This window comes from Dendropsophus ebraccatus, chromosome 12 (assembly GCF_027789765.1).
Source record: "Dendropsophus ebraccatus isolate aDenEbr1 chromosome 12, aDenEbr1.pat, whole genome shotgun sequence".
NCBI lineage: Eukaryota > Metazoa > Chordata > Amphibia > Anura > Hylidae > Dendropsophus > Dendropsophus ebraccatus.
In genome coordinates, this window is record NC_091465.1 from 37,074,346 (window position 1) to 37,146,434 (window position 72,089).

The window sequence follows — 72,089 nt, forward strand, 5'->3', positions numbered from 1 at the left end:
TCTGTGCCCCCATTTAATATAGGCCATCCCAAGATAGCATTAAGGCCTCTCCGTGCATCCATATAGCTGTGACCCATTCATTTAGAAGCCTCTTTGTTCCCCAAATAGTAGGTAGATCCCCTCTGTGCATTAGCCTATAGCTAGTCCCCCTGGTAGGTACCTCCTCCTCCCAACAAACTGTATCCTCCATGAAGGCAACCCCTCCCATAGGCAACCCCTTTTGTAATATATATACTGTATATATATATACATATATATATATATGTTAAAAAAACCAAAAATATACTCACCAGGCTCCTTAGTCCCCATGCGCTCCTTCTTCCTCAAAAAGACAAAAACATAATATATAGTAACACAGACACATCTATCTATCATACACACACATTTACATACCTCCCAACCGTCCCGGATCCAGCGGGACAGTCCCGATTTGGGGGTGATGTCCTGCTGTCCCGAAACGGCCCCCCTGTGTCCCGTAGGCGTCACTGAAGCCATCTGACAGTGTGAGCGGCTCCTGCGGCTGCTGACAGTGTCAGGTGGCTTCAGGGACACTGTTTGCATAAGCAGGGAGCTTCTGGAGCAGACAGACAGATACACAGGTCAGCTGCTGCCCCGGAAGCTCTCTGCTCCAGCCCCGCGCGGTACCTGCATTCCTCTTCTCTCCTCTTATCTCCTGTCTGCTGCCGCGGCTGCTGGTGACATCACAGGTCAGGGACAGGTCGGAGAGAAGAGGAAAGCAGATACCGAGGGGCTGGAGCTGTGAGCTGCGGGGGCAGGGGGCTGTGTGTCAGGCTGCCTGCTCCTCTCCTACTTTGTCCCTGATCTGTGACCAGCTGGGAGAGGACAAAGAGCCAGCTGGGATCTGACTAGGTGAGTATATGTTGTTTTTATTATTTTCTGTCAGAGATGGGTCTTCAGTGGGATTAACTGGGGAGGGGGGATTACTACAATAGGATTAACTGGAGGAGGGGGGGTTACTACAATAGGATTAAAGGGGTATTCCCCCCAAGAGCTAAAAAATTGAAAAGCTCCCAAACCTATCTAGTCGTCTCCCTTCTTTCTAGCTGCTGCCGTTCCTGAGTTACGACTTTTTCTAAAACATGGTCTATATCCAAGATAGGAAACTACATTTTCCATCATGCAATGCTTCTGCCTGATGATGGTGAAGTAGCAGAGCTAGTCGCGGGCGATTGAGGGGGGCAGAGCTAGTCGCGAGCGATTAAGGGGGCGGAGCTAGTCGCGGGCGATTGAGGGGGCGGAGCTAGTCGCGGGCGATTGCAGGGGGCGGAGCTAGTCGCGGGCGATCCGGGGGCGGAGCTTGCCGCGGGGGGGGGTGCCACGGGTGAGTGCGGAGGCTATGCTGCGGGTGAGTGAGGGATGCCACGGGTGATGGGGGGGCGGTCGGTTGTGGGGCGCAGGGCTGTGTGCTGCGGGTGAGTGCTGGACGGTGGGGAGGCTCTGGACACAGGGGGTGAGCTCTGGGCTGGGGGTGACCTGGTGGCTGCTGTTAGAGAGGGAGAGAGTCACAGCTGCGCTGATCACTGTCTCCCTCTGTAACAGCAGCCACCCCATCAGTGTTCTCACTCACTTCACTGTGCTGGGACTGAGGACACGTGATGCCGACACGGAGGGTGGGGGCCAGGAGCAGGGAGCGTGTCGGTGTGGACTGAGGTCTGATAATTCTCTGCAATCCGTGGGGGTGAGTGCCGCTGGATAACAGAAAAACTGTGCAGAATCCGTAATAACTTTATATTGGAAAGATGGAAAGCTATGGGTGGGCAACGTATTAATGCAAAAATAATTTTGGGGGGGAATACCCCTTTAACTGGGGAGGGGGGGTTACTACAATAGGATTAACTGGGGGAGGGGGGTTTCTACAGTGGGATTAACTGGGGGAGGGGAATTACTACAGTGGGATTAACTGGGGGAGGGGAATTACTACAATAGGATTAACTGGGGAGGGGGATTACTACAATAGGATTAACTGGGGAGGGGGGGGGGGTTACTACAATAGGATTAACTGGGGAGTTGGTTTCTACAGTGGGGTTAACTGGGGGAGGGGGATTACTACAATAGGATTAACTGGGGAGGGGGGATAACTACAGTGTGTCCTGGGGGAGGTTACTACAGTGTGTCCTAGGGGGAGGGGGGGGTTACTACAGTGTGTCCTAGGGGGAGGGGGGGTTACTACAGTGTGTCCTAGGGGGAGGGGAGGTAACTACAGTGTGTTCTAGCGGGAGGGGGGGGTTACTACATTTGGACCTTTGGGGAGATGGGGGTTACTACAATGGGATATGGGGCACAGAGAGTTACTGTGAAGCAGTTGAGGATTATACTGGGAACAGAAGCCTAAAATGTTTGTCTCGCAGATGGCCGGAGAGGTTTTCAAGATGGCCGTGCATGATGGCAAAGAACCACAAAAGTTATCAACAAGAGAAGACGTCCCCTGTGAGTCACTGAATAACTGCACTATAATCACCTATAAGGTCTGCAGCTGTACAGCCTCATCTACTGTTATATAGTCAGTGCTGAGGGAGAGGACTGCTCTGTGTATAGTGGATGTTATGCAGTAATAGTATAAGGGGGGGATAAGTCACTATGCGGTGAAGATCTGGTGGTAAAATTTGTTTCCTATATAATGGTAATAGGCAATGGGGGCGTGGCCATAGGGGCGTGGCACATTGCTGTGACTGTCCCTCTTTCCTCTGAGCAAAAGTTGGGAGGTATGCATTTATAACATACAGTTCACAGGCATACACATATGACACATGCACAGTATTCACATGACACACACCTTACACATGTATACATACCTTTCCTAAAGAGCAGTGTGCAGGGAGGGGGTCTGTAGATGTGGTGGCAGGCAGGGAGCTGCATTGGAGCTGCTCACATCCCCATCCCCTCTGTCCCGACCAGGAAACAGAGGAGGCTTGTCAGAGTCTTGTCCATGTGCTGCAAACACCAGAGCTTCTCTCAGGTGAGGGGAGGGGGATTTTTAAGGTAGAACAGGCAGCCTGAACTTTGGTCAGAAGCAAATGTTAACCATTAATTGCCTGTTCCACCTTAAAAAGAAATCTCCCATCCCCCTAACCTCTGAGAAGCTTCCAGTGATGCAGCACATTGTCCGGACCCTGGGCAATTGCTCTCTGTTAATATTCCCCAGCTAGCTCCCCTTCAGTAGTTGGGCCCCCCACCCGGCCATGACTCATGAGGCACAGCAGAGGCAACAGCATCCCCCCCTTTTGGACTTACAGACAAATACACTCACCTGATCCCGTTCACCAGTGTGGGCTGTGATCCTTCTTCCTGTTCTATCAGGGTCGGCAGGTCAGTGGTGCTCCGGGGAGTTGCTGGAGAGGCTGGGAGGAGATATATCCATGATTCGGGGACAGCTTATCTTGTGAGTAGGAGCGCAGCACTATCACTGATTGATGGGGCCCTGCAGCTCCTCCCAGTCGGCTGCGTCCCATCAATCAGTGATGCAGTGCTGCGCTCCTAAACAGTGTCAGTGTGTGACACTGGGAGACTGCAGACCGACACTGAGTGGCAAGGGGGGCCTGCCCGGGCCCCCCTCACTGGCGGGTCAGGTCGCAACTGCGACCTTTGCGACCGCTATAGCTACGCCACTGTTTATCACTATAGACAAAGTAATTCCCCTTAATAGAAAATTTTGATTCAAACATCTTTCTTAACCCCTTCCTGTCCTGGCAAATTTACATTTTTCAGCAAAGATCCATAATGACTTACAGTTTATAAGGACTTATTTTTTGAAGCACAAGTCACGCTTTCATTGCCACCCAATTTTGTAGGGCAATAACAGTTTGTCGCACACTGTATAGTTAAAATTGACATTTTTTCTTTATTCTGTGGGTCATTTTGATTATTACAATACAAAAAAAAAAAAAAAACCTCTGTTTTACAGCTCTTAAAAAACATTACAGGGAAACTATCAACAGGTTCAAACCTATAAACCTGCTGTTATGTACTTGTAGGGGGAGCGATTCAGATTCCAGCGATGATCTTTGTATCTTCCTCCATGGCGCTGTTTTCGGGTATGTAAATTATTCATTAGGTATAGTGGGGGAATTCCCCTGCCCCTCTATGCACCATCCCACCCACCCTCTGAGGTACTACTTTTTATATATATATATATATATATATATATATATATATATATATGTATATACATATATATATATTCCCAGGTCTTGCATAGTAAGAGCACCTGTACTGCACCAGGCTAGTGTTACTGCACAATTACACAAAACAAGGCTATGCGTTTTAAAAAATTACATAATTTTATTGACACGATTAAAAAATCTCATGACATGTAATGGTGTAAAAAGGATCCAGTAAAGACAAACAGAAACCACAGTATTACGGTCAAGTAATCACACAGTCAAGTATGGGCAAGCGTCTACAGGGCATAAATATCAGCACATGCAGTGTATCCACATGGCCTAAGGGCTGCTAAACGCAGACTTGCATAACCTGAAGATGTCTATCTAAGATGGAAAGTATAAATATCCCTTACCCATAGTGGAGTCTAGCATCTGTAACCCCAGACTGCACAAGCACAAGATCGGTGCCGAGGACAGAGAGATCGCTACATATATGAATATGCATAAGTAGGGGGCATAATAAGAGCCAACGAGCGGGCGGGACAGTGCACAGAGGGGCCTAAAGCTAAATCCTTTTCTATATTTCTGACACTTTTAGGAATATCAACCCCATTGTACACTTTTTTTTCGTTATCAGCAAACAGACAAACCTTACCTACCAAACCTTCTCCTATGTCACTTACAAACATATAAAAAAAAAAAAAAAAAGCAGGACCCAGAACAGACCCTTGTGGAACACCATTGGTAACCAGTCTCTGCTCAGAAGATCCACCATTAACAACAATCCTCTGATAGCTATGGAGCAGCCAACCACAAATCCGGTGAACTATCCAGGGATTAAAGGAGTATTACGGTGATTTTCTTTTTACGCTTAATTAACACACATTACGAAGTTATATACTGTAACTTTGTAATGTGTGTCAATAAGCTTTATACTATACGAGGGCATAGAGAAGATTTAACGGTTATATAGGAGCACAAAGTGGACCTAATGGTAAATGGGGGCACAGAGGAAACTTATACTATACGCGCTAGAGCAAGGAATCTAAAATGTTGCTCTGGCAGATTCTGCAGAGAAACGTCGTAGCTCAGACTGGATGGAAAAGATAAAGAAAAGTGAGCAATTTCAATTATCAACTGTGGATCACTGGATGTGAGTGCACTGTTATTACTTGTAGTGTCAGCAGAGGATGTGTAGTAGCACTAGTATATACCATTGATTATTACTAAGATATTTAAATTGTTGCAATGAGTGTGTGATCTCTGTTAGGGGAATGTCACTTGTGGTTATCCCTTCACTAGTTAAAATGTTGCAATTTGTAACTTCCTGAAATTTGGGTCTCGAGGTGAACGAATATATCTTAGCAGGAGATTGAGTGTAGGAGGGATCAGAAAAAGTTCATATATTGTCTTCATGCCTAAATACCCCGCACCCCTTCAAAAAAAAGAACTGATTTTTTCTGCAGCGACAAATTGCAGAATTCATTTGGGGTAGCTTCAGTGGCATATTAAGACTACCTTGCAGGCCCGGACTGGTAATCTGGCAAGCCGGGCAAATGCCCGCTGGGCTGGCCGGATTACCAGTCCTTGGGCCGCCCGGGGCTGCATAATAAAAAAAAAACATTATTAAAAAAAACTAAAAAAAAAAAAATGCTGCGGCTTGCTTCCCTCTGTCCGCCCGTCAAAATCATTACATGCCGGCGCGTGGACGGGCTGCTCGCATCCTCCAGCTATCGAAATAGCCCGAGGAGCGAGAGCGCTCAGCAGCGCCCTCTGTCCCCGCCCCATTAGTAGGACGTATACGCGCGCTCCCTCCCAGCCGCAAATGGAGGTCCCCGGAGGAGGCTGCAGATACTGAAGCATTGGGTGATAGTGTCGCTGCGGGTGCTGGAGCTGTACAGCAGCGACACTGTCACCCGATGCTTCAGTATCTGCAGGGACCTCCATGGAGGTAATATTCAGCACGGTATGGGGGCGGGTCCGCTGCGGGAGTATGTGCGGGTGGGCGGGAGGAGAACGCAAGTGCCGGCGTGTGCGCCCGGGCAGAGGGGTCACACCAGGTATGTTCCCTCCTGCCCCAGTCTGCTCCATGCCCCCTCCCCCCCGATCTGCTTCATGCTTGTCCCCCCCCAGTGTGCCCCATGCCTCCCCCCCTTTAGTGTGCCCCATGCTCTTCCCCCCTCAGTGTGCCCCATGCTCTTCCCCCCTCAGTGTGCCCCATGCTCTTCCCCCCCAGTGTGCCCCATGCTCTCCCCCCCCCCCCCCAGTGTGCCCCATGCTCCTAGCTATGTCCCTGACCCTCATCTGTTCCTGTACTACTACTACACCCCTCATCTATACCTGTACTACTGCTACTACACCCCTCATCTATGCCTGTACTACTACTACACCCCTCATCTATACCTGTACTACTACTACTGCACCCCTCATCTTTACCTGTACTACTACTACTACACCCCTCATCTATGCCTGTACTACTACTACACCCCTCATCTATACCTGTACTACTACTATACCCCTCATCTTTACCTGTACTACTACTACTACACCCCTCATCTATACCTGTACTACTACTGCACCCCTCATCTATACCTGTACTACTACTACTCCCCTCATCTATACCTGTACTACTACTACACCCCTCATCTATACCTGTACTACTACTACACCCCTCATCTATACCTGTACTACTACTACACCCCTCATCTATACCTGTACTACTACTACTACACCACTCATCTATACCTGTACTACTACTACTACACCCCTCATCTATACCTGTACTACTACACCCCTCATCTATACCTGTACTACTACTACTACACCACTCATCTATACCTGTACTACTACTACTACACCCCTCATCTATACCTGTACTACTACTACTACACCCCTCATCTATACCTGTACTACTACTACACCCCTCATCTATACCTGTACTACTACTACTACACCACTCATCTATACCTGTACTACTACTACTACACCCCTCATCTATACCTGTACTACTACTACACCCCTCATCTATACCTGTACTACTACTGCACCCCTCATCTATACCTGTACTACTACTACTACACCCCTCATCTATACCTGTACTACTACTACTACACCCCTCATGTATACCTGTACTACTACTACACCCCTCATCTATACCTGTACTACTACTACACCCCTCATCTGTACCTGTACTACTACTACTACACCCCTCATCTATACCTGTACTACTACATCCCTCATCTATACCTGTACTACTACACCCCTCATCTATACCTGTACTACTACTACTACTACTACACCCCTCATCTATACCTGTACTACTACTACTACTACACCCCTCATCTATACCTGTACTACTACTACTACACCACTCATCTATACCTGTACTACTACTACTACACCCCTCATCTATACCTGTACTACTACTACACCCCTCATCTATACCTGTACTACTACTACACCCCTCATCTATACCTGTACTACTACTACTACTACTACACCCCTCATCTATACCTGTACTACTACTACTACACCCCTCATCTATACCTGTACTACTGCACCCCTAATCTATACAACTACTAATACACCCCTCATCTATACCTGTACTACTACTACACCCCTCATCTATACCTGTACTACTACTACTACTACACCCCTCATCTATACCTGTACTACTACTGCACCCCTCATTTATACCTGTACTACTACTACTACACCCCTCATCTATACCTGTACTACTACTACACCCCTCATCTATACCTGTACTACTACTACCCCCCTCATCTATACATGTACTACTACTGCACCCCTCATCTATACCTGTACTACTACTGCACCCCTCATCTATACCTGTACTACTACTACACCCCTCATCTATACCTGTACTACTACTGCACCCCTCATCTATACCTGTACTACTACTACTACACCCCTCATCTATTCCTGTACTACTACTACACCCCTCATCTTTACCTGTACTATTACTACTGCACCCCTCATCTATTCCTGTACTACTACTACACCCCTCATCTATTCCTGTACTACTACTACACCCCTCATCTTTACCTGTACTACTACTACATCCCTCATCTATAGCTGTACTACTACTACACCCCTCATCTATTCCTGTACTACTACTGCACCCCTCATCTTTACCTGTACTACTACTACTGCACCCCTCATCTATACCTGTACTACTGCACCCCTAATCTATACAACTACTAATACAGCCCTTCATCTATACCTCTACTACCACACCCCTTATCCACTATGCCTCCACTACTACACCCCTTATCCACTATGCCTCCACTACTACACCCCTTATCCACTATGCCTCCACTACTACACCCCTCATCCACTATGCCTCCACTACTACACCCCTTATCCACTATGCCTCCACTACTATACCCCTTATCCACTATGCCTCCACTACTACAACACCCCTTATCCACTATGCCTCCACTACTATACCCCTTATCCACTGTGCCTCCACTACTATACCCCTTATCCACTATACCTCACTACTACACCCCTTATCCACTATAGCTCCACTACTACACCCTTTATCCACTATACCTCCACTACTATACCCCTTATCCACTATACCTCCACTACTATACCCCTTATCCACTATGCCTCCACTACTATACCCCGTATCCACTATGCCTCCACTACTATACCCCTTATCCACTATACCTCCACTACTATACCCCTTATCCACTATGCCTCCACTACTATACCCCTTATCCACTATGCCTCCACTACTATACTCTACCTAGATGGAGGCACAAAGAAGATCTCCTATACTATATGGGGGCACAGAGTGGCACATATTTGGGAAAACTACTTTTATGGGGCACAGAGGGGGCTTGTATACTACATGGGGGCACAGGGTGAGCTTTGTTAAACTGGGAATTAATACAGTTGTCTCAAACGTCATTGAAATAGTATCTGTCGCTGCAGTAAGATCCCCATTGCATTGCCTCAACACAAAAGGAGGCGAACCGTGTGTGTGTCTGGATTCGTAGGCCAAATCTTCCCACAGGCGCAATGACATCATATCACTGCGCCTGCTGGAGGGAGCAGACGGCCTGGCAGGTGATGAGCGCGGCCCCGGGGGCTGTTGGCGGGCGGCACTATCAGCGGACACACACACTTTGCCTCCTTTTGTGTTGAGGCAATGCAGGGCGACTTTTACTATGGGGGTAATGCAGAGTGTCCCACTATCCTGTGCTACTGTCCCCATATACTGTTCCCCTCTGCTCATATACTGTGTGGGTGATATACAGTATATGTGGGCTGGTGGGGTTTGTTTGCCAGGGCTGCTTTTCAGCCCCAGTCCGGCCCTGCTACCTTGGGCCCCGGGCTATTCACAAACCTTGTGACCAGACCTCTAAAGCCCCTATTCCACGGCTCTCAGCGCTCGTTTGCTCCTCGTTCCCCGCTTGCTGCCGCCGCTATTCGGCACGGCTGCAGCAAGCAAGTGAGTGTGGGAGGGGGCGGCGGGGAGTTGCGGGGGGGCTGCCCGGGTGATTGCTGATCGTCCGGGCAGCCCATAGGATACAACAGCATCTGCTGCCGATGCTCCTATTCAACGAAGCGACGGCAGCAGATCGCTGCTATATCAGTCGCTTGTTTTTCAACATGGAATAGGGCCTTAACTCTGCTGTGATCATTATTCACATATGTTACCAAATACTAGTGTACAAGGAACATTATCCCATACATCATACTGACTACAGTTGTGCTCAAACGTTTACATACCCCAGCAGAGAATATGAATAACATGGTTCATGGTTTGGTGAAGCCATTTATTGTCAAACTATTGTGTTTTCTCTTTTTAAGTCATAATGACAACCAAAAACATCCAAAGGATCCTGATCAAAGGTTTACATACCCCGGTTCTTAATACCGTGTATTGTGCCCTCTAACATCAATGACAGCTTGAAGTCTTTTGTGGTAGTTGTGAATGAAGCTGTTTACTTTCTTAGATGGTAAAGTTGTCCATTCTTCTTGGCAAAAAGCCTCCAGTTCCTGAAATTTTCTGGGCTGCCTTGCATGAACTGCGTGCTTGAGATTTCCCCAGAGTGTCTCAATGATATTGAGGTCAAGAGACTCATATGGCCACTCTAGAACCTTCACTTTGTTCTGCTGTAGCCAATGACAGGTCTATTTTGCCCTATGTTTTGGATTGTTGTCATGTTGCAATGTCCAAGTGCACCCCATGCGCTGGCTTCCTGAGCCTTCTTTAGCTCACACATATCCAAAAATCAGCGATCCACCTCAGTGCTTTATAGTAGGAATGGTGTTCCTTTCATCATAGGCCTTGTTGAAACCTCTCCAAATGTAACATTTATGGTTGTGGCCAAAAAGTTCGATTTCACTCCAAATGACCTAGTTCCAATGTCCCCCTGCAGTGTCTCCAGGTCCTCACTGAGCTCTGCTGCCACCACTTCCTGTATAATATCGTCTAGGCGGTGAAAGCCCGCTTAGCCAATCACTGACTATGACTGAGACGGGGCAAGTAATTGGCTTTAAGGGTTGCCAAAAGGGTAACAAAATTTAAATTTAGACATGTGCAAAAAAATACAAATTGATAAATGTGCCCCTAAAACTCTACACAACTGAAATAAATGCACAGTTTCTCTGCAAATCCTTAGTGTTTTGGCCTCTCTTATGAGGCCAACATAATGGATGGGTACAGACAGTTTGTGTGCTAAGAGCCTCAGTGTTACATATATAATAATTATAACAGTAATGCAATTCAAAATGATTCATATATTCAACATTTACCTATATCTTAGCACTTGCAATTTCAGATCTTTGCCATATTACTGAGATAAAGTTGTTACCTAACTACTGACTGCTATACAGATTGTAGACTTAGGTTAAAATAAGGGTAAGGCATGAAAAACTCTTGTGAAGTTCTCCACACATTTTAGTCAATGGTTGACCATACCCAAAAACTCTGAGACCATACCAAGGGTTAAGCCCCTTTTACACGGGGCGACATAGAGGAGCAAACGAGCGCTGTCAGGGCTAGTTTGTTCCTTGTTCCCCACTCGCTGCCACCACTATTACACACAGCAGCAGCAGTAGTGGATTATAATAGGTCCCTTTTGGGGGGTAGTCCGGGGCCCTGAGCTCCTGGGGGGCCCGTTGCCACCCAAAAAGACTGATACATTTAGTGGTGAAATATCTCCTGGCTACAGTTCTACCATGATTTTCAAAAAATTGTGGCTTAACTACAGCAATTTTGCACAGTTCAGGGCATCATGACATTTTCTATTCTGTACTATAAACACCACGCTAGCGCTTGGTAAACAACCCGGGGATTATGGTAAAGTTTATCCGCCCCTGAGCAGCAGCGAGCAGGTAAGTGCAGGGGAGGCCGCGGGGAGCTGCAGGGGGGCTGCCTGGGTGATCACTAGCTCGTCCGGGCAGCACATAGGGGGTAGCAGCAGTCTGCTGCTGTTCCTATTCCATGGAGCATCGGCAGCAGATCGCTGCTATCATAGTGGTTTGTCTTTAACATGTTAAAAGACAATCAACAGCAACAATCAGCCGACATCGTTCATGTCCGCTGATCGTTGCCTTCTATTACCCGGCCGATAATCGTTACGTGTAATAGGACCTTTAGGCATAGTTCATGTGTTTTGGGAGATTGGGAGAAATAATGAAGGAATAGTGCAGACTTTCAATAAGCTTCTAGCTCGTGGGTGCATGACTCCAGGTAACGACCCAAGGTACTATCAGTAAGTCAATGAAGATGACGAAGAGATGTCACTCTAATATGAAGTAAAGGTGAGGGTTTATTCACCCAACATGTGTGGCGACGTTTCGAGAAAGACTCTAGAGCAGAGTCGAAACGTCGCCACACGTGTTGGGTGAATAAACTCTCACCTTTACTTCATATTGGAGTGCCGTCTCTTCTTCATCTTCAGGGAGATTGGGAGAAATAGGTCCCACAGCCTACAGGCTTCATTTAGTAAAGCAAATGCTGGTTCATAATTGTTCAGTTCTTAGTCTGGGCATAGAGCCTAAAGATAAGCCGACACTTCCTGTTCTGTAGCGGGAACTTTTCAGCAGTCTCATCATCATTAGTATCACATGCATGATTTGAATAAAAAATAACACTAGTATATAGATAATATGGCCATTTACAATATCCCTTAATAGGAACCCAACACAACCACTCCCCAATGTTTCCTAGGTTGTGCAAAATAGATAAAAATCTAAGCATTCCATTGTCAAGAACTGTGATTGTTGTAGACTCCGCACTTCTGAGGATTTCCTAAACAAACACATTATACGCCTTTTTCTCTTTTATTGGAGCATTGAAATCCCAGACATTATGTGCTGTCACTTTTTACATGACTTATCCATGAATAATCTATGCTTATGCCTCCAAGTAACTATGACATGGCTCGTTTTGATGACACCAGAAAAAAAAGAGAACAAAAAAAGAACAAAAAAAAAGACAATGTGCTGAGGAATCTGAATCCTTATCTGTTTTTCTACAGTATATCATCACTAACAACTCAGCATTTAATAAGAAAGTGACTCCTACTCACTGGAACACACATACGATGGGGGCCCTGCTCTGTATATAGGTGTACGGCAGCTTAGACAACCCAACAGTTCCCAACAAACATTGGTGGTAGCAGAGGGGGCCGTGTCTCCCCTTACTGCTGTCACTCAAGTTTATGAAGAAAGAAGTATACATTCATTTGATTGAAGTTATATTACAGATTAACCTCCTAGATGCTGCAATCAATAATGACTGCGAGATTTTGGCGGTTATTTTACAGGTGCGCCACACCCCCTTCAGACCTCTGCCCAGCACCCCATGACACAGTCACAGCCAGGGCCCTTCTGAAGGCCTCTTGGACTTCCATGCTAGATCTTACCTGTTATAAAAAAAAAAAGTCTTACCTGTTCTGCTTACTGGCACTCCACTTCTTCCTTCAGGCCGTCTCGGAAGTTGGGGGGGTTAGGTGCATGCTGTAAGCGTTGTGTGCAGGTGACATTATGTGATGTCTGCACATGATGTCCAATAGTTCTCTTATATTAATGCAACATTGAGAAGCTATTGGACATGCACATGCAGGTAGAGGTTTGCGACATGCACCCCCCCCCCCCCCCAACAAACTTTGACGATATACTGGCCTTGTCCCCAGGGAAACCATTTATCCTCCCCTCTATCTCTTTTCCTTCTCCACTCTCTTCTCCTGTCATCCCCCCTTCTCTTCCTCATTTTTTATTCACACTTCAGTCGTTCTACGCACAGTCATATTGTAACCCCCTTTTCATCTAAGGAGTTCTCAGCACCCTTCTTAAGCTTATATTCTGAACATTTCATATCTTACCATGTAAAGGGTTTCTTGGTGGTTACTCCCCTCAAAAGTGCATGTTATTGTTGGTGGACATTGCTGTATGGGTGGGGCTTCACAGCTGCGGTGCCCCATATCCCTGTCTGTCCCTTTGTTATGGCCGGAAGCCTAAGCCTCTAGGTCAGCCCATTTAAATGACGTCACTGAGGTGGCGGGGATTAGGTACATATAATATATGTCATGTCATGGAGGGGTGGGGCATATGGTGCTGATGTAGGCAGGGATATGGGGCACCACTGCTGTGAAGCCCCAACTATATGGCACTGTCCACCAACAATAATGTACTTTTGAGGGGAGAGACCACCAAGAAATCCTTTATATGGTAGGATATGAAGTGTCTAGAATATAAGCTTAAGAAGGGTGCTGAGAACTTACATGGAAAGGGGTGACAATATCACTTTAAAGGGAACCTGTCACGCGGTGTGCCAGGGCAGAGCCTGCCCGACCGCCCCGTGGAGCCCTGGATACTTTCTCTTTCCTGGAAGTCCCGCTCCTGGACCCGATCATCTCTGGTAACTAGCATACAGCGCCCGATCAGCTTCCGACGGCGCTATCTCCGTACAGGGTCCAGGAGCGGGACTTCCAGGAAAGAGTAAGTATCCAGGGCTCCACGGGGGGTCGGGCGGGCTATGCCCCGGCACACCGTGTGACAGGTTCCCTTTAAGTTCTTGTATTCCAAATTGTTTAGTTAGTTACAGTTTGGATGTCCTGAAGGCTGGAAGCCAGTTCTGGGTTCTTTCCAATATAAAATGCTATCATTATACAGCATAATTTGTATTTGTATATAAAGCATCTTTCATTTCTATAAGCAAAAGGGTTAGTTTCTATTAATGGGATCACTTACCTCTTACCTGGCCCTAAAAATTATTCCAGCATATTCTGTGTACACTATCCTGCCCATGATTGTTTTTCTTGTATTATATGCCAGTCCCTATTGTGCCCTGTATAAGCTGTACATTAATAATAAAACTGATTTACAAGAATAATATTTCTATTCTATTTTGCCTGTTTCCTCATGTATTTGGGCCATGAAGAGGTGAATAGCCAAAAGTAAAAGGAAGCAGGTACCACAAAGTATATACCAATAGTATAAGCTGAGTACTTGCCGAGAGTAAAGAGCAGAGGGTACTGAGGGGCAACGTTATCCCCGGCATATGACCCACCTAGCTGTGATATATGAATTATTAAAATGTTATTACTTGTGGAACCATCAGTCACATCAGGAACTTTTCAGAATAATTGTGCTTTAAAAAATATAAAAATCACTTTACTTCCCCTCTAAATATTCTTTAGTAACATAGAAACCAGATATTACTAGAAAGATTTCCAACAAGCTGAAACCTGTAAATAAAGCTCCACCCTGACTGCAGGTATTACTCAGAATAGTGCATTACTGGTAAACACACCCTTTAAGAACATGTTGAATCCAATAAGGTTAAATACATATATATGCTTTCCAGTAATTCCAGTAAGAGAAGGTTCCTTGAAATCCTACTGGCCTGGGTTCACATGCTAAGTTTCTGCTTCACTACTTTATGGCATCTTTCCTAAATAACTAGTTACTGTACATAGTTGTAAAAATAGCAAAGAGTTCATCAAGTCCAACCTACCACCCTACAGAGTTGATATAAGGGAACCCAAAAAATACCTCTTATAAGGTAGATGCCAATTGATGCCACACCAAAAATTCTACCCCGATCCCAATCTTGGCAGAATACATTACTTGATCAACATCCTGCCTCCAAAAATAAAGTAACTATACAGTAGCTTGTAATTATATTTTTAAAATAGGCATCCAGGCCCCCCTTAAAGGGGAAATCTGGGGGGGGGGGGCTTTTTTCCCTATGGCCGGGAGGAGGTGGATGAGGGCAATGACGTTCCTTTACCTCCCTGTTTCCAGCGCCGTGTCCTGGATCGCGCCACTCCAGTCTGCACTGCCCGTCCGCTTCCTGGTCTCTGACGCAGGCTTCAGACGGGACGTTTCAAGTCTGCTCGGCCTCTGTCACTGACTGGCTGAGCGGACTTAAAGCGTCACGTTTCAAGCCCCTGCAGAGACCAGGAAGCGGCCGAGCAGCGCCGGCTGGAGCGGTGCAATCCGGGACACAGCGCTGGAACCGGGGAGGTAAGGGGACATCATTGCCCTCATCCACCTCCTCCTCGGCCATAGGCAAAAAAGCCCCCCAGCCCCGTGTACCCCTTTAAACTTCACTGCTCATACAGTAAAGAATCCCTATCTGTGATGATTAGAGATGAGAGAAACTACAGTAAGTTCTGTTTAGCAAAACCCAGACAACTTGGGTATTGACTCCTGGTGGCTGGAGAAGATGGATGCAGCCCTAGGGCTGTCTGGAAAAAATGGATACAGCCTATGGACCCTATTACACAAAGCAATAATCAGGCATCGGCATCTGATGATTGCCCAAACACCTGACACCTTACCTCTCCCTGCTCCCAGTCTTCTCTCCTGTGCTCCGCAGCTTCCCGATCCTGGCGACAGCAGCATCTGAGCATTTAAAGGGGTAGTGCGGCGGTAAAGAATTATTGACAGAATAACACACATTACAAAGTTATACAACTTTGTAATGTATGTTATGTCTGTGAATGGCCCCCTTCCCCGTGTCCCACCACCTCCCAGCACAGTTTGGCTCAGCCAATCGCGGCTGAGTAGCTGATGACGTGGCCGCGTCATCGGCTGCTCAGCCGCGATTGGCTGAGCACAGTTATGCGCTGAGCCGATGACGCGGCAGAGGGTGGCCGGCACTCAGGACGGTCGGAGGGATTCGGCCCGTCCGTCCGAAGACGACATCGCAGACTGAAGATCGGAGACGAGTTGGCACATGACAGGTATGTATAGCGCACCACACTTCCGGGTACACGGGTGGGGGTGGTGGGACACGGGGAAGGGGGCCATTCACAGACATAACATACATTACAAAGTTGTTTAACTTTGTAATGTGTGTTATTCTGTCAATAATTATTTACCGCCACACTACCCCTTTAAGTGTCAGCTGACAGGCTGCTCAGCCAATCAAAGACCACGGTGGTTGACAAGACCCTCAGACGCTGCTGCTGCTGGGAGAGAAGACCGGGAGCAAGGAGAGGTAAGGTGTCAGGTGTTTATTCAAGGGCTGCATGAACATCGCTTACGATGTCCATGCAGCCCTTGCTGCCTGATTATCGGGCCTTCTAATAGGTCCAGTAAACAAAATAAACTAAAATGATCATAGTCAGCCTGTGTAATAGTACCCTAAGGTTGTATGATCCAATTTAAGCAATATTTAATTTTGATTGTTCACTCATTACAGTTTTATTGCAGTAGTGTTGCCCTACTGTGAAAAGGCTGCAGTAGTGCGACAATACAGCAATGAAACTGCAACGTGTGTGAACGCAGCCTAAGAGGTCCCTCACATGGAACTGATCACAAATAGTCTTGCTATTGGGGAAGGGTGCGGGTAGTAAGGAAACTCATTCTATACTGATTACTACATACCTTGGACGTACGATTGCAGTAATGATGTGTTGACAGCAGAATGTTTTGTGGGTTTTTTTTTCCCTTTACATATTGTGCTTTTAGTTATTGGGAAGGTCTTAAAACCAGTAGATTTTACATGGGTTTAGAAGATCTGTAGCTGCCCAGAGGTGCTCACATTTCACATAGCATTATCACTAGAGAACTATAGTTGACAACCAATTCAGAAGGAGAACTAAGCACCATACATCAAATAACACCCAGATAGATCACCATACAAACAGTAAGATAGGAATCAGGTGTATAAAAAAAAACACACAAGATGGGGAATAAATAACTTCTCCTAGATAAATAAAATAAAACAGCATACTAGACAGCACCAAAGACTGTGGCTATGACTTTGTTTTTGAAACTTTCTGCCTTTTTTCCCGAATTTATTTCTGTTTTTAACTCTGTATTTTGCCATCTGGCTTACACAAGAGCGGTTTCCTGTCTGACAGTATGCTACCCCCAGGCTACTGAGACCTTAGCATGTCTAGTTCTTTTTACATCTCTGGGAACATGTAAGTTCCCTTCAGGTAACATGTAAGTGGAAATGTGACACCTATACGCTTTCTCAGCAATGCTCAGTGATGTCTAGGTATTTCACAAAGGTACAATGATGTAATTACTGGAAACGCCCATTGTTCACAATCACTTATAAAGTCTCTCTCCTTCTCGTCTTTGTACAGACTCTGTTAGCTGTTCAAGGAAAACAACTTTCAGAGACCGGGAGACAGTAGACCAAGGCTTCAGCTTATTTAGCTTTAAGGTAAGAGATTGTAAGATTAATAGGAGGTAGGAATATCTTGTATTATTATACATACTGCAGCTCTCTATGGATCTAGTTGTGTCACTCTCCTGCCCATAGACGTAGCAGCATCTATATACATGGCCAGCCTTATGTGCAGGTATGGAAAAAGTAATGGGAACATAGTAGCAGCAAATTAATTCTGTTATTATCTTTCAGATTTTTACAAGAAGATGTCTGGATTTACACGACTAACAGGTAAGCTTGGATCACGCTGTATATGGTACAACACCCAAACCTAAATATTTAATTAAATTAAACCTTTGAGATTGCTTAAAGCAAGCCACTCCATTCAGACTGGGGACTCGGGCCCTTTCTAATGATCATTGGGGTCCTGTGAATATGTAATAAATATACTTAATAGAAAACAACTATGTTTATATTATTAGTTTATGCATGTTGAAGACTATACAGTATATTAGTAAACTAACTCTGATGATTTTAAACCATTTAGTTAATTTATTTTTATCTGATTACAGAATTCTTGGAAATAGGATTCCTACAGGCTGATACACTAAATGTGACAATTAGGAATATGAACAAGGACCCTCTGAATGCTTACCCAGAAGAGTCTATTCTCACTTTCAACTCAGATGTAGAAGGTAGATTTCAGTTGTCTGCTGTTTTTTTCTTTTTTTATGTTTATTTCTTTTTTTGTTTCTTTTTTTTTTATGAACTTTTTCAGGGCTGGGTGATGGGGGATGTAGATTTGGTAAGTGCCCCGGATCCCCATCCTCAAAAGTAAAATTGTTTGTCTGCTTTTGGGGAAAGCTTTTGAGCGCTTGGCTTGGCGCAGTTGTCCTGTATTCTGTGCAAAGAGTTATGAGACATGGTTGTAAGAAAACTTCATTTATTCCAGAAAATGTCATGGGGAATGCAACATGTTTAATTAAAATCTTTAAGAAAATCAAGGGCAGCACGTTTCAGCTCTCTACCTAGCATCTTTGGCAAGTCAGACTTGAAAAAGACGCTAGGTAAAGCGTCAAAATGCAAAGATTAATCATATAATCCTCAAGAGCCTTCAGAAGGTCACTGGCTGCAGTGGGAGCTTCTCGTGACTGCGTCGTAGAATGATATCAAGACATGGAAGGACCAGCACCTATTGAATAACCCAACTAGATCAAGCATCTAGGGGGTAAATTACCGGGATTGAAGCTGTGAGCATCAGCTGTTATTTACAGCCAGCACCAATGTCGGAGGGAATACAGAAGAAAACTGTAACCCATACAAAATGCTGAGCAAGATTTTTTCTGTCTTGCCTTTTTAGACATATGCATCACTGATTATAACCATTTTTTGCACCTGAGTATGGTGGCATGGTTTAAAGGGAACCTGTTAGCTTTTGGACCCGACCTGAGGTGCAAATAGTGTGATGTGGGTGAAGGTGCCCTAGTAATTATGATATCTGGATCAAATTCAGTGCAATCTGTACTTTCTTACAGTAAAGAGGAGTCAGAGAGAAGTTGTGGCTTAGCCTTACTCCCTCCTACTCCCTCTTCTCTTTGTGTAATAAAACCACGCATCCAACGCCTGCGTGGCTGTTGTAAAGGGCCTGACAATTCTGCATCTGAAACCCATATCTGGGAAGAGTGGGACATGCACATTGAGTTTCCCAACTGAGGGGATTGGCTGCAGCTGCTCGGCGTATGTGTGTCGCCCTTCCAGACTATGGGCTTAGAAAGCAAGACACGTGGCCCTTTTCATCAGTGGCGTAAGATAACTTTTTGAAAAACGCCATGCGCACTAAAGGCCTTGCTTGAATTATTATACAAAAACGGGAAGGAAGAGGAAGCCGCAATGAGGTGTGTCACCAGCACTGAGATACAGCTCCTTTTTGACCCTTCTTTACTGTGTGAGAGTACAGATAGCGCGGACTCTCCTCCACAGATTGCTAACACAAAGGTATCACGATAAGAGATGAGCTAACCAGGTTCGGGTTCGAGTCCATCCGAACCTGAACGTTCGGCATTTGATTAGCGGTGGCTGCTAAACTTGGATAAAGCTCTAAGGTTATCTGCAAAACATGGATACAGCCAATGACTATATCCATGTTTTCCACATAGCCTTAGGGCTTTATCCAACTTCAGAAGCCCCCGCTAATCAAATGCCGAACGTTCGGATTCGGATGGCCTCGAGCATGCTCGAGGTTCGCTCATCTCTAATCACGATCATTAGGGAACTGTCATCATCAACACACTGTCAGCTGGTCGGATCGGGTCTGATGGCTAACAGATTCCCTTTAATGTTTCAATAATTTTTATTGAGAAGTTTTTCAAATTTTTTAACAAGTAAAACAGCACAGACACAACATATGCAATGCGTGGGATTGTCCTATATAGGACATCAACATAGTCCAACCATCCAGTTTAATATAAAGAGTATGGCTATTGAAGAGTCCATGCCACAGGAGGTGGAGTGTCTAGCATCTATGTGAAGTAGTATGGAGGGTGGGCCATACTCATTGCAGTCCATGTCATCCCGAGATCATCAATGTCGACGGATGGTTGCAAATGTAATAAGATCATAAAGAAGTAACCATAGGTCGTAAACGTCCGACCAACACAACAAAACAAAACAGGTATGGTAAGTGAATTTTCAAAAATTGGTAGTGGCAGTGGAATCAACATGGAACCGAAATAAAATTTGCACATTCCCGAACGGGTCACGAGGCAAGTGGTATAGGAATAAGAGTGAAGTCTCCAAGCTTTTATTTAGACAGCATATGTATTTAAGAGTGATAGAGATGGTGTTTGCAGCCCTCCCACAGCAACCATGTGTATTTAAGGGTTTCACAGTGTGTCTAGAAAAAGATATAAGTCATTCTAAAGCATGGCAATGTCGTGTGTCTGCGATCACCTCACCTATGGATGGAGTGGCAGGGTCTTTCCAGTGACGAGTTATCACTACCTGGGCTATGGTTAGAATTTTACATACCAGGGGCCTAACCAGTGGTGGCACTGAATCTAAGTCCAAAAATAGTAAGGCTTGTGCAGCGGTTAGTGTCAGGGTGAGGGCTGTGATTTAACATAGTAGTGTGGAGACTGCTGACCAAAATGGGGTGAGTTAGGGACAATCCCATAGAACGTGTAATAGCGAGCCCGTCTGTCCACAACCTCGCCAACATAGTGGGGAGCTGTTGGGAAACAAAAGGTGTCATTTCTGGGGGTATAATACCACTGAACAGATTCCCTTTAGGCTATGTTCACACTACGTAAAAGTACGGCCGTTGTTGCTGATGGCAACAACGGCCGTACTTTTACCGCGGTGGAACAATGCCTGTTGTTCTATGGGATCCCGGCCGGAGCGTACACACATCGTACACGCTCCGGCCGGGATCCCATACGCCGCCGCAAACAACTGACATGTCAGTTTTCTGCGGCCGGAATTCAGTGAATTCCGGCCGCAGAAAGCCCTGTCAGTTCACACAGTGAAGCGAGCGGCTCCGGCCGCTCGCTTCACTGTGCGCTATGGGAAGCTCTGATGTGGGCGCGCGCTGATGTGCATCAGAGCTCTGCGGCCAAAAGGATCATCCGGCCGGGGTCACGGAACGGCCGGTCTCTTACGTAGTGTGAACATAGCCTTAAAGTGTAAGTGTAATTTCAAAGAATTTTGCTGAAAAAGTTACAAGTGATAAAATCTGCCCCCGGCAGTGACCAACACATACAGTATCTAGACAGCAGAATCGGAGAGAGCCAAAGAGGAAGAAAGGAGTCAGAGAAGTTTCGAGCTCATAAAAACCAGAACACTGAAGCTGCTAATCTTTCAGCAGAAGTATTTGGGTGGATCCAGAAACACCTGGTAAAATGTGTGCAATAATACAGAAACTAATAGAAAGTAGCTAATCCTATGTGATCAATGTAATCCAGAGCCCAGTAAAGACCTACAGAAGAACAGCAATCTCCTATAGTCTGCTTACCTACTTGTGCTACCAGAGGTAGGATGGAAAGAAAGACAAAGGGGACAACTTGTATAGTTAGGCTGTGTTCTCGCAATTTGTGTATACTGGTGATTTGTATGACTTTTGGGGGGCAATACAATACTTTAATAAAAAAAAATTCCGGACTTCTCCTTTAAAGGCCCACCACAATGTACCCCAACGGATTTACTATTTTTGGATAATCAAAGGAGAAGTCCGCCTCGACCACTGACTGGCTGAGCGGGCCTGACATATCATGTCCCAGATCCCACTTAGACCTTGAATTAGCCAGGGAGGAAAGAGCATGTTGTTTTGTTCACCCATCTCCTCCCCGGCAGTTGTGGGGAAAAAAAGACTTCTTCTTTAAATGACAGAATGTTTTTTAACCAGTCACGTATCTTTTGGTTGTAGGGGAAAGAGCAAAAATGTGCATGGACATGTACATAGATGTTTCTCGGCGCAAGAAGGGAGTACCAGTGGTCCTCAGCTGTGAATTAAACGATAAGACTTACCTTCTATGTGTGGAATGTAATTCAGTTGTTCTTAAGGTAAGATCTGGTCCCACATAAATATCTGATACCTAAATATTACTAATGTACAGCTGTTAAAGAGTACTTGTCATCAAAAATAACTTTTGATGTCATCAGACATACAAAAAGACAAAAACTGCAACAGCTCCCTGCTAATGGCAAGACGTAAACCCAATACAGATATGAAAATCGCTTAAAGCAGCACCCCCCCCAACTGCATGAGAATGTAGTTTTAAAAATACTAAGGCTCTTGGCATACAATTTGCAAATAGTGTGTACCATCCCACTACAGTAAGGTGGCCTCATGCTCAGGATGGAACTGACACTAACTGTGGGTATAAGCAGTAGTGGATTACAATACTGCAGGTCAGTTTCGGGCGGTAGCCCGGGGTCCTGAGCTCCTGGGGGGCCCATGGCCACCCAAACAGACTTTTAGTGGTGTATTGTCTTTTGGCTACAGTTCTCACAAAGGCGTATTTAGAAAAACAGAAACACTTTCCAACATGTTCCTATTTTTCCAAATCCCCCTATGTGAGATGCTGTTACCATTACTCTGGACTTGGAATTTATAGTCCCACTAGGACACTGGGACGGGTAACTATTGCATCTACCTTTGCATTGATCGACTTGATGACCGGAGGGTCTCAGAGGGGAAGTGCTATAGTAATTCTCTATTCGGACTGGCTACAGTTCTGCCCTGATTTGCAAAATATTGCTGCATCAATTTTGCACAAATAAGGGCATCATGACGTTATCTATCCAGAACTATGAGCAGTACGCTAGTGCTGCCATGGTTACAGTGGGGTGGGTGGACCCAGGCTTGGTGAACAGCCCGGGGCCTATGGTAAAGTTAAACCGCCCCTGGGTAAAAGCCTATACTCTGGGCATGCAGGATCCAACAAATGTTGGCCCAAATAATCCCCAGGGTGTGATGGGTGGAGTCCACGCCCAAGTAGAGGCAGCCACTCCTCTCATCTGCAACACACAAAAAAAGACAAAAAAAACCTTGGTCAGCTCTCTCATAAAACCTTACGCGCTGGGCAGGACCACGTTGCTATGGCTGAAAATGCAGACACACAAAATGGAAATCGCTAAAAGAAGCCCCCCAACTGCTAAAGAAAATAATCCTAAAAGTAATGAGCGTGCACTTCACCCATCCTACCCTGGGGATATTTTGGCCAGCATTAGTCGGATCCTGCATGCTCAAAGTATAGGCTTATCATAGCCCAGCAGAGGCCACAGTTAGTGTAGATTCAGTCCTGTGCATGAGGCCTTACCATGGTGGGATGGTACACACTATTTGCAAATTATATGCCAAGAGCCTCATTATTTTTTTTTTTATATAACTGTATTTTTATTGAAAAGATTTTGCAAATTTTTAGCAAAGACATAACAAAGGATTACAAAACATGTATAGAATAATATACAAAACAATAGGACAATGGGGCATCAGTAGTAGAAAACATATCAGGCACGGGTATAAGGTAACAGTGGTAACAATTAGCTCTGACATGATCATAATGGTACAGCGTATTTCTACAGAGAAAGGTAGCATATGAGGATAATGCAACAGCTGTCAGCAGAGGGGAAATTACCGTTACTCATGGCCCAGGTATGGGATTATATCCTAACTGTAGCCCAATAATGAAACCCTTTGACACACATACAACACAGATAGACTGACACAGGACTCAATACAAAGGAGGTGAGGAAAGGGACGGGAGGGGAGGTGGGGGAGACGGGGGGACTAGGGTCTACTGCCAGAAGAGGAGGTCATATCAAAGGTATCCCACGGAAGCCATACGGATTCAAATTTATCAATGGCATTATTAAGGGAAGCAGTAAGCTTTTCTAGGGATCGCAACTCCCGAATTCTGGTAAGCAAACATGGCCGGGAAGGAGGGGACGTTTGCTTCCATGCACGAGCAATCAAGGACTTGGCCGCCGTTAGGATAGTAAGTAATAACTTTGCCTGCTTCTTCCGGAGGGTCTTCGGGAACAAATTCAAGAGACAAATTCCTGGGTCCCTATCAATGGTAGTGCCCAAGACTGTCGAGGCCAACCCGCAAACCTCCACCCAAAATGGACGGATAAGGGGGCAATCCCAAAATATATGGAGGAGCAACCCCACACTACCTGTACACCTCCAACAAAGTGGAGAGATATTATTATTTAGCTTATGGAGGAGTTCCGGTGTATGGTACCACAGCATTAACAGCTTATAGTGGGATTCCTTATATGTGGTGCAGATAGAGGATTTTGCCGCCCTCTCCCATATCACAGCCCAACATTCTGGTGGGAGCTGTCTGCCCAGTGCTGCTTCCCACTTATCCATGTAGCGATGTCTAGCCTGGGAGCCATCAGAGGGTGAATTAAGAATTCGATAAATATCTGATATCAAACCAGATGTAGAAGTGCCCCCTCTCACTAATTGTTCAAAGGCAGATGGTTTCGAGACTATGAGGGATCCCAGGCGAGACAGCATAAAATGGCGGATCTGTAAATAGGTATATTGCTCTGAGGACGGTAGTTCAAATCTATCCACGATCTTATGGAAGGGGAGAAGGGTGCGTGTAAGCGGGTTTACAACGTCAGCGAACTGGAACAGCTTTTTGGAACCCCATAGCCTAACTATGTGGGACTGTAAACCAGGCTGGAAGTCGGGATAAAGAAGGAAAGAATTTAGGGGGGGCGTCTTGGAGTAAAGTTTGAATTTAGAGGAGCAAGTGGACCAAATATGCAAAGTGAAGTTAATGGGGCCAAGTAGATTTAAATGGGAAGAGGAAGGCGGAGAGGGATGCCAAAGAAAGGAGTTAGGATGAAAGGGCGCTAGCCATAGTTTTTCAATCTCGGCCCACTTCTTATAGGCCAGGTACTTAGACCATGCAGTAATTTGTCGTAAGTGAGTAGCATAATAGTAATGTAGGATATTTGGGACCGCAAGACCTCCTTGTGTTTTACTACTCATCATAACCGAAGCTGGGATACGATGGCGCCTTGTTGCCCAGATGAATTTAAAAATGTCCCGTTGTAATGTTTTTATCTCGGAGAGGGGTATGCGAACTGGAAGGGTCTCGAAGAAGTAAAGCAACTTTGGGAGTATCGTCATCTTGACCGAAGCTACTCTACCCATGAGGGAGATGAAATGGGAGTTCCATTTGGACAAAAGGGCCCTGAGTTCTCTAAAAAGAGCAGGATAGTTGGCTGCATATAGAGAAGAGTACGTAGGTGTAAGATGAATTCCTAGATATTTTAGAGAAGACTCAGACCATTTAAACCGAAAAACAGATCGAAGGTGTGTTATTGTGGATTTGGGGAGGTTAAGGGGCATGATTTCGGATTTAGAGGTATTTACTTTATAACCAGAGAGTACCCCAAAGCGGGAGAGTAAGGCCCTAAGCGTTGGCAAGGTCGTATGAGGGGACGACAGGGTGAGAAGGACATCATCTGCGAAGAGCATAATTTTGGACTCCTTGCCTCGGACCGATACACCACGGATGTCTGGGCAATTCCGGATGGCCGCCGCCAGGGGTTCGATACAAAGGACGAACAAAAGAGGGGAGAGCGGGCAGCCCTGGCGGGTGCCATTCCGAACTGGAAAGGTCCCAGACATCATATGTGGGAATTTAATGGCAGCAGTGGGTCGTGCATACAAGGCCTCAATCGCAGCCAGAAAGGGTCCCCGAAAACCACAGCAACGGAGGGTCTCGAACATGAATGGCCACCCTAGGCGGTCAAATGCTTTCTCAGCATCTAAACTAAGTATCAGGGCCCTCTCTGACTGCTGATTGACTGCATCAATGATGTCAATGGCACGTCGAGTGTTGTCCCCCCCCTGTCGTCCAGGCACAAAACCTACCTGGTCAGCATTGATAAGCGAAGACAGCCAATAACCTAGGCGGGTGGCAAGTAGTTTTGTAAAGATTTTAAAGTCTGAGTTTAAAAGGGAAATAGGCCTGTAATTGGCACATTCTAAGGGGTCCTTTCCAGGCTTGGGGATAAGTGTAATGTATGAGTGGGACAGTGTTGTGGGAATAGTAGAACCCTGCATAAAGGAGTTAAAGAGTGAGAGAAGCCGGGGGGATAACTCAGAGGAAAAGGTTTTGTAGTAAAGGTAAGTAAATCCATCTGGCCCAGGTGCTCGTCCCGACGGGAGAGATTTCAGTACTTCCGAGAGCTCCTCTTCCGTAATAGGCGCATTTAAAGTCTCCAAGGCATCTGCAGGTAGGGTCGGTAAGTTGCAGTCAGACAGGAACTCTACGATGCGCTGAGATCGAGCAACCGGGTCAGAGGGTAGGGTAGAGGGTAAAGAATAGAGATCAGTGTAGTATTGTAGGAAGAGGGAGGAAATATCAGCAGGGTTATAGTGGAGTCGCCCACCGGAATCCCTAAGGACCTGAGGAGACTGAGCTAACGCCCTATCATTTAGCATTTTCGCCAGTAGCGTGTGTGCTTTGTTGCCCTTCTCATAGAATCGCTGTTTAGAGTAAACAAGTAGCTTTTCAACTTTAGAGAGTGACAGTTCCTTCAGACGGGCTCTCGCCGCTACAAGTTTCCTCAGTGTCCGAAGGGAGGGGCATTGGGCAAGGAAGCGTTCTAGGGTCTGAATGTCTCGTTTAGCATTGCACATTGCCAGCTGGGAGTCTTTCTTCTGTCGTGAGCTAAGGGCTATGCAATGTCCCCTGATGACAGCCTTATGGGCTTCCCACAGGGTCGATTCAGCGGTGACTGTTCCACTATTTTCTAGAAAATATGTGGCAAGGCATGATTTGATCGAATCGCGGGAAAGTGGATATTTTAGTAAGCTCTCATTCAAGCGCCAATGACATTGGCGGGTGGGAGATTTCAGACTTTTGAGGCATATCAACACCGGGCCGTGATCCGACCAGGAAATCGGGTCGATAGAAGCACTTTCGAGGAGGCGCACAGTAGGGACATTGCCAAAGAAGTAGTCAATTCTAGAGTGTACGCGGTGTGGGTGTGAATAAAACGTGTACTCCCTCTCCGCAGGGTGGTCAATACGCCAGAGATCAAATAGATGGTGTCTGCGGATAAGCTTACGGAATTCAGCTGACAGCCTTGCCTGATCAGCAGGTACTGGACGACTCAAAATTGAATGTCTATCCAACTTCTCAGAAAAGGACAAGTTGAAATCGCCTCCCAGTACTCTGGGGGCTGGCGGGTATTTTGTGAGTTTATTGAGCACCCTGCGGAGGAAGGGGATTTGGTATTTATTGGGGGCGTAAACATTACAAAATATAAGGGGTTTCCCATGTAATTGACCTTCCACTATAACAAAGCGACCTCCCGGATCCGAGAAGGAGGAGGAGATTTGGATGGGAAATGAGCGGGAAAAGAGAATCGCTACACCAGCTCGCTTAGAGCCACTAGATGCGGCTATGACTGTGGGGAAGGTATGCTTAGCAAAAGCAAATGTAGCATCCCTATCAAAGTGGGTTTCCTGGAGGAACGCTACGTCAGCCTTTGCTTGTTGTATTTCCCTTAAAGCTAATCTACGCTTTACATTAGAATTAAGGCCTTTCACATTCAGTGTCACACACTTAGCCATAAGGATAGTATGCTGTCACGACCAAGCGAATGTGGTAGCTTACCCATCCAGAAGGTATCTTACGGCTGGTAAGTCCTGTCTGTGTCATGACCTGTAACGTAGTCTCTTCGGCAGGAACCCTAGAGAGGAAGGGAAGGAGACAAAAGGGAGGGGGAGAATCAACAAAGACAACATGAACACAAGACAAACAAAACATGAACCCCATAGGGTTCAGAGCACTCGGCTCAGGTCCTGGGTATATGGTGCCAGGAAGTGGGGAAAAACAGAAAAAAGAGCGGAAACTCGGTGTGGAACAGAAAATTAGACACAACCAATAGGTTGAGCAACAGGATCCCCTTAAGGGGGGGGAAGGAATCACCAATAAAAGATATATGATGATATATATGATGATACACAACATCAGGTACGGAACTCAGGCCATCCAGCTATGGAGGAACTCTATAACTCTAAAATAAGCCAGGTGAAAGTAACAAAGCTTCTCGGCAACAGTGTGAGAGGACCAGCAGGGGACCACATATGTCACGCCAGGTCCTTGCAGGGGTCTCAGGGAGCATTAGGCAGTTCTGCCCCTGGGTCGGGTCCAGAATTTCCAGAACGAGGACGTCTCCTCTTCTGACGTGTAGACTGCCACACAGGCGGAGGAGGTGGGGGTGGGGGCGCAACAGTCCAGTCCGAGATCTTGGGAACCGGGATATCAAGTAGATCACAAAACTTCTGGAGGTCTGCTAGGTTACGTAGGACAGCGGATCTGCCATCCCTACGAGCAGATAGGGCAAAGGGAAAGTTCCACCGGTATGAAGCGTCATAATCCCGTAGAGTGGTTAGGAGTGGGCGGAGGAGGCGGCGCTTCTGCAAGGTTATCCATGACAGATCGGGGTAAAGTTGTAGTGACGCACCATCAAAGTCTAATTCGCGGAGAGAGCGTGCCTTTGCCATAATTGCATCTTTGATGGTATAGTCATGTAGGCAACAAATGACATCTCTCGGTGACCCATTGGTAGGCTTAGGCCGAAGAGCTCTGTGAGCCCTATCAAATTTAATTTTGTGACTGGGTGATTCGCCTAGTATGGTGTTAAATAGACCTTCTAGAGTGTCCATCAGGTCTGTATCTTGGGTCGCCTCAGGGAGACCCCGTATGCGGATGTTGTTGCGCCTGCCCCTATTATCCAGATCTTCAATATGGCGCTGCATGTCATCAAGAGCAAGAGCCTGGGTAGAAACAGTGGAGCATAAGGCACCGATGTAGTCCCTGGTGGAGTCATGGTCATTTTCAAGAGTATCCACTCTCAGGGATATATGCTGTAAATCTTTCCGGACCTCCGCAATTTCCACTCTACAGGCCTCCTTCACCTCAGAAATCAGGGACTGAAAGTCCTGTTTAGTCGGCAGTTGAGATAAAATGCCCTGTATCTCTCCCTGGGACCTGGAGCCCACCACAGAAGTCTCGGAGTCAGAGTCAGTGTGAGGCCAGTCAGCTTCTCTTTGTGAGGCAGAGCGGGTATTGGGCTCAGATGACTTAGACGCCATTGTCTGTCCCCCCCTCTTCACCCTGTCCCCTTTCTGAGATTTAGTAGTGGCAGCCATCATGTACTGTGATATACGCTGCTGGCCCTTTAAGACTGAAGGGTCTCTAGGCAGTGACCCAGATATGGTGGGGGGATGGAGAGGTATATGTGGGCTGAGGTCCCTATAGATCTCCAATGTGCCGGAGTGAGTACCTGCGGTAGTAGGAGAAGACCCAGGGGGGACACCGGTGGAGCTGTGGCGTAGGAGAGGTATGCGGTGTAGGCCGCAAGATGGCGGCGCCTCACTTCTTCTCCCAGTCGCACTTGCGGCCCTGTGCAAGCTGGGGCGGCTACTGCCGGACCGCTCCGTTCTCCGGAGGTTGCGGACACGGGACAAGCTGTGGGTCCGGCCCGATGCACCTCCCGGACCGTCAGAGGCAAGGAGGACCCGCCGCCACGTGTCACTAGGTCTGGGCCGCAGCACCACTGCTGAACGCGCGGTGTCCGGGGGGACCGTTGGGGAGTCGGGGTCCGTCTCCTGGGACTTACAGGATGGTCCGGGGGTCTCCCTGATCCTCCTCTCCATACACGGGGGTAAGTCGCCGGTAATAGCCTGTGTTCTAGCTGCAGATGTAGCTGGATGGCCGGGAGCTCTCCTCCTAAGCTGCTGCTCTCATCGGCGGTTCGCCACGCCCCCGAGCCTCATTATTTTTATGACAATTTTCTTTAGCAGTTGGGGGAGAGCTTCTTTCAGTGATTTTTATATCTGTATTGGATTTATGCCTTGCCATTAGCAGTGAGCTGTTGCATTTTATGACTTTTTGTGTGTCTGCATTTTTAACCATACCAACATGCCCCTGCCTAGTGTAAATGGTGTTGTAGGAGAGCTGACCAAGGTTTTATGACATCAAACATATCAAAAGTTATTGATTACAGTGGGTCTCACAGCTGAGACCAGTTCTGATTGGGAGATATAGCCAGGGAGAGAGTGCCGCAGCCTTGACCTCTCCTTCTCAGACGTATCTCCCTAATGGCTTATTCCAACTATAAGCCTAAAAACTATATGGCCGGAAAAAGTGGGCGGACAGGGAGTGGATTGCGCTGCTGCTGTGCACTCTTCCCAGCTTTATCTCCCGGCTACAGCAGGTCTCAGCAGTGAGACCCACTGTGATCAATAATAATTATGTCTAATAATGTCTAATGACATTATAAAAAAACACTAAATTATATTGTCATTTTGTGCCTGCTTGTGCATAGTTTGAGGTATAATCTATATACCTTGTTTACATGTTAAAATCTTTTGAGTGTGTTTAAGTACACTCCAATTGTGCTACTGTATCCCAGTCTACTATATTTCCTATTGCAGTGTATTATGTATGTTTAATATGTTTATATGATGAAAAATAAATAAAAATGTAGATTTGAAAAAAAAAGTTACTTTTGATGACAGGTACTCTTTAACAGGGTATTCCCATCTCAGTTAAGTTATATGTGTAGGACATGAAATTTGCCTTCTTCTCCTGATACACCTACTCTTTCCATCCCATTGCTGACAGCTTGTTGCCTACGTTACCGGCCACTGCTTTGCTCTAAAAGCAGTGGTTTGGCTGGTATGTACACTTTGGAGGGAATTTATTAAGACTATCATACAAGTACACTGGTTTAACATATTAACATAAAGTCCCATTTCCGTGCTCCATAATGGATTTACTAGTGGTTTTCACAAGAATCTGAACCTTTTTGTGCCAATCCGCCCACATTATAATCCACTACTGCCCCCCCCCAATGCTGTCCCCAATAAACGCTGCCTGCCTCCCCTCCCTGCTGGCCCCAATAAACATAATGTTTGGTCCCTTGCTGCACAGAGGATGTCAGGAGAGGAGGGGGCTGATCTTATAGGGGAGGACACAGCAGCACAGAGGATATCAGGAGAGGAGGGGGCTGATCTTATAGGGTAGGTCACAGCAGCACAGAGGATGTCAGGAGAGGAGGGTGCTGATCTATAGGGGAGGTCACAGCAGCACAGAGGATGTCAGGAGAGGAGGGTGCTGATCTTATAGGGGAGGTCAGAGCAGCACAGAGGATGTCAGGAGAGGAGGGTGCTGATCTTATAGGGGAGGTCCCAGCAGCACAGAGGATGTCAGGAGAGGAGGGTGCTGATCTTATAGGGGAGGTCGCAGGGTCCCAGCAGCACAAAGGATGTCAGGAAAGGAGGGTGCTGATCTTAAAGGGGAGGTCCCAGCGTCCCAGCAGCACAGAGGATGTCAGGAGAGGAGGGTGCTGATCCTATAGGGGAGGTCACAGCAGCACAGAGGATGTCAGGAGAGGAGGGTGCTGATCTTATAGGAGATGGTCCCCCTCTTCCCCCCCTTATAGCTGGTCCCCCTCCTCCCCCTTATAGATGTTCCCCCTTTCCCCCCACCCCCCTTATAGATGGTCCCCCCTCTTCCCCCCCTTATAGCTGGTCCCCCTTCCCTCCCCCCTTATAGATGGTCCCCCTTTCCTCCCCCTTATAGATGGTACCCCTTCCCTCCCCCCTTATAGATGGTCCCCCTTTCCTCCCCCTTATAGATGGTCCCCCTCTTGCCAGCAGATAACACAAAAAAAAAAAAACACAACTCACCTGCCGTCCGTTCCCCCGTTGAGCATCTCTCCTTCTGCAGCCTCCGGCTGATGTGCGGCTGCCGGGGGTGTCCCGTCCTATCCCTGGCAGCGCGCGCATCAGAAAGCTCCCCGTGCACCGGAAGTCACAGCCACAAGCGCACGGGGAGCTCTCTGATGCGCGCGCTGCCGGGGATAGGACGGGACACCCCCGGCAGCCGCACATCAGCCGTGCAGTGGCGGATTATAATGTGGGCGGCGTGGCATGGGTCCCCCCGGAGCCTCGGGTCCCAGGCGGCTGCCCACACTGCCCATATTATAACCCATTACTGCTACCAGAGGTGATGGAAAGAAAGACAAAGGGGACAACTTATATAGTTAGTTCTCACAATTGGAGACATTTATCAAGACAGGCGACAGCTAACCCAGCCCCTAGAGAGAAGATCACATGTCCTGTGACTACAAAGGGAGGGGGGAAGAGGGAGCTGAGCGTGGTCAGAGTAGAGGATTTTAGACATGCAGAGGGGATAAGAATGAGAAAATAAGGGAAAGGGGGCAAGATATGTTATACATGTATATTAGAGATAGGGTGGTATTGGGAAGGGGGGCTTGTTTAGAATATTGTTTTTGTTACCTGGATAGCTCCTTTAAAGACCTAGTAAGTGTTATGTGTCATCTCAGTGATGGACTTTGAACTTCTCTATAATAAAATATATGGGAACAGAATTCCTTGTTCTGTGTGTACAGTGTATGGGAGACATCATAGAAGCTAGTCTCCACCCATATACAAGTTATATAATGGGAAGAAATAATGCTGCTCCTCATGCAAACACATGGCAGCCTATCCTGAAAACCTACCTGAAACTGCAAAACCGTTCTAAGACCTAGCACCTGTTTTATCTCATCTCAGTGCCAGACTCGCACCTTATGCTACTCAGTGCTGCTCAATAATGTCTCAATACACACACATGACAGCTTATATTGAAAACTTACCTGACCCTGCAAGTATTTTTTAGACAAGTATGGAATATCGATATCAATCACTCATAACATTTCATTAACAGGAAAGTGAAGTGCCAGAAAAAATCGAATCAGAGACCAGTGAATTTATCTTCTACAAACGTGAACTCTATACTGAGTGCAGAACTTTTGAGTCATCAGTGGAGAGTGGATATTTCCTTGCGTGGAATGAAGAAGACGGGAGTCTGGGACTACGGCCCTATGATCAAGATGAACTTGATGAATCTGCAGCTTTTTACTTAAGTAAAAGTTTCCTTTGTGTTTAGTTAGATACAGATGATGGAGAGACACTTGAGCCTATATCTAAAAGGGTTAAACTGAACAAACAAAATAAAGCAAACCTTGCTTACTTCCCTGCTCCCCCACTGCTTCTGTTCCAACACTGATTGGGTCCCCCAACTGGTAGCTGGTCTTGACACACAAAGAACACCTGCTCAGCCAATCAGAGTCCACAGCAATGACCTACCAGTGCTGAGTGAGCATCCCCAGCCCTTTTCATGTGTTGAGACTAGGTATCGAGAAATGAACATTATTGGGAACCCGTGCAGTGTTGGAATGGCAGTGGCAGGAGCATGGGCAGGTAAGTTAGGCTTGTTTAAAAAAAAAATTAAACCAGTCTGCTTTAAAAAAAAATAAAAAAATAAATAAACTGAAAGACAACCCCTATAATGTTAACCTATTTGTGAGGAAGGCATAGGGTGCCTTCATAGTAAAATAGGTCAGTGTACAGTATTAGTAACTGTACTCACTATATATACTGACAACAGCTCCCTGTGTACCTCATAGAGCTAAAATCAGACTCCCTTTCTCCAGGCTGGGGTGCCCTGCTTTGTTTTGTTTCTGTCCATACAATGGCTGGCATGGAGGAGCATGTGACCATGCCCCACCCACTGTGTCCTCCATAGACATATACAGGCTCAGTGGTGGCGGGACATGGTCACATGCTCCTCCATGTCGGCCATTTTATAGACAGAAAAACCACAGAGCAGGGCAGCACAGCCTGAAGAAGGGGAGTCTGATTTTAGCTCTATGAGGTACACAGTAAGCTGCTGTCAGTATATACAGTGAGTACACCTACTTTTTTGACGTCTGGGGTAAAAACGTCCGTTATTCAATACATTGTATGCATTGGACATCCGTCTTTCCATTGACTGCAATGCATTACCATTGCAGTCAGTTAAATCGCGGCAAAAACGGATGTTTTTTAAAATAGCAAAATCGGACGCATTTTAAATATTTTTGACGTTGTGTGAACATAGCCTAACTGAGTAATATTAGGGTAGGAAATAGACTCTAGCTTAAAATATATTTATTCTCAAGACTTCTTTTCTAAATAAGTGAAAGGTTATGTTCACACTGAGAAAAAAAAAAAAAAGACGTCCGTTTTTGACGCATTTTAATTGACTGCAATGCATTGAAGTCAATGGAATGACTGACGTCCAATGCACTCGGTGGATTAAATGACGGATGTCGTCTGTGCGGACATCAAAATAATGATCATGCCAATTATTTTCGGATGTTTTTTGCAAACAGTGGATGTTATTTTTAAGTTCCCCACACAGTTTTTCTTTTTTCACCATCCTTTCACCCTCTTTACTATTAAACTCAATGGACTTTCAAGTAAAGACACATTCAAAAACCAATTAGTCCGCCCAAGCAAGAATAATGTACAAACAGCTGCCATTGCACCAGCCTCAGAATGATGAACGTCATTTTTTTTCTTTTCAAAAACGGAGAGTGAAACCTGTGTTAAACATAGGAAAGATAAAACTCTTGTACTTACAGGCACCAATAAGAGGAGATTAGGAGCATACTACAGTATATTTACTAAGAAATACAGTGTATACATGTGTCTTTTGACCAAAGGCTGAAGCCAGGATTAACCAACTGTGTGTGTGTGTGTGTGTGGGGGGGGGGGGGGTTGGGGCTGTCTAAAGCATTGTCACCATGCTGTAAGAGCTGGCGTAAGATATGATGTAAGGTCCACAATCTTTCCTTAACATGGTACCAATGTTAGTTAAGGGATTTGTTTGGGGGAGGCTATAGCTTTTAAAGGGGGATTTCATGGTTATCAATAATTATTCATTAACTTGAATTACTCTCAATTGTGTGTGATCTTTCTGTTTTATTAGGCCGTGTTCACACATGGTATTTTTTTTCCTTTTTGCATTTATGATGCGTTTTACAGCAATTTTTTTAGCTACTTTGCATTTATGATGCATTTTGCAGTAATTTTTTTTAGCTATTTTGCTGCAAATTGCACAATCATAGTAAAATAGTGCCATTTTTAGATTGGCACAAAAACGCATCATAAACACAAGAAAACGCCATGTGTGAACACAGTCTCAGTCTAGTTAGATCAGTCAGTCTAGTCTTTTTCTATAATTGTAACTTTACAACCAGACCATATTTTCTTAGTAATCAGTGCAGAAATCCAGGTATATTCAAAGGGTTTCCTAATAACTCTATTAGGATATTTTATTGTAGGCGTTAAACATAGTAGTTACCACAATAAGGTGCTGCACTGTTATGCGTAATTTATATTGCTAATGTATTTCTAACAAAGTTTTTTCTTTTTGCATTTACAGAAGCTGTTAGACTAGAGGCTTTTAAGGGGGTTCCAATGGCACCAATCCCATGCCATTTCTGGAATAACCATAATGACTTACTCATTGCCCACCCAGAACAGTCCGTTGTCAAATTTGAGCCAGAGGCACATGTTGAAGGTATACTTTATTCTCTGTTGGTGTAAACATTTATTTGAGAAGCATAAAAATATTTAAAGCGTAACTGTCATTTCAGGGTCATTTTTTTAAAAACATTAAATATCAACAGTACAAGCGATTTTAAGAAACTATGTAATAGGTTAAAAGAGTTTCCTTCTGGACTGAAAAAGCAATCTCCCAGCCTCCCCCCTCACTTCAGAAGAAGCAGGATTTCTGTCTCCATTATGTGGCTATGGAGAGGGAAGGGGCTGTTAGGAGTGACTGAGCACGGAGCAGTCCTGCAAAGCACAACACCCTGCAATCTTCTCTCAGTAATTTCATAGATAAGCACTGACCTTTCTGACACCTGAATTTAGCGTTTTAGGTGTCCAGAGAGTCTACAAACAGCTGACCTTCATGTCACCTCTTCCTGCTCCCTCATCTCCCTCGGCCCCTCCCCTCTCCATAACGATAGAATGGAGAGAGCAGAGCCCGTCTTCACTGGCTTCTCTGTAATGAAGACGTGTTTGCCTGATAATGCACAGATAAGAAGTCAGGGGGGGGAGACTGGGAAATTGCTTCTTGAGTACAGAAGGAGGCTTTTTTGGCTGATAAAACCTATTACAGAGTTTCTTAAAATCGCTTATACTACTGATTTCTGCAATAAAAAAAAAATATATGACAGTTACGCTTTAAAGGGCTTGACAGAATAACAAAAAAGTGGGGATTGACTGGTTTACATAGATTTTAAAAATATTTCTTATAGAGACCACCTGACCTGCCTAGGTCACTATCAACAAATTCCTAAACAAAAAGGCTACTACTGTTTTAAACAACGTAAATATCTTTATTAATGCAAATTAGAATAAAATCACAACATGGAGTAAAATTATGCACACGAGAGGTACTGTCCAAATACACAATGTAATATAAATAAGAGCAGTGCATCTATATAGAGTATTATAATATATTCACTGCTTATATAAAAGTGCACACATGAAGTCACAATAATCCCTGCAAAGTTGCATTGGCTTCAGTGCTCTGTACTACACTCACTGCCGGCCCGCTATTGCACTTAACCCAGATGAACAGAGTACAATAATCAATATGAGAAGATTCTCAATAACATCAAAAAGTTCAAATAATGGGGAGAAAGACAGTACCTTATATAAGCTGTGTGCTGCCACCTCTAACGCACGTTTCGCGTACCGCGTAATACTCTATATAGATACACTGCTCTTATTTATATTACATTGTGTATTTGGGCAGTACCTCTTGTGTGCATAATTTTACTCCATGTGATTTGCATTAATAAAGATATTTACATTATTTAAAACAGTAGTAGCCTTTTTGTTTAGGAATTTATAAATTTTAGTGCACTCCCAATTCTGCGCTGCGCACTCCCAATTCTGCGCTGCGCACTCCCAATTCTGCCACTCGCTGGTACAACCCATTCTTTAAACAATATTATCCTGTTAGAAAATGTCATGCCACAATGGTGCTTGTGGTAGAGGATTTTCAGCACAATATAGAGAAAGGTACCCAGCACTCACCAATAATTTCCATAATATTCAGTGCAGAAATGCATCAATATTTAAAGCAGTTCGCGTTTCGGCCAAGCATAGCCTTCATCAGCTTTGCAAAGCTGATGGAGGCCATGCTTAGCCAAAACGCGTACTGCTGTAAATATTGATGCATTTCTTGCACTGAATAAATTACTGAACCTATTGGTGAGTGCTGCATACCTTTCTCTACAAACACACTGTAGAGACCAGTTACCTAATAAGAAAACATTGGTGTGCAGTAATACATTTTAAGGAGGGCGTGTGAGCTCTCCAAAAAAGTCAGTTTTAGTAAACAATTTTAGTTCCTAAATTATAACAGTTTTAAGAAGCCATGTCTTAAAGGGGTATTCTGCTTAAAAATATATTTTTTTTATATGATAACATAACAAAGAGCATATTCCTACATCTTCCCGCTCCCCTTGTGTTCTTCTATAGCATTTTTGGGTCCCTAGAAAATCGATCCTGCCTCCACTTCCGGAACGAACTCGTCTGGGCGCTGTTCTGTCTTGGCACTGAAAAAGGAATTCAAAATTCATCAAAAAAAACAAACAAACAAAACAAATTCACATTAGACTTGTTTATGTGTATGAGGTCTATAAAAAGCCTCCCACTTTCTCCTCACTTGCTTTGGCTGCTACGAATACCCAAGAATAGTATCTTGTCTCACTAAAATGATGGCCGTCCAGACAGATAGCCAGGGTCGGACTGGGCCACCGGGGAGCCGGGGGATCCCCCGGTGGGCCCCACCCCCTCCTCCCTCTTGCAGGGCCCTTCCCCTAAGCCAGAGAGGGGCCTCCCGTTTGGAAGCTGCCTTATATCGGGAGCTCCCACACTGCTGGGGTGAGTTCAGCACGGCATCAGGGCCCGTTCTCTCTGTAATCATGGGCCCTCCCCTCCCCCTGCTCACCTGACTCCCTTACATCAGCTCTGGGCCTCAGCGCTGCCCTCTTCCTGCTTGTCACAAGATGCCGAGAGCAGCAGCAGCCCCCTCCATCCCCCTCCCCTCTGCAATCATGTGACTCTCCTGTTGCTGTGTGTGCAGTCGGTGCACAGGAGATGGGGAGAGGCTGCAGGCTGCCCGGCCTGGCTGGGAGAAGAGAAGATGGAGACAAGAAGACTGAAGCTTCCTGCCCTGCTGAACATGTGAGTGTGTGTGTATATACTTGTCTATCTGTCATCTGTGTGTGTCTGTACATGTGTCATGTGTTTATGCATGTGAGTGATATATATGTGTGTTTTCTATCATGTATATAGTGTATATTATGTAATGTAGTTCTATAGATGGTTTATATGTGTAATCTGCATGCTTTTGTATCTGTGTATCCATGTTGGTGAGTCTGTGTGTGTGTTAGTATGATTAGATGTAAGGTGTGTTGTGTCTGCATGTTTGTGTATGTCTGCAGTATGTCTATTTGTGTATATATGTATACAGTGTGTATGTCTGCAGTATGTCTATTTGTGTATATATGTATACAGTGTGTATGTCTGCAGTATGTCTATTTGTGTATATATGTATACAGTGTGTATGTCTGCAGTATGTCTATTTGAGTATATATGTATACAGTGTGTATGGCTGCAGTATGTCTATTTGTGTATATATGTATACTGTATGTATGGCAGTATGTCTATTTGTGTATATATGTATACAGTGTGTATGGCTGCAGTATGTCTATTTGTGTATATATGTATACAGTGTGTATGGCTGCAGTATGTCTATTTGTGTATATATGTATACAGTGTGTATGTCTGCAGTATGTCTATTTGTGTATATATGTATACAGTGTGTATGTCTGCAGTATGTCTATTTGTGTATATATGTATACTGTATGTATGTCTGCGGTATGTCTATTTGTGTATATATGTATACAGTATGTATGCCTGCAGTATGTCTATTTGTGTATATATGTATACAGTATGTATGTCTGCGGTATGTCTATTTGTGTATATATGTATACTGTATGTATGTCTGCGGTATGTCTATTTGTGTATATATGTATACCGTGTGTATGTCTGCAGTATGTCTATTTGTGTATATATGTATACTGTATGTATGTCTGCAGTATGTCTATTTGTGTATATATGTATACCGTGTGTATGTCTGCAGTATGACTATTTGCGTTTACATGTATACCGTGTGTATGTCTGCAGTATGTCTATTTGAGTATATATGTATACAGTATATATGTCTGCAGTATGACTATTTGTGTATATATGTATACCGTGTGTATGTCTGCAGTATGTCTATTTGAGTATATATGTATACAGTATGTATGTCTGCAGTATGTCTATTTGTGGATATACAGTATGTATAGCGTGTGTATGTCTGCAGTATGTCTATTTGTGTATATATGTATACAGTGTGTATGTCTGCAGTATGTCTATTTGTGTATACATGTATGTCTGCAGTATGTCTATTTGTGTATATATGTATACAGTGTGTATGTCTGCAGTATGTCTATTTGTGTATATATGTATACAGTATGTATGTCTGCAGTATGTCTATTTGTGTATATATGTATACAGTGTGTATGGCTGCAGTATGTCTATTTGTCTATATATGTATACAGTGTGTATGCCTGCAGTATGTCTATTTGTGTATATATGTATACTGTATGTATGTCTGCAGTATGTCTATTTGTGTATATATGTATACTGTATGTATGTGATGAGAAGTTCACACTTTGGAGGTCCAGTTGTGCAGGAGATCTGTGAGGCTTAGGCTCTGATCAGCTGAGGATTCTCACATCGAAGATGATAGGTGTTGTAGTTGATATAACAGTAAGACTTTAATCAATGGATGACGTGTTTCATCAGATGAGATCATCAGATCTATTGAGGATTCCCTTAGAAACACATTATCCATTGATTTAAATCTTACTCCTACGTCTACTACAACACCTATCATCTTTGATGTGAGAATCCTGACTCAGCTGATCATCGCCCAAGCCTCACGGATCTCCTGCACAACTGGGACCACCAGAGTGCAAACTTCTTCTCAACTATTGTACCGACTCAAAAATAAAGATATAAGCAGCAGACACAGACACAATTGGGATAATGCCCCCCTCACCAGACTGCACCCCCTCCGGAGCAGCAGCAGTAGTATCAGTGATAGGTAGGATTATGCCCCCTCCTCATCGGCCTTCACCCCCTCCGGAGCAGCAGCAGTATCAGTGATAGGATGGATAATACCCCCTCACCAGACTGCACCCCCTCCGGAGCAGCAGCAGCAGTATCAGTGATAGGTAGAATTATGCCCCCTCCTCATCGGCCTTCACCCCCTCCGGAGCAGCAGTATCAGTGATAGGAAGGATAATACCCCCTCACCAGACTGCACCCCCTCCGGAGCAGCAGCAGTAGTATCAGTGATAGGTAGGATAATACCCCCTCACCAGACTGCACCCCCTCCGGAGCAGTAGTATCAGTGACAGGTAGGATAATACCCCCTCACCAGACTGCACCCCCTCCGGAGCAGTAGTATCAGTGATAGGTAGGATTATGCCCCCCCTCACCAGACTGCACCCCCTCCGGAGCAGCAGCAGTAGTATCAGTGATAGGTAGGATTATGCACCCCTCATCTGACTGCACCCCCTCCGGAGCAGTAGTATCAGTGATAGGTAGGATAATACCCCCCTCACCAGACTGCACCCCCTCCGGAGCAGTAGTATCAGTGATAGGTAGGATAATACCCCCCTCACCAGACTGCACCCCCTCTGGAGCAGCAGTATCAGTGATAGGTAGGATAATACCCCCTCACCAGACTGCACCCCCTCTGGAGCAGTAGTATCAGTGATAGGTAGGATTATGCCCCCCCTCACCAGACTGCACCCCCGCCGGAGCAGCAGCAGTAGTATCAGTGATAGGTAGGATTATGCACCCCTCATCTGACTGCACCCCCTCCGGAGCAGTAGTATCAGTGATAGGTAGGATAATACCCCCCTCACCAGACTGCACCCCCTCCGGAGCAGTAGTATCAGTGATAGGTAGGATAATACCCCCTCACCAGACTGCACCCCCTCCGGAGCAGTAGTATCAGTGATAGGTAGGATTATGCCCCCCCTCACCAGACTGCACCCCCTCCGGAGCAGCAGCAGAGGCAGCACTGAAGTAGTAAAAATTATTGTGACTTTATTCACACCCTCTAGCGCGATGTTTCGTTTTAGCTCTGAGTAAGGCAAAACATTGCACAAGAGGGAGTGAATAAAGTCACAAGATTTTTGACTACTTTGGTGCTGTCTTCGCTGCTGAATTATTGTACCAAGTCTCCTGGTTCCGTTGAAAGGGCTGCAAGCGGCATCAAGGTGTACAAACCACCGCTAAAGTGACTGGCGGTGTTGGGCTTGTAGCATGACCGCCCAAGGTGAGCAGCAAGTTTAGCCACTTACACACATTTGTTCTGCAGTAATACGCTATGTGCGCCGCATGGTGTTCTCTCTCTTCTACTAATATAAAATGGCAGATTACATCTTAAAGCCATGTTCACACAACATATGTTTTGCATAAATCTTAGCTGTTGTTGCAATTTGCAATAACAGCCGTGATTTATGCAAAACATACGTTGTATTGGAATGAATGGAATCCCAGACGGCGCGTATAAACATAGTATACGCTGCAGCCGCACAAAAAACTGTCATGGCATTTTTCTGCGGCCACTAATAGCGGCCGTACAGACATGGCAGTTCACACAATGGAGCGTGCAGCTCCAGCCACACGCTCCATTGTGTGCAGTGGTGAATTCGGATGCAGGTGCACACTGGTGCACCTGCATCCGAATTCAGCAGAAATGAAGATCATCCGGCCAGTACTGCAGTACTATCCGGGATGATCTCCAGTAACACCGGCCGGTGTTATATCTGGTGTGAACCCAGCCTAAATCTAGGTTCACACACAGTATTTTTGCTCAGTATTTTGCCCAGTATTTTGCAACCAAAACCAGGAGTAGATTGAAAACACAGAAAGGCTCTGTTCCCACACTGTAGAAATTTAGTGGATGGCCGCCATTTAATGGCAAATAATTGGTGTTATTTTAAATTTTAACAGTGTGTGAACAGAGCCTTTCTGTGCTTCAAATCCACTCCCGGTTTTGGTTACAAAAAAATGACCAAGCTACTGTGTGAACCTAGTTGTGTGACACCATGCTTACCGCTTTCTTTCCACTGCAATTATAAAAACTTTTGACAACATGCAGATGTGTGAAATGTTTCGATCAGTCGGGTGTCAGTGCTGAGACCTCCTGTGGTGGCTAGATCATCACTCCATCAGTCATGTTACACATGACGGGCCCATAGACTATAATGGAACCCATCTCCTATAATGAGTGCTCAGCCCCTCACTTGCATTGTGATGGACTGAGTGACATTCTGGCCATTGTTGGGTGTCTCAACCCTGAGACAGATTAAACTTTTAATCACAAACTTTTTCAAACTGGTGTGAGGAAGTTATACAAATTTGTTTATTACTTCTAATTAAAAATCTCCAGTCTTCCAGTACTTTTCAACTGCTGTATGTCCTGCAGGAAGTGGTGTATTCTTTTGAGTCTGACACAGTACTCTCTGCTGCCACCTCTCTCCATGTCAGGAACTGTCCAAAGCAGGAGAGGTTTTCTGTGGGGATTTGCTGCTGCTCTGGACAGTTCCTGACATGGACAGAGGTGGCAGCAGAGAGCACTGTGTCGGACTGGAGAGAATACACCACTTCCTGCAGGACATACAGCAGCTGATAAGTACTGGAAGACTGAAGATTTTCAATTAGAAGTAATTTACTAATCTGTAACTTCTGACATCAGATTTAAAAAAAATATATTTTTTTTTACCAGAGTACCTCTTTAACGCTTTAATGACCACTGATATGCCTTTCATGATGGTCCTTTAAAGTCTTATTCTAGCCCAACACCTTGTGGTAAGGCAAAACCATCATGGGTCTCCTCTGCTGGAGATTGTAATAGAGGAGCAGACTAGATGGTCATTTTTTTCCTTCATCTTCTGAGGCTGTGTTCACACATGACATTTTTGATGTGTTTTTACAGCAATATTGTTGGAATTTCATTAAAGTTTCTACATAAATGGTGCAGTTTTACCACAACTGCATGAATCCGTAACAACTGTATAAGTGACTGGCAGTGCACTAGCATTGCTGGTCACATACACAGCTCTATGCAAAGTCGCTGTACTAACGTGAAAGGTTTGGCATTGATTATGTCTTTATATGTTGGGTGGGCCCCAAGAATCAATTTCCCTGGTGGGCCAAGGTACCCCAGTCCGACACTGCAGATAGCTGTCATTTTTACATAATGGGAACATAGCCATAGGCTGATTTCCGTATGAAATCTTTTGTCCTGCTTTGTCAGTCCTGCTCCCATTAAACCAATATCTATTTTTCTGTTGTAGCGGAAAAAGCAACTTTCTTCCAGGACATCTACAGTGAGCTCGCTTTTACCAACAAAGGAACACCAATGGCTATCAGCTGCAAAGTAAACAATAAGACTTACCTTCTGTGTGTACAAAATAATTCAGTTGTTCTTAAGGTAAGATCCACCTTTCCTTGTATTTAGTTAAAAGGGAACTACGGTGATTTTTTTTTCTCAAATCAGCTGGTGTCATAAAGTTATATAGATTTGTAATTTACTGCTATTGAAAAATCTGAAGTCTTCCAGTACTTATCAGCTGCTGTATGTTCTGCAGGAAGTGGGGGTATTCTTTCCGGTCTGACACAGTGCTCTCATCTGCCACCTCTGTCTGTGACAAGAACTGTCCAAACTAGAGGAGAGGTTTTCTGTGCTGTGGACAGTTCCTATCATGGACAGTGTGCATATACCCTTAGGAAGGAAACATCTGTATAATATCTGTCTCTCTTATTGCTTCTCATCTTTCATTAGTATGACATAATATGTATAGTATAGCATGCACATTTTTATTGCGTGTTTATTTAGGTATGTAAAATGTAAAGCGGTAATATGTATTAATTTTGGTGCAAACAACTGTTTTGCGAATATTTCATTGGCATTTGGCCCCTTAGCCCCGCGAACAGAGAGGCTCTGATGTGCACAGGATTTATGCAGAGGCATTGCACCTATACAGAAATCCTCAGAGCTTCTGCGCCATGAGGACATTTTTAAGCCCAGTGCAAAAAAAAACCCACTGGATTTAATAAATGTCCCCCATTTAGTCTAAATAGAAATTGTTCACAGAAAACGGTGGGATGTTTTTAAGTTAAATGGTTGCAAAACTGTCCACAGGATATGCCATAAATCTCTGATAGATGTGGATCTCAATATTGAGGCCCCCCTAAACACCCGCTGGCCTGCTTGTGGTTTCCAAAGTTGAACTAGAAGCAAAAACATCCAAGCTAGTCTTAGTGCCCGTTTTGCGGCTGCGAGCTCCATTTGCTCAGTTTGAACATACCCTTAAGCAGTATTAACATTAATTGGTGTTACACAAACAGAGTAGCACCAGAAACTATGTTGTTTCCGTATTTCCCTAGTTTCTTAAAGAGTGCTATACTGTTTTTGAAACTCCCATTAAAGTCAATAGGAGTTACGTAAACTCAGCTAGTTTCAGTTTCTCGATTACCTCTGCCTTGACCTTGGCCTTTCACCTTGATAGAGGTGCACTATGTGACTATGCCATAAATGGCCAGGTGAAATATCCCTTTAAGTTACGTAAATCCACACATATTAAAGGGGTTATCCAGTGCTACAAAAACATGCCCACTTTCCCCCCTACTGTTGTCTCCAGTTCAGGTGCAGTTTGCAATTAAGCTCCATTTACTTCAATGGAACTGAGTTTCAAAACCCTACCCAAGCTGGAGACAACAGTAGGGGGAAAGTGGCCATGTTTTTGTAGAGCTGGATAACCCCTTTAACCAGCCCCTGTGACCATAGATAGATTTCTTTACAATACTAATGGACTGTTTCTTCACGGACAGGAAAATAAGCTGCCACCACAAATACCAACAAAGACCAGTGAATTAATCTTCTATAAGAGATTCTTCTCTGATGGGCAATCTTCTTACCGTTTCGAGTCATCATTCCCTGAAAATCACTGCCTTGCGTGGACCACAGAAGGACCTGAAAAAAAGTTGATCCTAAAGCCATATTCTGGAAATGGCATCGATGAAACCATGAAGTTTGAGCTTCAAGAGGAAAATCACTCATTACCCATCTGATATACTATAAGATGCTTGTTACCTGAATAACAAATAGTATTTCCTGCATAGTCAAAGTGACCTCCCTTTCCAGCTATTTACTAATATTAAATGGTCAGATAAATTAAGGTTAGGGGTTGTCTGGGGACAAGAAGATGCTGAAGCCTTCCCCTCTCGGAAGTAAACCTTCTGAGGCGTGGGGTGGGGGGAGTTGCTATAATTACAATTACAGTGTGAAGTTGTGGAACTATCAAAAAGTAGACTGTTTATTTTTTATTTCTGATCATTTAAGAATTAAAGGGGTACTCCCGGCATTTATATTTTTTCATGTAATTTTGGGGTTCCATAGAAAATAATAAACATCCTTTACTCACCTAACCACACTCCCACAGACCTGAAGATGTGAAAGGAGGACCCCGGGGGAGCATGGTAGGTGAGAATAGGCAACCTAAGCTCTATATGAAAACATATAAATGCTTGGAGTACCCCTTTAGGCTATGTTCACTCAACCTACTTTTTAGGAAAATGCAATGATTTGCATTGAAGTCACACAATGTATTGACAAATGGCCGTTGTTTCTGCGGCCGTTGAAATAATGATCATGTCAGTTATTTCTAGCCATTGTCTATAGAATTCACTGCAAAATAATAAATAATAATAATAATACAAAATAAAAACAAAAGTTATACTTTCTGTCCTGACGATGACCAGGAAAACCTCTTACCTGTTTGGTGTTATGCTCCTGTGATCTCTACTTATTGTAAGGCCTTGATCTCTGCTTCTAAATGTGCAAATATTTTTCCAAGTTTACAAAGAATTTTGGCTTCAAGTGCACCAAAATTGTGCCCCACAGAAAATAACACATCACTAAAAAGAAGAGAAACCCATAGAACCACACACATGACTAATGATATAACATAACAAATGCCATCGTATATTGGCTAAATAATACCAGGCTTAAAGTGTCACTGTCGTTAAAATATTTAGTACAAAAATCAATAGTACAGGCGATTTTACGAAACTTTGTAATTGGGTTTATTAGCCGAAAAATGAATTTTTATCATGAAAAAGCAGTTTGAAGCTCTCCCTCTGTCTTTATGGTTTTCCTATGGAGAGAGAAAGTAAAAGCAGCAAAACAGGACAGCAAAGAGTTAATTAACATTCACATCGCTGGCTATCTCCTCTGACAGTCACCACTGACCTCTCTGACCTCTGAATACAGGCTCTGAATAGCTCCCCCACTGAGCAATTCTTTGTTCTTAGCTCCCTGCTGCCCTCTAATCTCGCTCCTTCCTCCTCCCCCTTTACCTCTTCATAGACCAGACAGATCCGACTGATGAAAAAACAGTCGAGATTTCCTGATTCTGAGCAGTGGATGACAGAAAGGAGGGAGGGAGGGACCTGGGAAAAGGCTTTTTACATGCAGATAATGGCATACTTGTCTAATAAACCCAATTACAAAGTTTCTTAAAATCGCCTGGACTATTGATTTCTGCAAAAAAAATTTTAACGAAAATGACTCTTTGATGACAGGCTTAATTTTTGCATGAAGTATGCTGTGAAACCAGAAAAAAATTATACGTGCGGTGTAATTGAAAATGAAATGCATTTTTTCTTATTAGGGGGTGTTTGTGTTTATGTCATATGCCTTATGGTAAAATTACGATAACAACGATGTGTAACTTGTGTAACTTTTATTTTATTTGATGGCTTTTAAAAAATTAAAACCTTTAAAAAAAATAAATGTTCCTTAGCCCCTTAAAGACCGGACCAATTTCCATTTTTGCGTTTCGTACTTATGTTCCTCACTGCATCTGAGTACAGCACTCCCATAGTCAAATCACATTGGGCCCAGAATACCCCATGAAGTTTTATCAGCTCATATTTATGGAAAAGAAGAAAGGGGACAAGCGGAAAAGGAATATGGACAAACATATTAAATGTATGCATACTAATGCTCAAAGCCTCACTAATAAAGCAGAGGAATTAGAACTCATAATGGTGGAAGAGAAATATGATATAGTGGGGATAAGCGAGACATGGCTGGATGAGAGTTATGACCGGGCTGTTAATATCCAGGGTTATAGTCTATTCAGGAATGACGGTAAAAATAAGAAAGGGGGAGGGGTCTGTCTATATGTTAAATCCTGCCTTAAGCCCATTCTGCGGGAGGATATAAGTGATAATAATGTGGAGTCTCTTTGAGTAGAAATAAGGGGAAGGACGAAGAATAATAAAATTATTATAGGAGTGAGTTATAAACCTCCAAGTATAGTGGAAAAATCTGAAAATCTTCTTATAAGACAAATAGATGCGGCAGCGAAGCAGGGGGAAGTCATTATTATGGGGGACTTTAACTACCTAAATATAAACTGGAAAGCAGAAACCTGCAGCTCCAGGAAGGGAAGCGGGTTTTTGGAAATAGTAAAAGATAATTACCTTGCCCAACTAGTACAGGAACCAACAAGAGGGGGGGCCCTTCTGGACCTGATCTTAACCTATAGGCCAGACAGAATATCAAAAATAGAGGTGGGGGGGTCACCTAGGTAATAGTGACCATAAAATAGTAAGTTTTCAATTATCCTTTAATAAAATTATTAGTAGAGGGGCTACAAAAACATTAAATTTCTGGAAGGCTAATTTCCAAAAACTAAGAGAGGACCTTGGGAAGATAGACTGGGACAATGCCTTCAGAAATAAAAGTACACAAGAGAAATGGGACATATTTAAGAGCATCCTGGGTAAATCGTCTGAACGACACATACCATATGGGAATAAAAGTAGTAGAAATAAGAGAAATCCAATGTGGTTAACTTCAGCTGTAAGGGGTGCAATAAATGATAAGAAACAAGCATTCAGACAACTAAAACAAGAAGGTAGTGGGGAAGCATTGAGCAACTATAGACAGAAGAATAGAATGTGTAAAAGGCAAATAAAAGAAGCAAAAATAGAAACAGAAAGAAGGATAGCCACAGAAAGTAAAACGAATCCCAAAATGTTCTTCACCTATATAAACAACAAAAGACACCCTCAAAAATAATCTGGGTGTAATGGTGGAGGGGGAAGAGGAAAAGGCCAATCTATTAAATACATTCTTCTTACTGTATTCACAGAGGAGAATCCCATAACAGAGGACATGACTGGGGATAATGTAAATCCTCCCATAAATCTCACCTGCCTAACACAACAAGAAGTCACCAGGCCCAGAAGGTATCCATCCTAGAGTTTTGCAAGAATTAGATACTGTGTTAGACAGACAGATATTCCTAATATTTAAAGATTCTATAACAACAGGGATTGTTCTACAGAACTGGTGCATAGCTAATGTGGTACTAATATTCAAGAAGGGGTCAAAGAGTGATCCTGGAAACTATAGGCCCGTAAGTCTAACATCTATAGTAGGTAAAGTATTTAAGGGTTTTGTAAGAGATGCTATACTGGAGTATCTTAATGAAAATAATCTTATGATGCAGCACCAGCATGTATTTATAAGGGATCGGTCCTGTCAGACTAATCTGATTGACTTCTATGAAGAGGTAAGTTATAGACTGGACCGAGGGGAGGCTGTGGATGTTGTGTATATGGACTTTTCAAAGGCATTTGATATTGTGCCACATGAAAGGTTGGTCTACAAAATGAGAATGCTGGGACTTGGGGAAAACGTATGCAAATGGGTAAGTAACTGGTTGTGTGATAGTAACATAGAGGGTGGTCATTGATGTAACATATTCATACTGGGTTTTAGTTACTAGTGGGGTACCACATGGGTCAGTGTTGGGTCCACTTCTTTTTAATATTTTTATTAATGATCTTGTAAAGGGGCTACAGAGTAGAATCTCAATTTTTGCAGATGATACTAAACTGGGTAGAGTAATCAGCACAGAGGAGGATAATATCATATTACAAAGGGATTTGGAGAAGCTAGAGGCTTGGGCAGTGAAATGGCAAATGAAGTTTAATGTGGATAAATGTAAGTTTATGCACTTGGGCTGTAGAAATAATAAGCAGGACTGTGGAGTCGGTAAGCCGCAGCTCCGACTCCAAATCCGACTCCTAAATTTTATCAGGACCGACTCCTGAATTTTATCAGGACCGACTCCGACTCCTGCTCCTTCATAAATGGCCCGTCATATACCAGGGGAGTTATTTACCACACTGGCTCAGCTGCTTCCCCCTTATGTCCTACATGATCCAGGGGCAACTTCTGAGGGAATAAGGAAATATATAAAGCAGCTTCTCCTGTGTGTGCAGTGGATGCAGCCAGTCTCCAGCCTCCATGTCCTGAACAACTTAGAATTAGACTAGATGGAGCAGGTGATATTTTCCTGCTGACAGTCTTCTATGTTTCTGACTAAATATTCACCATACTTAAAGAAACACTGCTAACAATGCCAGATCCCTGTGATATAGAGGTCAGCCATAGTGACAGGGACGCCATCAGGAATTTCGGGGCCCCATACAACCAAAGTGTCTGGGCCCCCCACATTAATAAAAAAAAAAATTGTGTGTTCGCCCCACGCCTTGCTGGGAGGTATAATTTGGTTCAGATCAATTCTAGAGAACTGGCTCATATACCCCATTTTTCCCAGTGGCTTAAAATGTAACCTCTGTTATACAGTTATAAAATTGTAGAAACTAAATGTGAACAAGGTGCAATTTAAATGTCACCATACAGACACTTACTTGTATAGCTGCCTCTTGGTCTCTGTATGCAGTGCATTATATTCACCCCTGCAACGTACAATTTATAGCGTGTCTACAAGCCCAGCGGGGCTCATTATGATGGAGACTAAAACTTATACAAGAGTGGGGTAGGGGTTCCCCTGTATTCAGAATGCTGTTGACTACTAGGCAATGCCCTGTTTGGGGTTATTGAATTTCGAGGGTCTGGGGGGCTGTTTGATTTGTATATGTTCACCAATATCCCCCCCCCCCCCCCCCCCCGGTATGCTCACTAACATAGAATGTTGATAAGGCTCATATAATGAGGCTGTTCCATGTTAGTGAGCATATACAAATCCTACCCACCCCCAGGCAGACTAGTTTAGCTCACCCAAGCCAGTGATAGCGAATACATGGCGGTGAGAACGCTTTCTAGGAGATCCTGTTTGTGCAGCAGAGGTGTCTTTATCCTGCTCTGCATAGACCCTCGAAATTCAATAATCCCAGACGGGGCATTGCCTAGCACTCAACAGCATTCTGAATACAGGGGAACTCCTACCCCACTCTTGTATAAGTTTTAGTCTCCATCATAATGAGCCCAGCTGGGCTTGTAGACACGCTATAAATTGTACGTTGCAAGGGTGAATATAATGCACTGCACACAGAGCACAAGAGACGGCTATACAAGTAAGTGTCTATTTGAATTGCACCTTGTTCACATTTAGCTTCTACAATTTTATAACTGTATAACAGAGGTTACATTTTAAGCCACTAGGGAAAATGGGATATATGAGCCAGTTCTCTAGAATTGATCTCACACACAGACACCAGCACACATGTATACAGACACCAGCACACATGTATACAGACACCAGCACACATGTATACAGACACCAGCACATATGTATACACACATACAGACACCAGCACACATGTATACAGACACCAGCACACCAGGGCAAGATGAAGTTTGAACTTCTGCAACCTGGAGAAATCACCTGATATCACCTGCAGTCCTATGTAACACCACATAACACAGTGGTATCTGAGTACAGATAATGTAGTAGATTTCACCTGCAGTCCTATGTAACAGCACAGATAACACAGTGATATCTCTGAGTATAGATCATGTAGTAGATGTCACCTGCAGTCCTATGTAACAGCACAGATAACACAGTGATATCCCTCTGAGTACAGATAATGTAGTAGTCACCTGCAGTCCTATGTAACAGCACAGATAACACAGTGATATCCCTCTGAGTACAGATAATGTAGATTTCACCTGCAGTCCTATGTAACACCACAGATAACACAGTGATATCTCTGAGTACAGATAATGTAGTAGTCACCTGCAGTCCTATGTAACACCAAAGATAACACAGTGATATGTCTGAGTTCAGATAATGTAGTAGCTGTCACCTGCAGCCCTATGTAACAGCACAGATAACAGCGATATCTCTGAGTACAGATAATGTAGATGTCACCTGCAGTCCTATGTAACACCACAGATAACACAGTGATATGTCTGAGTACAGATAATGTAGTAGCTGTCACCTCGGGGCACCCCTACTAAATGATGTTCTACAAAATAAGAAAAGTGTCATACAGGGACTCACAGGTGACGTCTTCTTTGATCTGAGGCGTCACTTTCCCTTTTCCTCTCCATCCGGCCCAGTCCTCCATGATGATTCCTTCCAGATATGTTTCATCTTTTCAGAACCTGCGAGACAAACAATTTAGGATCCGCACATTTCTAGCAGCTTCCTTTCCTTTCTCCCTCCTGTAGGCTTCCAAAGTAACTGCGCTGTTTGGTGTTATATGCAGTAAAGCGATTAGGAATGTGGGATGCCCCCTGTATGTAGGATCCCCTGCTGTGCCCCCTGTATGTAGGATTCCCTGCTGTGCCCCCATGAGCTAATAATGCCCCTAGAGGTGGCCCCCATGAGCTAATAATGCCCCCAGAGGTACCCCCATGAGCTAATAATGCCCCCAGAGATGCCCCCATGAGTTAATAATGCACCCAGAGGTGCCCCCATGAACTAATAATGCGCCCAGAGGTGCCCCCATATACTAATAATGCCCCCAGAGGTGCCCCCATATACTAATAATGCCCCCAGAGGTGCCCCCATATACTAATAATGCCCCCAGAGGTGCCCCCATGAACTAATAATGCCCCCAGAGGTGCCCCCATATACTAATAATGCCCCCAGAGGTGCCCCCATATACTAATAATGCCCCCAGAGGTGCCCCCATATACTAATAATGCCCCCAGAGGTGCCCCCATACACTAATAATGCCCCCAGAGGTGCCCCCATATACTAATAATGCCCCCAGAGGTGCTCCTAAAAAAACAAACATCCTACTCACCTCCTCTTCGGCCTCCATCTTGCGAGCCGCAGGGACGGGACTTCCGACAGGCGTGATGACGTCACATCATCACGCCTGCCGGAGAGGTCACGACCCGGCCTCCCATAGGCTGCTGGTATGAAGTGCCGGCAGCCTATGGGAGAGAATACAGGAGTAGGACGCTGACAGGTCCTGCTCCTGTATTCTGATCGCTTTAATGTTCCGCCCGCTCAATGTGCGGGCGGAACATCAAAGCGATCAGTGCATCCCGAGAAGCTGCGCGGCCGCAGCTTCTCGGGATGCTAAAAAACAGGTGGCAAGGGGGACCGTGCGGGCCCCCCCCCATGTCTCTTAGGGTCCGGGCCCCATACGGCAGTACCAGTTGTATAGTGATATACAGGGGGTCACACATAGTGATAAAGAGGTCACACAGTGATATAGAAGATCACTGTGGGGGCACGCAATAGCACGCACACACACACACACAGCCTGCTGCAGCCATAGCATACACACAGCCTGCTGCAGCTATAGCACACACACACAGCCTGCTGCAGCCATGGCGCACACCACACACACAGGCTGCTGCGGCCATAGCACACATACACAGCCTTCTGTAGTCATAGCACACACACAACCTACTGCAGCCATAGCACACACACACACACATACACACAGCTGCAGCCATTGAACACTGAAGAAAAACACACAATCTTCTCCCAGAGAGAAAACACCACACTGAGGACAGAGGTTACTGCTACACTACTTATGTCTTCCCCCCCTCCTCTATATTACACAGCTGCTCATATACAGTCATCCAGCATCCAGGAAGAGAACAGCACAGATCTCCCCCCACACAATGGACTCTTCCAGCTATAGTGGCTGACAACTTTTCCATGACCACCCTTATGTAATAGGGCCAGTGTCCTATTAGAATGTTGCTCATAATGTATATTCATGAGCAAAACTTGTAAAATTCATGTCAAAATTCAATTCTAAATTTTTTTAAAGATTTTTTTAAAGCTGGAGTCGGAGTCGGTACATTTTTTTCCGACTCCAGCCAAAGCTGGCTCCGACTCCGACTCCACAGCCCTGATAATAAGTACAATTATGTGCTAAATAATAAAACACTGGGTAAAACTACTTCCGAAAAGGACCTGGGGGTATTGGTGGACAGTAAACTCAACTTTAGTGATCAGTGCCAGGCAGCAGCTGCCAAGGCTAATAAAATAATGGGATGCATCAAAAGAGGTATAGATGCTAAAGATGAGAACATAGTTTTGCCTCTTTATAAATCACTGGTCAGACCACATATGGTCTAATGCCGAACGATAGGGTTCCGATAGACTTGAGCATGCTTGAGGTTCGCTCATCTCTAGTCACCACACCTGAGATTGTTTATTAGTAAGATCTTTAGACAATCTACAGTAACTAAATGTAAATCTGCCAGGGATAAACATATAACTATCCTAAGATGATAAGAAAGGAAAATATTTGAAGTAGCACTCCAGAAACTAAAAAGAAAGTTGTTTTTTTTTGTAATACATTGTTTTGTAATATAACTTCATTAAAATAAATGTTTAGTTTTTAATTTACATATTCACTTTCGTTGACTGGCAGTAGTAAGGGGCAACAAGGCTCCCTCTGCTGCCACCAATGTTTGTGTCAGGAACTGCAGGGCTGTTTAAACCCTGCAGTTCTCCATCCCCTGCTCTGCTCAAGTGCTGTACAGAGTAGGGTCTCAGTCCCCCCCCCCCCCCCCCCCATGTACTGTATATTCTTAGGCCAGGTTCAGACAAGTGTGCGGCTGTATTTGCGGCTGTAATTGTGCGGCGGTATTTTTGGTGGTTCATGCGTACGCTGGAAAGTATACTATATACGGCTGCACAGTGCACACTATGTATGAATCTACGGCCCGATCGTAAACGGACCCGTAAAAAATGAACAAGACCATTGTTTGCGGCTGAATATGCGGCCCTGGATTGACAGGCGGTCCGTACGGAGTACTTAAAAAATAGCCGGCAATGATGCCGAATGACGATGCCTCTAATAGTTAATATATTAAATTAATAAAACACATTTTCTTTGTAATAAAGTCCCTTTCGTTGTTCAATAATTTAATTCTAACAAATCCATCATTTTGCAATTAAATATACTGTAAAAATAAATATATATAAATAAATGTATATTTATCTATATATTTATTTTTTGACAGTATATTTAATTGCACAATGATGGATTCGTTAGAATTAAATTATTGAACAACGAAACTGATTTTATTTAAACGAAAATGTGTTTTATTAATTAAATATTAATTAGTACAGGAAGCTCCAGTAAGCCGTTAATTCATATTCCCGGCAATAGAGCATTCTGTACTAATCACCACTTTACTTTAATGAAAACATCAAATGTTTCTTCTAATTATGTTATGACAATAGCATTATTAGAAGAAACATTTAGAATTATATGTGCGCTCAGCTGATTGGCTGACCAGCGAAGAGGACACATCGGGGTGAGTATAGAGCTCTCCCCACCCCCTCCCCAGCACTTCACCCCTCCCAGCAAGGAAGGGGGGTCATTTAACCCCTTCCTTGCTGGGATGGGTGCAGTCTGGCATCAGTCTGGCCCCCAAGGGGTTAAGGGGGATGCAATACATCCTCCCTTAACCCCTTAGGGGCCAGACTGTAAGCAGCGATCTGTAAAGATGCTGCATACTGTAAGGAGCACAACACCGCTCACAATGATGGGTGTTGTGCTCCTGTTTGTGTGTTTTTTGTGTGTTTCTCCCTTTTTGTTTTTCAGATATCGGTATCCTGGGGATTACGTCGGATTCCGTGGACTACGTCGATGACCAGCGGTTATTTGTTGTTTTTTTTTAATAAAATGGTCAATGAGGGGTGTGGGTGTGTTTTTATTTGAATAAAATTTTTTTTTAACTTGTGTCTTCTCTTTATTTCTTTACTTTATAGACTTAGTAGTGGAAGCCGTCTAATAGACGGAATCCATTACTAAGTTGGGGCCTAGTGTTAGCCGGTATAAAATGGCTAACACTAACCCCCCATTATTACCCCAGTACCCAATGCCACCAGGGGTACTGGGAAGAGCCGGGTGCCAGTGGTCCCGGAGCGTCAAAATTGGCGCTCCTGGACCGGGCGGCAGCAGGCTGGTAAGATTTAGGCTGGGGAGGGCCTAAAACAATGGCTCTTCCCACCCTGGTGTTACCAGGCTGCTGTTGTTTGGTTTTTAACCTGGCTGGTTATAAAAATAGGGGGGACCCTATTCTTTTTTTTTTTTTAATAAATAAATAATTTAAAAAAAACCTCATAGGGTCCCCCCACATCCACTACTAAGTCTATAAAGTAAAGAAATAAAGACAAGACACAAGTTAAAAAATTTTTTTATTCAAATAAAAACACCCCCACACCCCTCATTGACCATTTTATTAAAAAAACAACAACAAACAACCGCTGGTCATCGACGTAGTCCACCGAATCCGACGTTATCCCCAGGATACTGATATCTGAAAAACAAAAAGGGAGAAACACACAAAAAACACACAAACAGGAGCACAACACCCATCATTGTGAGCGGTGTTGTGCTCCTTACAGTATGCAGCATCTTTACAGATCGCTGCTTACAGTCTGGCCCCCAAGGGGTTAAGGGAGGATGTATTGCATCCCCCTTAACCCCTTGGGGGCCAGACTGATGCCAGACTGCACCCATCCCAGCAAGGAAGGGGTTAAGTGACCCCCCTTCCTTGCTGGGAGGGGTGCAGTGCTGGGGAGGGGGTGGGGAGAGCTCTATACTCCCCCCGATGTGTCCTCTTCGCTGGTCCGCAGCACAATGAAGTCACTGTACTGCGGACCCGCTAATTATATGTGCGCTCAGCCGATCAGCCAATCAGCTGAGCGCACATATAATTCTAAATGTTTCTTCTAATAATGCTATTGTGATAACATAATTAGAAGAAACATTTGATGTTTTAATTAAAGTAAAGTGATGATTAGTACAGAATGCTCTATTGCCGGCAATATGAATTAACGGCTTCATGGAGCTTCCTGTACTAATTAATATTTAATTAATAAAACACATTTTCGTTGAAATAAAATCAGTTTCGTTGTTCAATAATTTAATTCTAACGAATCCATCATTGTGCAATTAAATATACTGTCAAAAAATAAATATATATATAAATATACATTTATTTATATATATTTATTTTAACAGTATATGTAATTGCAAAATGATGGATTCGTTAGAATTAAATTATTGAACAACGAAAGGGACTTTATTACAAAGAAAATGTGTTTTATTAATTCAATATATTAACCATGAGAGACATCGGCATTACTGCAGAGGATCGCAAACCCCGGTAATAGCGATTCATGTAAACGGTTTCCCTGCTTTCCCAGATGCATCCAGAGGTGTTTGCATCACTTTCTTAAGATTTTATTTGTTATTTTTAGTTGAACCAGATTTCCAAGTAAATGATCGTATGTTTTCAGCCGCATGTCTATTTTTTCTCACGGCCGAAGTTTCATCCGTACATTTACAGCCGCATAAAAAATACAGCCGCACAGTTACATAGTGTGAACCTAGCCTTATACTGTATATATCTTAAAGATATATAAAATGGTGGAACGCACATTTGTTTGTTATGTTTGAGAAAGGTTCATGTTTGTATAGGGGCCTAAACGACACAAATTTATGTATGCAAATGGAATAATAAAGAATAATCTTTTTGGAGACGCTGTCCTCCAACTTCTTATGTCTGATAACACGGAAACCGGATATTACTAGAAAGATTTCCAACAAGCTGAAACCTGTAAGTAAAGATCCACCCTGACTGCCGGTTAGTTCTCATAAAAGTGCATTACTGGTAAGCACACTTTAGGAACACGTTGAACTAACCCATTAAGGTCAAAGATGTCTTCCTTCCAGTAAAAGAAGTTTCCTTGTTGGCCACCTATAGAGGCTTTGACAAGCCAGGGTTGCCCATGTTAGCTAGTAACACCCACGCCTTAGGACAGACTACGTAGGGAAGGCAAGCAGCGACGAGTTTAACTTTGTAATCTAATCTAATGGCATCTGGCCCATGGCAACAACACCACTCTGTACATATGCCCTAGACACAGACACATATATTCCTATGGATGTCATAGTGTAAACAGCAGTACTCCGAAAAAATTTTTGTTAATATGTTACTATGTTACTAATTCTATTTTACTGTTCAATACCATTTCTTCCTCTTCTGAAAATATTGTACTGGTATGTTGGGTTGAGTTTTCTCCCCCCCCCCCTCCTTTTCCTCTCTTCCCTCCCCTTCCCCCCCCCCCCTCCCTTTCATATTCTAAATTCTGCTTTTCCTTTCTCCCGTAAAACTCCTCCCCTCCACCTCTTTACAGACAATGTATGTTTATTGCTGACTTACTTATTAGTGACCGGGAATGGTAAATGTATTGCTAGCTATACAAAGCCAGTTAGCAAATGTCTTCTTCTGTTTCTCACATTTGTGGGTTTTTTTTTAGTCTGTACTGAACTGAAAACTTTAAAAAAATTATTTACAAAAAACTGTTTCCTTGCAATCCCACTGGCCTGGGTTCACATGCTATGTTTTCACTTCATTATTTTACATTTAAAAAAAAAAAAAAAAACACAGAAAAAACAAAAAAAAACTAGCTACATAATGTGGCCGGAAAAAAATGCAGTCATGATCATTATTTGCAACGATCAATATTACAAGACAAAGTTGGATCATAGCCTTAGCCGAAGTGTGAACATAGCCTTAAACAGTAACAACAAATGTGACTATGACTTTTTATTTTTGAATATTTCTGCCTTTTTTTCCTAAATATATTTCTGTTTGTAAGTCGGAAGTATGCATCCTGGCTTACACAAGGGTGGTTTCCCAACATGTCAGTATGCCCCGAGGCTATGGGAACCTTGGCATGTCTTTTACATTTTATCTGTAGGTGTTACTGTATGTTACATACATGGAGGCGGGAATGTAACAAATAAACTTTCTCAGCAATGCTCATGTATAGGTGTTTTGCAATGGTACAATGAAAACGCCCATTATTCACAATCACTTATAAAGTTTCTCTCCTTCTCTCCTTGGTACAGACTATTTCGGCTATTCAGGGAAAACAGCTTTCTAAAAGATTTCAGAGACCAGGATACAATAGATTAAGACTATCAGCTCCAGCTTATTCAGCTTTAAGGTAAGAGGAGGTAATATTATAAGGAGATATGAATATCTTGTATTATTATCCATACTGCAGCTCTCTATGGGATATAAGGTATATGTTGTTACCTGTCTGTCCATAAACATAACAGCATCTATATACATGGCCAGCCTTATTCTATGTATATATGGAAAAAGGAATGGGAACATAGTAGCAGCAAATTAATTCTGTGATTATCTTTCAGATTTTTACAAGAAGATGTCTGGATTTACACGACTAACAAATAAGCTCGAATTAGTGCAAGCTTTATGCGGTACAACACCCAAACAGTAATATCTAATGAAATGATATTGACTATGATAAGTATTATGAATATATTGAGTATTACCAGCTGATGAGATTGCCAGAGACGTGTCCAATCAGATGTGGTATTGTTCAATCTTACATGAACGTATAAAATACATGCAGACAAGTGCACCTGTCACGAGAAAAAGAGACATGTCAAAAGTTTTGATTGGTCAGGGTCAGGGAGCACAACTGACGGAGAACGAGCCAGGAGAAGTCTGCATGCAGTACTTTATCTCCTGTCTCTGTGTTATGTGTCCTGGACCGTCGCATAAGGTAAAGCCCCGTCACATAAAGGTCAGCACTTGTTCGCTCCTCGTTCCCCGCTCGCTGCTGCTGCTATTCCACGCGGCAGCAGCGAGCGGGCGAGTCCGGGGGGCGCGGGGAGCTGCAGGGGGGCTGCCCGGGTGATCGCTAGATTGTCCGGGGGGCTGCCCGGGTGATTGCTAAATCGTCTGGGCAGCCCATAGAGGATAGTGGCGGTCTGCTGACGACGTTCCTATTTAACGTAGTGGCGGCAGCAGATCGCTGCTATCCCAGTCGTTTGTCTTTCAACGGGTTTAAAAGACAAAGGACACAATGATCAGCCGACATGAACGATGTCGGCTGATCGTTGCCTTCTATTCCACAGGACGATTATCGGCCGAATACGGACAATAACCGTTCCGTGGCATAGGGCCGTAAGTCTAGTGGGCTGTGCTATTTGGCTGGACACAGAGCAGGGAGAGAACACACAGCAGCATGGACTTCTTCTGGCTCGTTCTCCTGACCGGTTGCAGTTTGAATATTCAGACCCAGACCGATAAACACTTTTGGCAAGTTTTTTTTTAGTTTTACTGTATTTAATCATGTACTTTCTAGATTATACTTTACCAAAGCTGAATGAATAAAATAGTTTTTGTAAGATCTCTACTGAATCTATAGAATGTATGTATTAGTTCATGTACATGAAAAACAGAGCCAAATCTGTCCATAAGTTGTATCGGGTATTGCAGCTCACTTGGGCAGGTGAGGGGCTATATATTTGGAAGAGGGTAGTCATGTTATTTTAATCCTTTAATATACAGTATACAGGATAGGATTAAATCCCACAGTGGTTGAAGCTTGGGTAAAGGCTTTCCTCATCTCCCAGGTGGTATCTAATAAGTCCTATGCACTAGATATATGGCTAATACACAAAACTATAATACCTGAGTGCATAAACAATAATCCTCAGTTACACCCCACATAACCAGCTTGCTTATAGCAAATGTATCAGATTGCTTTAAGATTTTTACATCAATAGACTGCTGCAAGGATGCCGGTGCCTCTCCTTTTTTTGAACCATGGCCCGGTTTCCACACACGACGTTGGTCTATTACCAAGCATCAGCCAGGCCTGAAGCACTGGAGCCGCATCAATGGAGCTGCGTCACAGAGGGGACTGGTTTCGTCACACTGAGGGCGGACGGGCCCCCTCCAGTGTTTCAGGCTGGGCCGGTGACAGGGAATAGACCGCTGTCATGTGCGGGAACCAGGCCATGGTACAAAAAAAAGGACTGAGGCACCAGCATCCCCGCGCCGGTACTAGTAAAAAAAAAAAGTGAATTTCAGCGGTTGTGTTTTATCAATTTACTGGTGTCTCCTTTTATCGTAATCCTATTAGTGACAATAACGAGGACATGCTCTCTCATCTTATTTTTTTTAGTTTTAGTGGTCAGAATGAAAACTGCAAGATTTCGGGATTATTTTAGAACATAGATGGTAAAATAGAAAACAAAAAAAATCACAAAAAATTCTTAAACAATTTGTTTACTGTAAAAACTTGATTTAACCCCTTAGCAACCCATGACGTATCTGATATAGTACATCATGGTGACGCGGGGGGAGTTCAGAGAGGGGTTCCGCCAGGACCACACTCTGAACGGCGCCGCTCCCGGCTGTTATGTACAGCCGGGAAGCGCCTCTATTAGCCGGCGCGGGTCCCGTTGCCACGTCGGCTAATTAAGCATCTAAATGCAGCTGTCAATCCTGACAGCTGCATTTAGATGCTTTGCTCCTCACTTCCCTGGTGTCTAGTGGGACGGATTGCGGGGGGAGATCCGTTCTTCTGGGTGATTTAGGACTCTATGAGCTATGACGCTTATCCCGGCTCAGCAATACATTGCTCTGGCCTGCATAAGTCAAGAAGGAAAAAAACAGGCGTAAGCTGTCATATTCACACATAAACCGAGCTAAACTGTTTAGTAAATCTGACGAAGGTCTGTGCACATCACACATATGCCAAAAAATGCTAAGGAGCACAGGGTACACTGCTTGATACATGTCCCCAGTGGCGCCGCAATGATGAGGCGACCTGAGTCGTCTGCCTTAGGCTGCGCCACCAGCTGTCATGGTGGGGGCGGCATTCAGTGGCAGATTATAATATGGGCGGTTCGGGCGGCGCTTATGAATACAGTCTCCCCCGCTCCCAGCATCTAATTACAGATGCTGTTCGGGCGCGGGGGTCTCCAGTACTGGCATTCCACGTCCGTGATCCGTCAGGATCACGGAACGTGGGAATGCAGCCTTAGTCCCCTGGCTGATGTGCGGCTGCCGGGGGTGTCCCGTCCTGTCCCCGGCAGCGCGCGCATCAGAGAGCTCCCCGTGCGCCGGAAGTCACAGCCACAGGCGCACGGGGAGCTCTCTGATGCGCGCGCTGCCGGGGACAGGACGGGACACCCCGGGCAGCCGCACATCAGCCGGGACCACACCAGAGAGGCTCAACGGGGGGAACGGATGGCAGGTGAGTTGTGTGCTGTTTTTTGTTTTATCTGCTGTGCAGGGGGGGGGCATCTATAAGGGAGGGGGAGAGGGAAGAGGGGGACCATCTATAAGGTGGGGGAAGAGGGGGATCATCTATAAGGGGGGGGAAAGAGGGGGACCATCTATAAGGGGGGGAGAGGGGGACCATCTATAAGGGAGGGGGGAAAGAGGGGGACCATCTATAAGGGGGGACCATCTATAAGGGAGGGGGGAGAGGGGACCATCTATAAGGGAGGGGGGAGAGGGGACCATCTATAACAGGGGAGAGGGGGACCATCTATAAGGGGGGAGAGGGAAGAGGGGGACCATCTATAAGAGGGGGGGGAGAGGGGGACCATCTATAAGGGGGGGAGAGGGGGACCATCTATAAGGGGGGGAAGAGGGGGACCATCTATAAGGGGGGGGAGAGGGGGACCATCTATAAGGGAGGGGGGAAAGAGGGGGACCATCTTTAAGGGGGGGACCATCTATAAGGGAGGGGGGAAGAGGGGACCATCTATAAAGGGGGGGACCATCTATAAGGGAGGGGGGAAGAGGGGACCATCTATAAAGGGGGACGACCATCTATAAGGGAGGGGGGAGAGGGGACCATCTATAAGGGGGGAGAGGGGGACCATCTATAAGGGGGGGGGGGAGAGGGGGACCATCTATAAGGGGGGGGAAGAGAGGGACCATCTATAAGGGGGGGGAAGAGGGGGACCATCTCTAAAGGGGGGGAAGAGGTGGGCCATCTATAAGGGGGGGAGAGGGGGACTATCTATAAGGGGGGGGGGAGAGGGGGACCATCTATAAGGGAGGGGGGAAAGAAGGGGACCATCTATAAAGGGGACCATCTATAAGGGAGGGGGGAGAGGGGACCATCTATAAGGGGGGGGGGGAGAGGGGGACCATCTATAAGGGGGGGACCATCTATAAGGGGGGGAGAGGGGGACCATCTATAGGGGGGGGAGAGGGGGACCATCTATAAGGGAGGGGGAAAGAGGGGGACCATCTATAAGGGGGGGGCCATTTATAAGGGAGGGGGGGAGAGGGGACCATCTATAAGGGGGGGGAAGAGGGGGACCATCTGTAAGGGGGGGAGGGAAGAGGGGGACCATCTATAGGGGGGAAGAGGGGGACCATCTATAAGGAGGGGGGAGAGGGGGACCATCAATAAGGGAGGGGGGAAAGAGGGGGACCATCTATAAGGGGGAAAGAGGGGGACCATCTATAAGGGAGGGGAAAGAGGGGGACCATCTATAAGGGAGGGGGGAGAGGGGGATCATCTATAAGGGAGGGGGATAGGGGGACCATCTATAAGGGAGGGGGGAGAGGGGGACCATCTATAAGGGAGGGGGAGAGGGGGACCATCTATAAGGGAGGGGGGAGAGGGGGACCATCTATAAGGGGGGTGGAAGAGGGGGACCATCTATAAGGGGGGGGAGAGGGGGACCATCTATAAGGGGGGAAGAGGGGGACCATCTATAAGGGAGGGAAAAGAGGGGGACCATCTATAAGGGAGGGGGGAGAGGAGGACCATCTATAAGGGAGGGGGAGAGGGGGACCATCTATAAGGGAGGGGGGAGAGGGGGAACATCTATAAGGGGGGGGAGAGGGGGAACATCTATAAGGGGGGGAGAGGGGAACTATCTATAAGGGAGGGGGGAGAGGGGGACCATCTATAAGGGGGGGAAGAGGGGAACCATCTATAAGGGGGGAAGAGGGGGCCAGCTATAAGGGAGAAGGGACCATCTATAAGGGGGGGAAGAGGGGGACCATCTATAAGGGGGGAAGAGGGGGCCAGCTATAAGGGGGGAAGAGGGGGACCATCTCCTAAAAGATCAGCACCCTCCTCTCCTGACATCCTCTGTGCTGCTGGGACTTCTCCTATAGGATTAGCACCCTCCTCTCCTGACATCCTCTGTGATGCTGGGACCTCTCCTATAGGATTAGCACCCTCCTCTCCTGACATCCTCTGTGCTGCTGGGACCTCTCCTATAGGATTAGCACCCTCCTCTCCTGACCTCTTCTGTGCTGCTGTGACCTCCCCTATAAGATCAGCACCCTCCTCTCCTGACATCCTCTGTGCAGGAAGGGACCAAACATTATGTTTATTGGGGACAACAGTGGGGGGGGGGGGGGATTATAGTAGCAGTATCCACAACAGCAGTAGTGGATTATAATGTGGGCGGATTGACGGGGGGGGGGGGGGGGGGGGCGTCATCCTATAGTTCGCCTCGGGCAGCAGAGAGGCTAGAATCACCCCTGCATGTCCCCTTATGTCATTACCTGCTGACACATTTCCTTTCAAGGAAACCGATCACTTTCCTGGTGAAGTGTGAACTACCCCCCGTACCTTATAGGTTGCAGCAGCTGTGCCCAACAGTTTCTGGCGGCGCAACACTTAAAAAAGAACAAAAAAAAATTCTAATCATTGCATCTGGCATCTAGGCATTGGGGCAGAGCCACAGCAGCATGTAGTCACGTTGCGCCCATGCTCTTCCCAGCCACTTACACTGGATTGGCGGCCTGAGCGCTGGGAATTTAATGCAAAGGCCATCACTAAAGTGTGAATGGCTGGGAAGAGCATTGAGGCAGCGTTCCCAATGCACCACATTGCCGATTAAAAAATTTATTTTTTTTAAATGCTGTGTCCCTGGAGAATGTCGGGCACAACATCGGGAGAGCTGTGTGCGGAAGCTATAAGGTACTGGGGCCAGTTTACCAAGGAGCCACATAGACTGAGGGTGCTAACACACACGACCGATGCGCAGCAGATCTGCAGCAGATTTGATGGTGCAAATTTGATGCTGTGTTCAGTTATTTACATCAAATCTGCTGCGTATCTGCTGCATATCCGCAGCAGAAATTTCACTGCGATATGGTGTGTGTGAAGCTACCCTGAAAATGTATTGAAAGTGAGCTGCTCCATTCAGACTGGGGACTTTCCAGTGATCATTGGGGTCCTATAATTATATGATAAATATAATTGTAAGAACAACTTTAAGCATGCTATGTTTACTACTAGGAAACACTAGCTTTAGTAGTTTATGCATGTCGAAGACTATATATTAGTAAACTAATTCTAATGATTTTTAACACTTTATTCCATTTACTTTTATCTAAATACAGATCCTTCCATGAAAATAGGATTCATACAGGCTGATTCACAATATGTGATAATTATGAATATCAACAATGACCTTCTGAATGCTTACCCAGAACAGTCTCTTCTCACTTTCAAATCAGATGTTCAAGGTAGATTTCAGTTGTCTGCTGTTTTTTATTACATTTTTTTTTATGAACCATTTGGGCTGGTATGGTGGTGAGCAATAAAAAATTAACATACTTTATTGTCCATTACATTTTCTGGAATAAATAAAGTTTTCATACATCCGTGTCTTATAAATCTGCACACAGATCATGGGATGACCACGCCGAGCCAGGCGTGGTCATCCCATAACCTGTGTGCAGATTTATGAGACACGGATGTATAAAAACTTTATTTATTCCGGAAAATGTAATGGACAATAAAATATGTTACATTCAAATATTTTTTTAAATCATGAATGTGTTTTTGATGTTTTAGGGTATGTGCATACTGAGGAATAGGCAAGAAATTTAAGCAGAATGCCCTCTTAATTTCAGCTTTAAATTCCTCCCGTAAAATATGAAGAGCATTATTTTTAATGAAATTTCCACTCTGTTGTTCACAATGCAGAATTTCCAAACAGAATTTTCTGCCAGATCCGCTTTCCGTCCAAAGAATTGACATAAATGAAATAAGTATCCTTGTACCAGCCTTCATTGTTTTATATGGCAACATCATTATAATGACATGAAATTCACCTATCTGCAAAATGCTACCAATGTTAATTTCCACTGATTGGTTCATCTCTAGCCAGAATCTTTCGAATTTTGTTCTTTTTTGTTTTGGTTGTAGGGGAAACAGCAGAAATGTTCATAGACATGTACATATATGTTTCTTGCCGCAAGAAGAAGGAAGTACCAGTGGTTCTCAGCTGCAAATTAAACAATAAGACTTACCTTCTGTGTGTGGAAAATAATTCAGTTGTTCTTAAGGTAAAATTTGATCCAAAATAAATATCGATTACCTAAATATTACTAATTTACAGCTGTTAAAGTACTTGTCACCTAAAATAACTTTATGCATGTCATAAGAAATGACAAAAGTTAATGATCACAATGGGTCTTACTGCTGAGACCCGCTCTGATTGGGACATACTATATAGCCAGGAAGAGAGCAGGAAAGCAGTGCCATCCACTCCCCAGCGTATCTCCGTAATGGATTATTCCGATTATGAAACTACATGGTCGGAAAAAGTGGCTGGCCAGGAAGTGGATCGCGCTGCAGCTTCTTTTCGTATGTCAAAATGTAAGATAGTTAAACCTGTAGGACTTGTCAAATTTACCTTCTTTTCCTGATATGCTCTCTCTTTCCCTCCCATTGTTGACAACTGTTGTCTAGATTCCCAACCACTGCTTTGCTCTAAAAGCAGTGGTTTGGCTGGTGTATAACCTTTTGGGGGGAATTTATTTAGCCCGATGTACATCTACCATACCACTGCTTTTAGGAGCTTCGAACTCATAAACACCAGAACACTAAAGTTGATCATCTTTCATTTTATTTTGTTATTTATTTTCTTATTGTTTTCCAATAACATACAAAGAAAAAAGGGGGAAAGACATTTCAGGAACCCTCTATAGCCATACATGGTGTAGTACAGATCACATACCACTGATATAATAAAACAGATAATGTCCATGCTTGTCTTCTGTAGTCACTTCACAGGTATATCACTGACGTATTAGAATGTCCATATCATTAATCATTGTTCCAATGCAAGGCTAACGGAGGGGGTGAGTGGGTAGGGGGTGTAAAGGGGAGGTAATTAAGGAAGGGTGTAGGGGATGGAGTGGGTAGGGGGTGGGAGAGGGTATACAAGTATTGGGACAAAAGATGAAGAACAATAAACAAGAATCTTAACTCTAAACTAGGTCCGGTATGACAAGATATAGCTAGGTATGTAGCTCCATCAGAGGGCAATGTGGTCGTATGAGGGTGTGCTGCCAGGTTCTCGCATCCATGACAACTTCACTTCAGGGTTCTTCGGTTCAGCAGTTGTCTATAGGATAATCGGGGTTGCCATATGTGCAGAAATTGCTCACGAGTCTCATTTTCCCAGCGTACTAATTCCTCTAGGCGAGCCAATTGGTCGCATTTCAGTTCCCACTCGGTTATTGGAGGAGCTGAAGAGCAGTTCCAATATAGGGGGATTAGTAATTTAGCTGCGGTGATAAGATGAGTGAGCAGATCCTTGTGCTTAGGTTGAAAGAATTGGTTGGGTAGCCACACGAGTATAAGTTTCTCATTGAGGATCACTTTTTTGTTTGCAATTTTACACATGGTGTCTTGCACTGATTCCCAGAAGGGTTTTATGAAGTCGCAGTCCCACCACAAGTGCTTGTATGTGCCAGAAGCTTTCAAACAACGCCAGCATTTGTTAGTGGGCGCTAATCCTGCTCTTGCCAGAAACACAGGGGTCCTGTACCACCTAGCGAATAATTTGTAAGAGCACTCCTGAGTTGTAACGCAACAGGAGATCCCATTAGAGTGGGCTAATACCATTTTGAATTCCTGAGGGGAAAAAGGGTTACTCAGTTCTTGCTTCCACGCTAATATGCAAGCAGGTTTATAATGCAATGTAGGGTCTGTCAATGCGGCATATATTTTAGATAATAATTTTATAGGAAGAGCATTAGAGGTTAATAATTTTTCCAACCAGTTGCAGGAGCGAAGGGGTAGATGTGCAGTGGCAAACTTGCGTCCAAGATGTACCATGTCTTTTTCTGCTATTATATTCCTCAGGGGGCAGAGGTATTAGTAGGCAGAAGGCTAGCAAGTTCATTGAGTGTCTTAGTGTCATGATTTTTTGGGGGGGTAAATGGCAGGTGTCCCCAAAGTGTGTGTGTGTGGGGGGAGGAACGATTTTTCTAGACAAAAGGCCGGGATCACGGATCAAGGGTTTTAGTTTCAAAAGAGAATGTATGGTTTTAATAGTTGCATTGAGGATGGGGTATTTTATAAAGTTGGCGGGAAGATTCACTTTATCTGACCAAAGGCATGAGTCGGGCTAGCTCCATATGCGTAAGTGACTTGTAGCTAGCCCACACCACCGACTCAAAAGGGCAGACTTTGGATTGAATATGAGGTAATCCAGACCGCCCTCAGAACGTTTTAAGATGAGATGGTGAGGTGCAAGTCTAGGCCGCTTCCCTGCCCAAAGAAAGGCAGATAAGAGGTGTTGGATTGCCTTAAAAAATGAGGATGGGACTGAAATTGGGAGAGCTTGGAAAATATATAGTAATCTGGGCAAAATGTATGTTTTAATATAATTTTTTCAGCATGTCCAAGATACTAAGGGGATATGCAAGGTGGATAAGGTAGTTTTAATCTTCGCAAGCAGTGGGGTGTAGTTAGCTGAATACATGTCTGCATTCAGCAGTGAGGTCGGGTGATAGCTGCAACAGAGATTGGGTGCTTTGCCCTCTTTCGGCTGTACGGTGATGTAGGCTCCGAGAGCCTGTCTGGGGAGGGATTGGCCACTGAGGAGGGAGTTGCATAATTGAGTGAAGCGTGGGATGAGAGTTTGTTGGAATTTTTTATAGTACAATATTGGGAGGCCAACTGGGCCCATTGGGGATACTGAGCGCATGTAGCCAGTCAGCGCGGGGGAATAGGTGAGTAGTAGATGTGAGATGTGATGACAGGAGCACACAAGATGCTCTCCTGTCATCTCTGCAGCCTGTCGGCGGGTGGGGGGGCTCCGGCTAGATGATCCTTACCGCGATCCTTCTCCGGTTCGCAGCACGGATCGTGTGAATAAGGCTTTACAGTCTGCTTACCTACTTGTGCTACCAGAGGTTGGACAGAAGGTAACACAAAGGGGGGGGGCAACTTAGGCTGTAGTTAGGCAATAGTTAGGCTGTGTTCTCATATTTGCAGTGATTAAATCAGTATTGCAGTGAAATAGTGCCGCACAATCACCTTAGACTGCTGCCTATGGAAGTGAAGGGAAAGGAGACAGAGGCAGAGAGACACCCAATGCTTACAGCGAATGTACCAATTTATCACCTAAATTTTTTTCTTTACATCACCTGGTCATCGCCTACGCGTATATCCTGGTTGGGCGGTCCACTTTTCAAGTCACCACCTGGTTGCCACCCTCTGCACCAGTTTCGTGACATGCAGATAGAACCAGTCTATTTGGAGGTGGCCCTGGCGCCTCTAGTACATTGCTATCCTTTCCCCTGGTTGCGCAGCTAGACTTGATACTGAAGGAGGCTTGTCACCAAGGGGAGGAGATGTCAGGGTATTGGGGGCACTGGGCCTGCCTCCAGTGCATAGAGAAGCCCTATTTGTAACGAAACTGGAGCAGATGGTGGAAACTGGGTTTCGATGTGATAAATGGACTGCACCACTGGGATCTAGGCGCTGGTGCTGACAAGGAGATGTAAAAAAAATTTAGGCTCTAAAGTGGTACATTAGCTTTAAAAACCTAGAATGTTTTACGTGTCATCCCAGTGCTGGACCCAGTGCAGCTTACATGGCACTGTACTGCCCTATAATGCCCTGCATGTTGCTTCTTATGGTATGCTATAAAGATATATGGGAACAGCATTCCTTGCTATGCATGTGCAGTGCAAAAAACAGACTAAACACAGGAAATCCGGCCAGTACAGTCACGGCTCAATGTGTCCATCAGTCACATGACTGCCTTCTCTGTGAGCGCTCAGATGACCTGGGATACACAGGACTTCCTGTTTTCTGACTCTTTGAGAAAAAAAGAGACAGAAAACAGGAAGTGCCCTCTTCTCCATGATAACTAAAAAAAATGAATGTATGTTGCAAACTTGCTTTATACTATGTGTACTGTTGATTTAGATTTTGAAAGTTATAACGACAGGTATCCCTCCTAACATTTCATTAACAGGAAAGTGAAATGCCTGGAAAAATCCATTCTGAGACAAGTGAATTTATCTTCTACAAACGGGATCTTTATACTGGTTGTAGAACTTTTGAGTCATCGGTGGAGAGTGGATATTTCCTTGCGTGGAGCAAAGAAGACAGGAGTCTGGGACTACGGCCCTATGACCAAGACAAACTTGATGAATCTGCAGCTTTTTACTTAAGTAAAAGTTTCCTTTGTGTTTAGTTGGAAACAGCCTTGCTTACTTCCCTCTTTCCCCACCAGGGCCGTTTCTAGGTTTTCTGCTGCCTGAGACAAAACCTGAAATTGTGCCTTCCACATTGATGGGCTGTTTGAGAATTCCCAACCATTTTCATGTGCTATAGACAAGTGACGGGAGCCTGTTCAGTGTTGGAATGGGATTGGCAAGTGGTGCAGGGGCAGGTAAAAAAGGGCTTTATTACACGGCCCGATCAGTTTAGTAAACGTTCTGCTAGATCAGCGCTCGTTTAGGCTAGGTTCACACTGCGTTTTCAGCATCCGTTTAGCGCATCCGTTTTTTGCAAAAAAACGTATGAAAAACGGATTACAAAAAAACGGATTCATTTGTGTGCATCCGTTTTTCCTTTGACTTCCATTATAAATAAAAAAACGGATCCGTTTTTTTTGACGGACCAAAACGGACAAAAAAACGTTGCTGACCCTATTTTTCTGGACGTTAAAAAAAAACGGATGCGTTAAACGGATGCTGAAAACGCAGTGTGAACCTAGCCTTACTAGGCCTATCGCATGGCTTGATTATCATGCAGGAAGGGCTGCATGGACATCATTAGGGGTGTCCTTGCAGCTCTTGCTGTATATAGTAAATAATAAACTGTATACATTACCTTTCCACACTTCTTGGTGTCTTCCTGGCTTCTCTATGCTCCCCACCACCGCCGGTAGAACTCCAGAGCAGCTCTAAAGTTGTGCTGGTGGCTGCGGGGAGAACCCAGGAAGACACAGAGTAGCATGTGGAAGTACCGTATACAGTTTGTTTTTTTTCTTTAAAGATTCATCATTAGTAGGCTGTGCATCGTTATTACATGTAGTGATGTAGTGTCAGTGGCCGATAAGTTTAGGTCATCGCTGATGGTTGTCTTTTTTTACACAGACCGATAATTTTCCAGATTTTCATCAGATTATCCCTCCGTGTAATAGGGCCCTAAAGCCTCTATTACACGGGCGATGCAGAGGAGCAAACGAGCGCTGTCAGTGCTTGATTGCTCCTCATTTCCCGCTTGCTGCTGGCGCTCATACATGCGTCGGCAGCGAGCAGTTAAGAGCAGGGGGGCCGCGGGGAGCTGCGGGGGGGGGGGGGGGGGGGTTAGGGGGCAGGTGATCACCAGAAGATCGGCAGAAGATCGTTGCTATCTTAGTCATTTGTCTTTCAACATGTTAAAAGACGTTTGTCATTGTCTTTTATTACACAAGAACATTATTGGCCAAGTACAGCCGATAATTATAGTGCTTGAAAAGCCCTATATTGTAATCCGTATTCTTCTTCTTCCGTTTCCGTTTCTTCTTCCAGCCATTTTTCTGCGCGTAATACAGCCCGAACCGCTTTGCGCACAGACTCCGTTCACACTGCGTTTCGAAGCCCTTGGTGGTGTGAGGTGTGCTATATATTTTTCATTTTGATTGGATTTGTTGTTTTTAAGAAATTTACGTTTAAAGACCTCTAACTTCCCATAGAAAATAATGGCCCATTGGAAATAATTGCCACACTCTAACCGCTAACAGCCAATCACAGCACATATGCAAATAGCTGAAATATAGCAGCCAATAGGAAATCTAAGGTCTTGTCAGGCAATGTATCACAACATCCACAGTCACATGTCCACTATTGGCCAATAGAAGATGTAATATATGGAAGGGCCTTAATGATGTGGTCTCCCTGACATAAGTAAGATTGTCATGGTAACCAAGCAATGATTTTTACCGTAAAAGGACCCAAGTCGCTCTTAAAGGGACGGGACCCATGTCGCTCTTAAAGGGACCCATGTCGCTCTTAAAGGGACCCAAGTCGCTCTTAAAGGGACGGGATGCATGTTCCTCTTAAAGGGACCCATGTCGCTCTTAAAGGGACCCATTTAGCTCTTAAAGGGACTAGAGCGACTTGTGTCCCTTTAAGAGTGACTTGGGTCCCTTTAAGAGCGACTTGGGCCCCTTTGAGAGTGACCTGGGTCCCTTTGAGAGTAACCTGGGTCCCTTTGAGAGCGACCTGAGTCCCTTTGAGAGCGACCTGGGTCCCTTTAAGAGCAAAATGGGCCCCTTTAAGAACGACCTGGGTCCCTTTAAGAGAGACCTGGGTCCCTTTAAGAGCCACCTGGGTCCCTTTAAGAGCCACCTGGGTCCCTTTAAGAGTGACTTTGGC

At 44.7% G+C, this 72,089-nt stretch overlaps 2 protein-coding genes across 2 annotated transcripts in view; both read left to right on the forward strand.

Moving 5' to 3' along the window:
- The first annotated feature begins 17,714 nt into the window (after positions 1-17,714).
- LOC138769485 (uncharacterized) lies at positions 17,715-46,364 on the forward strand. The gene is made up of 8 exons (XM_069947998.1): positions 17,715-17,793; positions 17,992-18,030; positions 18,312-18,434; positions 22,160-22,296; positions 33,018-33,216; positions 35,562-35,699; positions 43,630-43,766; positions 45,167-46,364. The coding sequence occupies exons 2-8, from the start codon at positions 18,006-18,008 to the stop codon at positions 45,404-45,406; spliced, it is 999 nt and encodes a 332-aa protein (XP_069804099.1). The 5' UTR covers positions 17,715-17,793; positions 17,992-18,005; the 3' UTR covers positions 45,407-46,364.
- A 12,158-nt stretch (positions 46,365-58,522) lies between these two features.
- Positions 58,523-72,089, forward strand: part of LOC138769431 (uncharacterized) — a 24,027-nt gene continuing 10,460 nt past the window's right edge. Inside the window, exons 1-5 of the mRNA XM_069947909.1 lie at positions 58,523-58,611; positions 58,820-58,888; positions 64,815-64,940; positions 65,626-65,765; positions 69,698-69,896. Of these exons, the coding sequence (XP_069804010.1) occupies positions 58,834-58,888; positions 64,815-64,940; positions 65,626-65,765; positions 69,698-69,896 (520 nt within the window). The 5' untranslated portion in view covers positions 58,523-58,611; positions 58,820-58,833. The remainder of the gene's footprint in view (positions 58,612-58,819; positions 58,889-64,814; positions 64,941-65,625; positions 65,766-69,697; positions 69,897-72,089) is intronic.

What these genes read in the sequence shown, in the direction of transcription:
- LOC138769485 (XM_069947998.1), top strand. Translation starts at nt 18,006, where the DNA reads ATGTCTGGATTTACACGACTAACAG. An exon ending in TTTCAACTCAGATGTAGAAG is followed by an intron (nt 18,435 to 22,159) that starts GTAGATTTCAGT and finishes TTTTGGTTGTAG; the next exon opens with GGGAAAGAGCAAAAATGTGC. An exon ending in ATAATTCAGTTGTTCTTAAG is followed by an intron (nt 43,767 to 45,166) that starts GTAAGATCCACC and finishes CTTCACGGACAG; the next exon opens with GAAAATAAGCTGCCACCACA.